The sequence below is a fragment of the Trichosurus vulpecula genome, chromosome 1 (genome assembly GCF_011100635.1).
Source record: "Trichosurus vulpecula isolate mTriVul1 chromosome 1, mTriVul1.pri, whole genome shotgun sequence".
Taxonomy (NCBI): Eukaryota; Metazoa; Chordata; class Mammalia; order Diprotodontia; family Phalangeridae; genus Trichosurus; species Trichosurus vulpecula.
The window spans coordinates 449,924,614-449,996,702 of NC_050573.1; the positions used below are offsets into that span (position 1 = coordinate 449,924,614).

Consider the following 72,089-nt stretch of genomic DNA (forward strand, 5'->3'; position numbering starts at 1 on the left):
AAGAACCATTACCATGCTCTTTGTGTTTATTTTCTCCTTATGGCACAATGACTCTCTCAGAGTCTGTGTTGAGTAAATAGATGAACTGAGAAGTTAGCGTATTTGGGAGACAATCAATATGTGTGTTGAAGTCTTCTTGTATGAGACAGGAGTTGGAATAGAGAAAGTAATTGTGAGTCAGGTGCTAAATTCATTGAAGATTAAAGGGGAATGTCCTTTGGTTCAGGAGTGTGCTGGGATCAGCTCATACCAGCCTGTAAGAACTGATTATTAAATTTTCAGTGTGAGCATTTATGTACCTCAACATTGTGAAATGCTACAAATCAGGGCTTGAATTATTGTTTTGTTGATTTCTAGACTTAAGAAAGTAATGGAAAATGTTAATAATGAAAATTGAACTTAAAAGTGTGTCATGTATTTTCATTTATTGTTAAATATTTACCAGCATGCTACTGGGTTTGGTAGATAAGGCTACCATAATCTGGACTGTGTGATAAATCTAGATAATGTGAACCTTAAAGGAGGAGAGATTGCTATGAGATGGCAGCAGAGGCAGAGTCTGGAAGTGACAATGCGGAGTGAAAAATATTCTATCTACTCCTCCATAACCAGTTATATAGGGAATATGAATAAAAAACAAAACCAAACTGGTGCCGTCACGGGTGGCCAGTGGTATAGTGTCATCAAGAAGAAGCCAGACCTTAATAAAATCCAGAAGATAGAAGGAGAGAGAGAGAAGAGGCTTAAGATGAGAGGGGTTTGTTAACTATGGGATGGTCAACAGAGTGGAAAGGGTGGACCTATCTGGAATGGGACATTGTGGGGGTAGTTTTGAGAGAGATGGTTATGAAGGAGCTAATTGCTGGGATTGTATGTAGTTACGTTCTTTGGCAGTTAAGAGGTCAGGATCACTATTATGGGGAGAGTCAAAGGGAGTGAGAGTTTGCTAACTACTAGGAAATGGGCATAGTATCAGTGGATGGGAAGAGATATCTGCTGAAGAAGGCAGGTGATGAGACCATTATAATTCATTATCATATAGATTTAGCTTTACTATAAGTCTGATTCTACAGTTTTGCAATCTCAGTAGGTAAGTTGTATAATATGAAAGCCAAGACTAGTGAAATTTTAGACTGCTTTAAGAGAGGTCCTGTAGTTTTTGCTATTTAGTCATTTCAGTCATGTCTGAGTCTTCATGACCTTGTTTGGGGTTTACTTGGCATAACCACTGGAGTGGTTTGCCATTTCCTTCTCCAGCTCATTTTACAGATGAGGAGACTGAGGCAAGCAAGGTTAAGTGACTTGCCCAGGGTTACACAGCTAGTATCTGAGGCTGGATTTGAACCCAGGTCTTCCTGACTCCAGGTCCAGTGCTCTATCCACTGTACCACCTATCTGCCCCAAAGAAGGTCCTCCTAGTACCCAAAATTAGGAAGGTGATGGTCCCATTGTGTTCTGTACTGGTAAAACCACATCTGGAATATTACATGTGGGTGCCCCACTCTAAGGAGTATATTGTTAAGCTGGAAAACATCTAGATAGTAAGAGATGAAGCTTTCATGACATATAAGAAGGAGTTGAAGGAATTGTTTAGACTGGAGAAGGAAAGATTTTGAGACAGTTTGATAGGCTGTCATACAAAATGAGATTAGATTTGCTTGACTTTTAAGGCAGAACTAGGAGAATTGGGCAGAAGCTCCTAAGGGACAAAATTATGCTCTATGTAAAAAAAAATCCTAAAACTTAGAGCTTTTAAAAAGTGGAATAGGCTGCCTGGGGAAGTAGTAGGTTCTCCCTTCTCTAGATGTCTTCACACAGAAATTGGAGGATGACTTCCAGGGCAGGTAGTGTTCTAGTTGTGATTCCATCATCCGATGTGATAACTTGCTCAGAGCCTATAGGTTCAGAGAAGCAATCCTTTTAATAAAACACTTAACTTCCTCAGAAGGAAATCCAAAGGCAATAAAAAAAAATCAGTCCAGGAAAGTAAAAGTAGGTAAAATACATCAGCAAGGAAATTAGAAGCAACTGACAGGGAGATTACTTGGGGTCTTAGGAACTCCTTGACAAAATCCTAAAATTGTTTTTAAATTCTTCTTGCCAAAAGGGTCCACATCCAGGACCCAGATCCATCCATCTGTGGGCAAAGTTAACTCAAATTACTCCATGTCTTCCTGGTGACACCTTTGCTCACAAGTGTGGTTGGCCTTGTGGAGGCGTGGAGGTCAACTCAAGCCTCCCCAGTTCTAGTAGTGCCCTATCCTGCAATAACATTTCATAGAGGAGGATTATTCAAGTATGAGTTGGACTAGATGAATGACAGAATCATAAAAGCACAGATTTTGACAGTTGGAAAAGATCTCAATGTCCATTTTAGTCCATTCCATTAAGAATATGTAATAATGGTTTGGGAATCAACAGTTTGGATTCCTTTTTCAACCCTATCAGTAACTGTTATGTTTGTATCAGTAAAATGTTATGTATGATCATTTTTGTCATGATTAAGGAGTCAAGTGTCAGCTGCCATTGTGTGATTAATGGTACCTCATTACAGTGGCACTGACCCAGTGACTAGACTTTCTTTGAGCATAAAGAAATATCTTTTAAAATGTAATACTTTTATTATTTGAGATACTTTTTGGATTTTATTTATTTCACTTTTAATTTATGGAATAAAACAAGTACTTCCATAACATAGTATGATAAAAAAGATAATTGTACATGAAACTGACTTGTACAACTTGCTATTCCTTTTAAATATATAATGAAGTTATCCTGTAAATTTCTTTTTTTCCCTCTTTTCCTCCCCTCCCCACCCTAGAGATTAGGCACAAATATGTATATATGTAAAATCATTGTATCCATACTCTGTTTATCATTTTTTTATCTGGATGCAGATAGAATCTTCCTTCATAGGTTCTTTGTGGTTAATTTGGGGATTTATAATAGTCAAAACGACTTACTCAAAATTGTTCTTAAAACAATATTGTTGTTATTTATACAATGTTCTCTAGGTTCTTCATTTAGCTCTTCATTATTTCGTGCAAGTTTATCCCTGTTTTTCTAATATCATCTTGCTCATCATTTCTTATAGCATAGTAGTATTCCATCACAATCATATACTACAACTTGTTCAGCCATTCTCCAATTGACAGGCATCCCTGCAATTTCCAGTTATTTGCCACCATAACGATAACTGCTCTAAATATTTTAGAACATACAGATTCTTTCCCTTTTTCCATAATTTTCTTCAGAAATAGACCAGGTAGTGGTATTGCTGGGTCAAAGGGTAGAGATATCACTTTGGGCTTAATTCCAGACTGCTCTCTAAAATGGTTGGATCAGTTCACAATTCCACCAACAATGAATTAGTGTCCCAATTTTTCCACATCTCCTCCAATATTTGTTGCTTTCCCCTTTAATCATTTTAGCCAATCTGGTAAGTGTAAAATGATATCTCAACATTATCTTAATTTCTATTTTTCTAATCAATAATGATTTAGAGCATTTTATACGATTATAAATTGTTGTCCTACACTAAATGTTTTTGTGCTTATATGTGCCCAGGGTCTCCTCCTGCATAGTTCCAGCTTATAGAGGACAATCTCACAGAAAGCAAGTAAAAAGTGATGTCTAAATAGTAAAGGTGAACTATGTTAACTTTTATTGGCTTCTATTTCCTATAATATTAAATACTGAACAAATATTTTCTTGCTGCATATTAGGACTAAGGTCTCAACTGGCTCTTTTGAATATATCTAACCTAATTTCTCTCTTCTTTCCAGAGAACTACCTTTTGCTCAGCTGTCAGATATCCACTTTTCTTCAGTTGCTTTCCCATTCTTTTATTCATTTAACAAATCTCTTCAGTGTCTACTATGTGTAGAACACTGGGCTAGGCCTTCCTGACTTGTTTTTTACTCTTGGAGGACAAGACATCACTGTGTCTGCATATGACAGTACCAACCTTTCCTTTAGGCCCTCTCTCATTGAGTAAACAATGAGTGACTCAATATTTTATAATCTGACTTTGTAAAGGAGCCAGGCTATTTTGCAATAAAAAAATAAACATAGGTTAAATAAAGTTAAACTATCAAATACCACAAATATAAATTAAATAAACAGAAAACAGATTGCTTAGCAGAAGGGCCCATAGAAAGTGAGTTTAGATTTTCTAAAGATCAGTTTCTCCATATTAGAAAGAGCAATACTCGGTCTTTCTTCACCATATTTGTTCAAGTGAACATGGCTATCTTCCCTCACCCAATCTCCACTATGAGGGAGGGAGAGGATAAAGATATGCTAAAAGAACATTTATAGCTACTTCATGGAATGACTTTAAAAAAGCTGGAATATGTAAGTTAAGTCAAGTCAACAAGCATTTATTAAACACTTTCTGGTGTATGTGGTGTTCAGGGAGGACAAGAACTTCTGGTATGAGAGCTTCCCAAGCCCTGTCCAGAGCTACTTATCCACTTTTGGTGTCTACCTGTCACCCAGCTTTCATCTGTGGCTCCAAGAAGTGGTATCTGAAACATGGCAGATAGGCTAAACCAACTTGAGGGTAACTGACAGGCTTTAAATCCATCAATGAGTTGGCGGGGGGGGAGGGAAGTGTCTTCACATCCAAAACATGTGAAGAATTACCTCAGCAGAATAGGCGGATAAGAACAATTTCTTCCAATGACCATGAAGGTGACTGAAGCAGGCTTTATGGAGCACTTTAAGTTTGGTCAGACATCGAAGATGCCAAAGTCATCCATTGTATCCTGGGCCATCATCAATCATCTTGATTTTTGTCTTGTCACTGAATTCTGGTGACTCTGGAAGAGAGAGTGAAGCTGATGACTTTGTGCAACTCTGCCTCACTTAAATCCAATTCACATGCAAGTCAAGCTATCACCCATGATGTCATTGGCCCTCTTTGAAAAAAGAAGGACAAGGAACAATTAAACACCTTCTATGTGCCAGGCACTGTGTAAAGAAGTGGAGACACAAAGAAAGGCAAAAAACTCAACAAAAACAAAACCAAGTAGAATCAAGAATAGAAGCTTAGGACTATTTTCTACCAACATTAACTTAAAAGTAAAAAAAAGTACCATTTTGAGAGGGGAGAGAGAGAGAGAGAGAGAGAGAGAGAGAGAGAGAGAGAGAGAGAGAGAGAGAGAGAGAATGGGGAAAAGTGGATTGGATTTAGATTGATACGACTATAGAAGATCAGTACTGATTTCATTCCCTATCCCCATCTTTTTTTGTCCTTTTCAAAGGGAATAGGGTAGAAGGAAAGAAAGCATTACAGCAAAATATGATGGAGAGGAAAACATGTGAAAATTATAACTTGCAATTGGGATGGGCTAGACTCACCCATAAAACAGAGGAAAGTGGCACAATGGATCAGAAAGCAAAACCCAATAATTATCTGTTCATAAGAAACACACTTGAGACGTAAAAATTCATATGGAGTTAAAACAAGAGGCTGAAATAGAATCTACTATATCTCACATGAATAAAATAATCAGGAATGACAATCATGATCTAAGATAAAGTAACAGTGAAAAAATGGACATAGTTTAGTAAGAAAACTACATTATGCTTAAATGTATCATAGTTAATGAATCAATATGAAATACATATGCACCTAGTAGCATTACATCTAAATACCTGAAGGAAAATATAACCAAGCAACAAGAAGTACTACAAAGAAAAATAATTACCAATAGGGACTTCAACATGCACATTTTAAACCTAGACAAACCTAACCCAAAACTAAATAAGATAAGAAGTATGTTTAAGTATCTAAGCAAAATGTTATATAGAGAATTATTTTTTTAAATTGTGAAAGTGTGTGAATTGATGCAGAGTAAAGATAGAAAATGTAGGAGAATATTTTACATGATGATGTAAAGCAACATTGAAAGATATTAGACCTCAGATCAATGAAGTGACCACTTGTGACTCTGAGAACCATCATAGTAAAACATGCTTCCATAATTAATGCAGAGAGTACTGGATTATAGATGAGAAATGAAGAATAAGTTGTTGCATATGGACAATGTATTTATTTGTTTTGTGTAACTGTACTTGTTACATAGGAGTATTATATTTGGGGAGAGGACCAAGTAGTCATCGGAAAGTGACTGAGAAGGAAAAAAAAAGGAGGGTATAAATGAAACATATATTTAAAATGTGTGCATGTGTGTGTGTGTGGGGGGGGGAATGTTGCCAATTATCCTGTGTCTCACTGCCTTTTTTCCATTAAAAAAATTCTGTTCAAGTATTCAGTGGTTTCTTTATTTGTATTTGAAACAAAGATATGGACATATACATTTGAAGTTTCTATTGAGTTTGTATCCTAGCCAATTAATAAGAAGAATACATATTTAAATATTACTTTAGAGTTTGCAGTTATCTGTGTTTTCTCAATTGAGCTTCTCAAAAGGTCTGTGTCATGTGTAGTACAGGTATTATTCTTTCTTTTATGAGTCAGGAAAGTGGGGCTTAGATAAGTGAAGTGACTTGTCTAAAGTCATATCCTAATAACTGTTAGATGAAAGACTTTAACCTGGGCATTCCTGACTTCCAGTATAGCGTGGTATGCATTATATAAGTCAGCTCCTCTCATGCAATTACAACTATAAATATTCCATTCTTTGGCAGAGTCAAAAATAGGAATATTTTGTATTGTCAGCACTGAAATCTGGAAAATTTTAAAAGGACCCAGGGATAGAGAGCAAAGGCTGCCTTATAGTCCCAGGTGGTTAAAAAGGAAGGCCAACATAGCCAAAAGACGACCTATGGAGAATGTCTAAACTTAAGAAGTCCAATCATGAAACTGTTCCCATGAATAATTCATCACTGGGATGAGGTTCAAAAAAGCAGTCATCAAGTACCTACTATGTTTTGGGAACTTTAATTATAAAGTCACTGGGGATGACTCTGAGTGGCGTTTCTTCAGTGATTCAGATGCCAGGTGTAAAAGAGAATGACATAAGCTTTAAAGAGTGGAGCAATTTATGATTCATTTTGGAAGAAATATCTAGACAGCAGGAAGAAGTAAGAACTGATGGATGGAGTTTTCAGCAATACTGTCAGACAAACTAAGGATAAAGACCATTTCCATATGATTTAGAATGAAATGGTGGCTGGAGGTGATGTCACTGTGGAGTAAAAGAGACAGTGCAGGGCTAGGGAAATCACCTGAGCAGGTTATTAGGCTTTTGGGGGTGTTACAAAGGAACATATAAACACCAGTGAAATCTTTGGCAAGGGAAGGCTGGGACAATTCATCGGCCATAAATCTTTTACCTGGAAGAAGAGAGGAGTTACCACAGAGATGTTGGATGGTCAGATGCCTGCCATAAATTTGGATCTAGGTTTTAAATATGTCTCACCACAATTTTGGAGTGTTTTTGATGTAACCAGTGGAGGTACAATAACTCACAGTGGAAAAAGTAATGTCTAATGTTGTCTGTGTAGCAAAGAAGGATATCTTTACTCCAGAATAAATGGAGGAGGCATAAAGGCAGCAATTTCAGGGAACAGAACCTTTATAAGAAATAGTGCAACAAACTGTTCTTGCGAAGATGCCTTTCTTCATGAATCCATGGAGGCAGCATGGCTCAGTGGAAAGAAGCTGGTTCAGGAGCCACAGAATCTGGGTTCAAATCCCACCTTTGATGTTCATTATCTGTATCACTACAGGCAAGTCACTTAGCTTGCCTGTTCCTCATTTTCCTCATCTATAAAATTGGGATTTGGACTAGTTTAACTCAGAGGCCCTTTCCAGCTTTAGATCCAGGATCTTATGATCCTGAAATAAAAGTTGCACAAAATGTGTGATTCTCAATATTGTCATCATTTAACTTAATCCAATATATACATAATGGTACACAAGAGACCAACTGCTTCCTGGCATATATAAAATTACCTGATGTTTACCTGTTTGTGCTCCCAGGCTCAATTCCTCCGAGAGGTGTAAGAGAGGAAAAGCTAGCAAGAGGAGGAGTGCAGCTCAAGTAAGTACAGAACATGCTGAAAACACAGGCCAGTCCCTGGAGGAGTCATCAGAGTAAGCAAAAAGGAAGATACATTTGATGCCACCACCACTGAGAGTGAACTGGCAGGGAGGGAAAGTTGAGACCACAAAGCAAGGACCACACAATCAGACAATACAGGTGACACGCAAGAGAGTAACTGAAATCGTTGATGTTGTTGAGAAGGAAACTAGGGACTAGTTACTTTTCTATTCTATTTCTATTCATGTGTGATTCTTCGTGAACTCATTTGGGGATTTCCTGGAAAAGATTCTGGAGTGGTTTGTCACTTCTTTTTCCAGCTCATTTTATAGATGAGGAAACTGAGGTAAACAGGGTTAAGTGACCTACCCAGGGTCACACAGCTAGTTTATGTCTGAGATTAGATTTGAACCCACGAAGATGAGTCTCCCTGATTCCAAGCCTAGTGCTCTACCCACTGTACCACCTAGCAGTGCTCCCTTAGAAGGGTACTGGACTTTCATTCCTACTCAGTGTTTCATAAGAATTAATTTTCCTTTTTTTTACTTCTGTTTTTAAAAAGAAGTTTGTTTCTCTTTGATAAAGTGGTTAACCATCGTATTGCTGACCTCTGTAAATGTGTTTACGTGAATGCTGTCAGATGATATAATAGGTGATAAAGTTCACAGAAGAAGGAGACAGATTTTTTTTAATGGTTGAGACTATTTTTTTTTTGGCACAATGGGACTTGGGACTATACAGAACAGAGGCTTTACTGCTTTATATTTTTACTTCTTAGAGATGAGAATAGAAAATGTAAATATAGATTACTTTCTTGAAAAGTGTGTTTAATAGATAGATCTGGTATACAAGGTGTCATCTCAGACATTTCCCCTTCCCGTTGTTTTTCCCAAGGCAGATTTAAAAGCTGGGAAAGACTGTTACCGTCCACATCAGGGTGGGGACCAGCAAGAATGTACTTAGTATCCTGCCCATCCTCCTAATAGCACTCACTGTTACATGGTATGTACACAAATACATTTAAAGAGGGTCAATGTGCAGCAGTTTGAATGAGTTTGACTTTTAGGATATTTAAAATGAGGGGATGTGGTCATTTTCTCCTATCCACTTCAGTTCTTATATTTGGCAAAACCATCTCCGAATGAGTAATCATGCAGTAGCTCCACTTCTGAGCTAGGGAAAGGAAAAAAGAAAAAAAAAACATTCGTAAGTGAGATTTATTAAAACATAGCCTGTATGACTGAGTAAGGCCTCAGAAGGGCTAGAGGCATAAGAAAGGTCTAAAAATACATCTACTTTGGGTGAAGTGTTGGCAGTTCCAAAGATGGTTTCCCAGCCTTCAGGAAATGTTCCATCTCTGACATTCATCAGGATACTGCCTTTTCTCGGAAGTTCCAGGATGGTGATTAGTAAGGAACAACATATGATATTGGAATTCTAGACACAGAATCAGAAAGACCCATATTTGAATCCTATCTCAGACACTGACTGTGTGACCCTAGGTAAGTCACTTAATTTCTCTGATCCTCAGATTCCACATCTGTAAAACAGAGATATTTATCATATTTCCCTCACAGAATTATTGTGAGAAAAATAACCCATCTAAAGCACTTTTGCAAAGCCTTAACACTCCATATGAATGTTGGTTATTATTACAGTGAAGATGATGCTTGTCTGTTATCTCTATTCCTAGAACCATGCTTTGGGATTTCTGAGCCTTATTAGTGATTGAAGGAGCTGAGCGTCACAAGACTAAAATGTTCCATTATCTATTCAACATTAGCCGTTTTCTCAGTGGATGGGAGAAGAGGTGGAGGGAGGGAGAGAATTTGGAACTGAAAAATAAAAAGAAAACTATTTTTTAATTAGCTACAAATGTGGCCGTGAAAGATCTTGTCTGAGATGCCAGGTGCTATGGGACCATTCAGGCCCAGCTGGGCAATTAGCTATGAAGTTATAACTGAGAAAACAAGAAGGTGACTTTCTCAGCTGGTTTTAGAGGGTTAAAACAAAAAAGAAAAAAGATGAGAACAAATTAAAATTGAATAGGTACATAAGACAGCAGCCAATTAACATAAAAGAATCTTCCTAGGGAGTTTTGTCTCTAAATTGCCTGGACATTGCCAGGAAAGCAGCCTTGGGTTGTTCTCTCATGTGACAATCAAAGGTCCTCTGATGAAAGTGCTTCTAGCTTTTTCCATATTAATTCATGGAAACGATTTATGCATGATTTATGCATAAATACTAATTCAACTTAGAGGTGGGAGGGGGGCCTGAGATAAACGTCCACAGCACAATGGGGGGGAAGGCCTCAATTATTAATATAGCTATGGTATAGTACGTAGAGAGCTGCCCGAGTTAGACAAAGCCTGAACTGAAATCCCACCTCTGAAACACACAGGTTTGATGACCCTAGACAAATTATTTAACCCCTCAGTTTCTCTGACAAATCTTTAAAACTATACATTGTGAAGTAGGTGTCAATGTGCACTGGTAAAGGAAGTTCCTCACCGGGTGGTCTCTCTAACTCAGGTCACAGGTATAGTAAAAAAATTTTTTTGAACAAAGGAAAATGTGTATATGCATATATGTATATATGTATGTATACACACATTTTTCTTTACTCAGAAATTTTTTGAATGTGTGTGTATATATATAAGTGAATGCATATATATGTATATATTCTCTAGTACACAATCTCACTTCAATTGCCTCACCCAGAGTGATGAAAGCACTTGCAGTCACAAAGTTCTGAGATGCTATTATATTCTCACAATTAATTTAAAAAACTATAGAAACTATAAATCAGACCTGATGAAATTAACTATGGCTATCATAATCTAACAAACCTATAGCATACATATTTACATATCATACATATGTATTTATATTCATAATACATGTGCATTAAGCACCTTCTTTGTACAATGAGAATGTGGACTATCATTCCAGATTTGTGAGAGAAGCAAGAATGCTATGAATAATGTCAAGTATGAACAAACTGAATGTACTCATTGTATTTTTAACAAGGAATGAGCCATGATCAGGAAGACGGAGACATAACTTGATGATTCTTTGCTGTCTCTAGAGTTTATTTTTAGCAATAGGAAGTCTAATTTGAAATTTCCAAATGTTCAAGAGTGTCTATTCAGCATGCACTTCCCTTCTTAGAAATCTAAGAAGTGTGCTTAATGTCTCGTTTGATGAAATGAGAGCCTGAAATGAACGATTTTACCTTCTACTTAGAAATGAGTGCAAATTAATCAGAAATGAGAGGAGAAAAAGATGGATTGGTTTTTGTTAATAGCATCACTGTTTATTCACAATTGCAACAATCAGAGGAATATTATCTTTTCACTTGAGACTCAATAAAGTTAAACTGTTTACATTCCTATGGGAAGATGATACATATAACTCCTAAGAACTTTATCATTAGTAGGGCAGTTAAAAGGAGTTTACATAGACAAGGGCATGGGTGCCATTTGGTTATATTGGGGAAAAATGAAGGGGTGACCAAAAGGGATGCACTGAGAGAAGGTGGAAGGGAGAGGTAGAATGGGGGAAAATATCTTACATAAAAGAAATATGCAAGGAAGAGCTTTTATAATAAAGGGGAAATGAAGGGAGGTTGGGGAAATGCTTGCACCTCACTCCCATCAGAATTGGTTCAAAGAGGAAAGTGAGGGAGGATTAAGGGAGGCAGTGAGTAGAAGCAAAATAGGCTTTTGAGAAGAGAAGAGAGAAGAAGAAGAAACAGAATAAAATGGAATGGAGGGAAATACAGTTAGCAATCATAACTGTGAGTGTGAATAGGATGAGTTCCCCAATAAAATGGAAGCAGAGAACAGACTAGATTAGATTGGGTTAGAAACAAGAATCCAACAATATGTTGTTTATAAGAGACACACTTGAAATAGAAAGACATACACACAGAGTTAAAAATAAGAGCCGGAAAAGAAACTAATAAACTGCAAGTGAAGTTAAAAAAAAGGCAATCATGATTTCAGACAAAGCAAAAGCAATTTTCAAATTTCAAAATTTCTCTAGCAAGTTTCTCTGATAAAGGGCTTACTTCTCAACTATATGCTGATTATATTACTGAGTCAAATGTATAAAAATAAGAGCAATTCCCCAATAGATAAATGGTAAAAGAATATAAACAAGAAGTTTTCAGAAGAAAAAAATCAAAACTACAGTCATGTAAAAAATGGTCTAAATCACTATTGATTAGAGAAATGCAAATTAAAACAACTATAAGGTACTACTTTACACCTTTCAGAAATGACAAATGCTAGAGCAGATGAGGGAAAAATAGGGACACTAATGAACTACTAGTAGAGTGGTGATCTGTTCCAAGCATTTTGGAGAACAATTCAGAAATATGCCCAAAGAGTTATAAATATGTGCATAGTCTTTGGCCCAGAAATACCACTACTAGATCTGTAACCCTAAGAGATCAAAGAAAAAGGAAAAGGGTTTATTTCTACAAAAACTGCAGCTTGTTTTGTGGTGGCCAGGAATTGGAAATCAAAGGGATGCTCATCAATTAGGGAATGACTGAACAAGTTGTGGCATATGATTGTTATGGAGTTCTATTGTGCTTTGGAAAATGACAAAGCAGGGTGGGGGATGGCTTCAGGAAAAAAAAAAACTTGATATATGAACTGATGCAAAGTGAAGTAAGAAGAACTGGGAGATCATTATGCACAGTAACAGCAATATTGTAATGATGATCAACTGTGAAAGACTTGGCTGCTCTGACCAATAAAATGATCCAAGACAATTCCAAAGAACCCATGAAGAAAAAATGCAGTCCATCTCTAGAGAGAAAACTGATGAACTCTGAGTGTAAATTGTATGATTTTCTCACTTTATTTTTCTTCCTTCAAAAAATATAGCTAATATAAAAATATGTTTTCATGATTTCACACATATAACTGATATATCATGTACCCTCTCAGTGGATGGGAGAAGGGGAAGGAGGGAAGGAATTTGAAACTCATAATTTTGAAAGAACATTAAAAATGAATAAATTAATAATTTTTAAAAGAAATAGTCTCTGCATTGAAAGACTATGTAGTAACATAATGGAGAAGACAAAACTAAAAATCAGAGCAGAAAAATTTCATGCTAAATTGTATGCTGCTGTCCTAGAGGTGGGGAACTTCTGGCCTCAAGGTCAGAAGTTCCCTACCTCTGGACCAAGTGAAGCAATTTTTGCTGGTAGGATCTAGCATTTCACTTCCATTTAACAAGAACATTTTGGCTAAAATGTATTTACAATAGGTGTAAAAAGCTTAGTAATACACAGATAATGAGTTCATTAATATTTCTTTTCAATCCAATGAAAGAGGGAGTGCCAGGGGAAGGAGAAGGGAGAAGGAGAAAGGGGGAAAGAGAGAGGAAAGAAAAGGAGGGAAACTTAACCTTACTGGGAATCTTGGCTCCTGTTTCAGCTTTATGACTTTCATATATGATTTTGTACAAGGAGTTTAGCTGTCCTAAGTTTCCATTTCTCTGTCTATTAATAATAATAATAATGACTGTCATTTATATGGCATTTTAAGGTTTTTAAAGAACTTCACATATGCTAACTCATTTAGGTACTATCATTTGCCCTACCTCTTTCATTGCAGTAATTTCCATTCCTTACATAAACTAATTTTTTTTCACATTAATTTTTGACTATTTGTTGTGAAGAGTAAAACATTTGGATGTAAATAATTTAATTCAGAATTCAATGATGTTCCACAGAAGGAGAAATGCATTAAGCTCCTGATAGAGATCCTAAGTATGTTTGACTGAAACACTTCTAGGTGGTATTCAACCATTGCTATGAACTTGGTAGGCAATTAGGAGGCATACTTTCATTGCTACCACTGGAGACTGTTCTAGCCCACCCTAGCCAACCTCTCTTCTGGATAACAGAGGTGAAGGGAAGGAGATGGGGAAAAGGAAAAGGGGAATAAAATTGGAATTGTAAATAGAGGAAAAGCACAGATGGGAGGAACACTCTGAAACTATTTGATTTCTCTTCCCTGTTCCTAAGAACACACAGTTGTCACTCCCTCTTGAAGGTCTTCCCTTAGGCGCTGATTTCCTGAAATTTTAAAACCAATGTGGAGTTCCAGAAAATAACCAGAATTGAGGCCTATCTATCCTTAGCCAACTATCTAAGATCTACTTCTTAGCAATTTATTCACACATTCACCCACAGTGTAAATAAAGTTAACTAGAGATATTCCAACTGTCTAAACAGTACAGTCAGCTTCTTATAGCAGGTATGTTTTCTGCATGTAATACTAGGATTTTAGAGAGGCAAATTGCAAATTATATATAAGAATGTTGCCATTTTATGGTTATTCTAACACTAAATCAAGTGAAAATTGATTTTTTACCATTTTTCATCCCTTTCATACTGAAGAATAACAAACATGAAAGTATGGGCTACATTAAAGAGGCTGGTGAGTTTCCAAGGAAACCATTGTAACATAAAGACAAAGGATATCAAACAATCAACACTAAAATAGGAGAAAATAAATACTTTTTTTCACTGTAGCTAAAGAATCCTGGTACATTTAGAAGCTGTAGGATGTACTTCTATATGGCAAGCTCTTGAAACTTTTGCTCTTAAGTAATACAGGAGATATATCTTGTTAGATATGGTCCTAGTATTAATCCTATAATTAAAATATAACAGTGATAAATTCTTCTGAGCCCAAGTGGGACACTGTGCCCATTCCTTCTTCCTAAGGATCCCCTTTGCTCTGGGTTCAAGCCCTTAGTTAGAATTAGGTTCATTTCTGGAGAATCTGATTTCTAATAAGAGTGGAACTGGGAGCTTTTTTTTCCTCACACTTTTTAGGTCATTAGATTTCTTCACCTCAGGACTCTGGGGACAATTAGTTTAAGCTTAGATTAATGCTGATGTCCAAAGTTTCTCTAAAAGACGTGCAGATGGAAAGGAAAGAAAGGTACTCAACGAATCTGGTATGGGACAGATATTTTCTCCTTACAAAGGAAACGGTAAATATAAAAGACTCACAATATGCATTCAGGGAATGGCTTTAAAAAGGATTTAATATATTAATTTGCAATCACTTTTACATTTTGCTGGGAAGCTGACATTTAAACTTATTGGAACTTTACGTTTTGTATTATTCAGCTTGTAAAACTGATGATTAGGTATTTTGTATTTTTCCTTAGCTCTGCACAGTCCAAACAATTCACAGTATGTATGCTGGTTAAACAGTCTAGGTTTGGACCAATCTTTTTCTTATCAGTGATCATCTTCTCTCATAAAGAAATTCTACTTGCCAGCAATCAGCTTCACTCAATGGACCTTGGACCTCTGGACCTCTTGATCTCATGCCTCTAAGACTAGATACATCCATCTTAATGTGGGTGCTTAGTCAGCCACTCTGGAAAAGAAACATAAAGTAGAAAAGGTAGTCATGGGCCCAAGCTGGTTCAATCTAGTAAAATCCATACTCCATGTGGCTGGATCGGTGAGATGGGGAAGAGTCTATCCCTCAACCCATCCTTAATGGGAATCAAGAAACAAGATGAACTATTTGCGCTATGGAAAAATTGGAACAAAGAGAACGAGCTAGAAGCCATCCCTTCTTTTAAAAGATGCAGCATCCCATTCCCCACCATTGTCAGAGGGTACACGAAAAACCAAGGACTGCTATGATTTACCTTGTCATACCAAAATGCCAAGTCTTTTCAGCACTAGATTACCACTGGACATAAGCAGGCCCCAAAGGACCCACATGGTCAACAGAATCGGGAATGGAAACTCTGAGCATGCTGTATGGGATGGCACTTGTTACACAAATGTTATCAAGTTGACTTTGTATTCATATGCATATATGATGTAATGTATATATGTGAACCTTCCAAGAGGATCCTGGATCTACAAGCTGCCATTTTATGGCATTATCTATTAGTATTATTGCTAATTTTGCAATTTAAGTTTTCATTTCTAGTATCCTTCCTCTCTTTTTCTGCAAGTTGGAAATGCATGAAAATGAAAATGACCAATGGGGTGAAAAAGGTAACAAGTCATTTTTCTGCCACCATGTTTAAACAATTTCTATGTTCTTTATAGGCTTGATAATGAAGATTATAGCAAGTGGGAGAAAAAAACAGCACCTTTTCCTGAAGGGCATCAAATCAAATTGAATGATGACAATAGAAAAGCAGAAAATCATCTGAGAGCCTTTCATGAGCCATTTTGAGAATGTCTGAGTATACCACTGGTTCCACTATAATAAAAACTGTTCCATTGGTGGAGAAGAGCTGAGAGGCTAAAATCTGTTTGCAATTACCAAATCAAAATGCAATTAACTAGTCACTTGGAACAAACAATGATTTCTTTAAATTCTCTTTTTGAAATGCAGAATTGGTGCTGGGGATCAGATTCCCAGGGTTAGGATGTTTTCACTTATGGAACCTTCCTCTGAGATACCTTTGGAGGACCACAGCAAATAGGCTCTCCTATGTGCAAGAGGGTAAATGGGTGGGGGGAGGGAAGGAAGCAGTTGGCAAAACAAAGCAAAGAGGTTTTCTATCTAGGCACTTAGAGCTTCTCTTTTCTTAAAAAAAATACATCAAAGGGTTAGTTGTTTTTTTTTCCTCCTTTTGTAGACTTTTATTTCGACCTCAATCATACAGTGAAAATTGATTTGTAAATTCAGGACTAGATATTGCTAGCATTACATATTTTTTTCCAATTTATTACAAGCAAAGCACCTGATATGGCTGGATCATACTTTTCAGATTAGAAGAAACAATGTTCAACTGAAGACATTGTGAGCATTTTAAATACAGTGTCCCACAGGTCTTACTTAGCTCAGCTTTACATACTAAAGCTTAAAAGTACGTTAAGACTTTTGGGACACCCTGTGTATTCCAAGAAAGGCACAACAACTAGAATGGAGAAAAGCTTTCATAGTTAAAATGTACTTGTACATTTAACATTTTAACCTTTTAGTTAAAATTTGTAATAGATTTAAAAGTCTAATAACTCGCAGATGATGGGTTTCAATGAATCTACTCTCTGGGTGGATATTTGAATGGGTTATTCCATGAATCAGCTATTTCATCAGCAACCCCCTCCATCTGTGCAAATTGACACCTCATCTACATCTTTTCATGGTGTGATTGTTGTCCACACATTTGCCTCAATTCCACCCTGAGATGTTCCATCTGACAGATACTAGTGTTCTTCATCTGGGCCTCTGGATAGCACTTCATCCATCTGTTAACCTCTTTTATATGACCCTCCCACCTCCCTTTCTGGTCATACATGATAATTCTTCTTGGTATCTCTTAAGTCAGTCAGTCAATAAGTATGTATTAAGTACTTACTTTCTATGTTCCTGGCATTGTGCTAAGAGCTGGGGATATGAAGACAAAAATGAAATAGATGGAGTTAAATATACACACAGATAAATAAATACAGTTAATTTGAGAAGAGCACTAACGACTAGAAGGAAAATGAGGAAAGTTTCCTGTTCTTCAGGGTTTCTTAAATTGGTGATCTATGAACTTGAAAAAAAAATCAACACTTGAATTTCAATATAAATGATTTCCTTTGTAATCCTTTGGATTTTATTTTTTGCATTTATAAACATGGTTCTAAGAAGGGTATGTAGGCATCCTTAGACTGCCAAAGGCATCCAGGATACAAGCAAGGTAAAGAAACCCCTGTTTGTAGGAGGTCCTTTGTGAGTTGAGCCTTGAAGGAAAGTAGGAATTCTAATTAAGTAACTGGCATTTATATAATGCTTGAAATGTTGCAAAGCACTTCATCTGCTTTATATCACTTGAGCTTCACCGTACTCCGTGTGGTAAGTGCCACAGAAATTATTATCCCTATTTTACAAATGAAGAAACTGAGTCTGAGAAAGGTTAAAGTGACTTGCCCCAGGAGTCATAAGCTAGGATCTGAAGTTTTAGATCTCCTGATTCCAAGTCCAGCTCTCTATCCACTAAACTTTTATTGTCCCCTGAGACACTGGGGAGGAGGGAGTGTATACCAGGCATCAAGGACAGCCTGGGTAGGTGCCTGGAAATGAGAGATGGATTGTTAAGCCCCAGGAATAGCAAGCTTGACTGGATCATAGAGTGAAGAGGAATACTATGAAATAAGTCTATAAAAGTGAGTGGGATTTAAACACCAGATCGAAGAGTTAATATTGCATTCTAGAGCTAAATAGAACAAGGAGGACTTTGAACACCATGTATAGAATTTGCAACGTAGTACAATGGAAAAAGCAACAAATTTAGTCAGAGGACCTGTGTTTGATTCCAGCTCTGCCAGTTCCTACATTGGTGACCTTGAACAAATCACTTCATCTATTTAAACCTCAGTTTCCTCAAATGTAAAATGAAAGAATTGGATTTGATTACCTCTAAAGTCTCTTCCAAATTTAAAACATTGATAGTGCATTTTGTTGTAGAGGCCATAAGAAGTTATTGAAGATTTTTGAGAAAAGGATTACATGATAAATCATCTGATTTGGAATATTAATTTGGAAATTGTATGCAAGATAGGTTGGAAGACCAACTGGAAATGGGGATAACAATTAGGAGTGTACTACAATAAGGTTAAGAGGTGATGAGAACTTAAAACTAGTGGTGTGGTCACATGAGGTGAGAGATGATGAGAGAGATGAAAATATCCCTATAGGATATGGATATAGATATCAAAGATGTCATAAAGATAGAATTAACAAGACTTAGTAACTGATTGGATATATGAGCTGGGCTAGAGAAAAGAGCTAAGCATGAGTCCAAGGTTGGGAACCCGAGTGATTGAAAGGGTGAAGATGATAGAAACTAGGATACTTCTCACATGCAAGGATAGTTGTCAGTATATTGCAACCTTCTTAACCTCAACTCTTAGTTTCGTTGTCCTTTGATTCACTTGCAATTGTGCTTTTTCCTGGACTTTGCCATACCATGATTCTTCTCCACTGGGAAAATTTAAAAGGTAGTCTTTTGCAATAGCAAGTAGCCAGAAATCAATAAGAATAACAACAGATAGGTTCCTTTTGGTCTGAAAGGGCAAATATCTGGAAGATGGAATCAATGTTTCTCAATTATAATTGCACAGGGGAATAGGGTGGGGAGGGGTAGGAGGTGGTTATGGTATTAGGAACCTGCCAGTATAGTCCTTGACAATATTGACATTGTTAATTGACTCATCATTACCTTCTAGCTTTTGGAATGGGGTTGAGATGCAATGATAACTCACTCCATCTTATTCCAGTCAGAACAATAGGTCACAGAAAAGGGGGAATTCATGGACCACATGACTAGATTAAAGAGTCAATTTTGGTTTTTAAGTCTCATTTTATTTTTCAATGAAAAAAATCCATTTTCTCTCCCTCTCACCCATTCTCCCCACTCCACTTAAAAAGGAAGAAAAATACAACTCTTATAATAAATATGCAGAATCAAGCAAAACAAATTCCTGCATTGGCCATGTCTAAAAAAAAGTCTCTATCTGTACCTAATGTCTATCACCTTTCTTTTAGATGGGTGGCCTATTTCATCATGAATCCTGTATAATTATAGTTTGTCATTGCATTGATCAGAGTTCTGTAGCCTTTAAAAGATTTTTTTAAAAATACAGTATTATTCCTATTATATAAATTGTTCTGGTTCTGCTTGCTTTGCTTTGCATCAGTTCATAAAAGTCTTCTCTTATTCCCTTCATCATTTCTTATAGCAAAATAGTATTCTACCACATTTGTAAGCCATAATGTTTTCAGCCAATCCCCAGTTGATGTACATTCTCTTAGTTTCCAATCCTTTGCCACTGCAAAAAGAGCTGTTATAAATATGTTTGTACATGTGGGTATCCCTTTTCTTTTTTCCTTGCTCTCTCTGCAGTGTAGACTTAGTGGTATCAATGAGTCAAAGAGTATGCATAGTTTAGTAACTTTGGGGGCATAGTTTCAAATTGTTTTCAAGAATGACTGGATCAGGTCAGAGCTCCACCTACATGGCATTAATGTACCCGCTTACCCATAGCCCCTCCACCATTTGCCACTTTACTTTTTCTTTCTAAACTTTGCCAATCTGATGGGTGTGAGGTGGAGTCTTACAACAGTTTTAATTTTCATTTCTCTAACTATTAGGGACATGGCAGCAGTATTCTTTTGTTAATAGGGCCAGACCCTCTAGATTCTGATTTTTCTTAGCCTTTAAAAGTATTTCATCCCCTAATTGGACAAGATTTGGGACAAAACTTGAAATGCACAAGGGTTTTTTTTGCCTCCATAGAGATCCTAGAAATTCCCCTTTAGGTAACTTGACTAGGGAGAAAATAGTAAGAAGGTTATAAGGATGATGCATGTAGGACTTCTATTTCTTCCTACGCTTGGCTCCTTACAAGGTCATTTGGGGTGTTATTATGTCCTATTTCCATTCTCCTATGTGGTCACACCACTTCTTGCTGTCTTGTTCTCTCTGAGTCCTGTGAATTTCAAGCCAAAATCTCACTTTCTCCCCCTTTTCAGGGTTAGTACCAGTCTCATCTGGATCTCTCTGTCTCTCTCTCTGTCTCTCTCTCTCTCTTTTTCTTTTCCTTTTTCTTTCTTTCATTGTATTTGGGACTTGTAGTGGGTCGGCCTTGTGACTGACATCAAGAATGCTTACCTGGGTCTTGGTAGACATAATTACTTGTAATCTAATTCAATTCCTCCTCCCCTCCTTTTTTGCACTAAATATGGTGACTTTATTGATTGGTACACAATATAGAACTCTAAACTTCTCCCCTCTAGGGGTGCTTTAGGGCAAGGATGTGAATGGGGCATGGGATTCCCAGTATAGGAACATAGGTTAGGATGTGGGATCCTCAGTGGTGGAACTCCTTTTTTGGTGGGGCCTGAAGATCTATGACTTTCCATTTTACTCCTTGGAGGTCACATAGATAGTGAGCTCTACTACATATACTATAACCATACTAATTCCAGGAAGTGAGCTTGACAAAATGGTTGTTGAGGGCAAAACCAGCATCAGCATCAAAGGCAGAAGAAGGGTTGTCTCTGTTAAAGTCACAGGATACAACCTGGTCCTCTGGGTAGCCCAAGATACCCTTCAAGGTTCCCTCTGATGTTTGCTTCACTACTTTCTTGACAACATCATATCTGGCAGTTTTCTTCAGACAGCAGGAATGATCCACAACAGATACAATCAGAGTAGGAACATGGAAGTCCATGTCTGTGAGCTTCCCGTTCAGCTCAGGTATGACCTTGCTGACAGCCTTAGCAGCAACAGTGGAAGCAGGAATGATGTTTTGGATAGCATCACAGCCATCATGACACAGCTTGCCAGAGGGTCCATCTGCTGTCTTCTGGGTAACACTAATGGCATAGACTGTAGTCATGAATCCTTCCACAATGCCAAAGTTGTCATGAGTGACCTTGGACAAGGGGGCCAAGCAGTTGATAGCGCAGGAAATATTACTGATAATCTTAAGGGAATTATATTTTTTCATGGTTGATGCTTAACAAGAACATTGGGGCATCATCAGAAGGGTCAGAGATAATGACCTGCTTGGCTTCACCCTTCAAGTGAGCCCCAGCCTTTTCCATGGTGGTAAAGACATCAGTGGACTCTACAAATACTTGGCTCCAGCATCTCCTCATTTAATATTGGTGGGGGATCCGGCTCCTGGAATATGGTAGTGGATTTTCCCTTGATCACCAGCTTTCCATTCTCCACCTTGACAGTGCCCTTGATCTTGCCATGGGTAGAATCATATTGAAACATATAAACCATGTAGTTGAGGTCAGTGAAGGGGTCATTGATAGCCACAATGTCTACTCTGCCTGAGTTGAATGCAGCCCTGGTCAACAGGCACAAAACATGGCAAACATCATGTTTTAGGGATGCAACTGAAGCAGTGATTCCTGGCACTGAGCTTGGGAGAAGATCTGAGAGCTTCTATCCCTTTTATAGCATTATCTATGTAGGTGTCCCTCTAGAATCATTGTTCAAAGATATATTCTCAATGAATTGAAGTCATTTTGAGAGGTTTACTTGTTTGCATTAAGCCAGAAATTCCCCTTCACCTCAACCAAGTCCATGCCCTTACACATCCTGATTTTAAACCGTCTCCTCACACAAGAAGAAAGTCATATCTATTTTGTTAAGTGAGATTCAGCCTTCTGCAATGTCCTAGTGGCCAAATATGCTCAAGATTCTGGGAGTTGCTGGCAGGGAAAGGGAGCCTAATTGGACCCAAATTCCTTCTTGGAGCAGTATTTATAACAAAGAGATGACCAAATAAAGAAAATTCTATATGCCTATTCCTTTTTCCTGTGCTGTAAAACACACACATGGCATAAATTATGTGGGTACACTACTGATCCTCTATTTCTCTAATTTTCACATATCTCTAAAAATGTGTTATAATCTCAAAACAGCAACAGATGTACTCTCTGATTTCTTATTGAAAGTGACAAAACAGATAAAGACTTGGCAAGATGTATATTTCACATATCTCAATATTTCAGAAATAGTCACCAAACAAACACATGGAGATCTAGTTAGCTGGGGCTCAGTGTTTGGACTCATTTAACCTTTTAGCGTCTTCTTCTTCCCTTTGTAAGGCATGAGAGGAGAGGGAAATGGGCTCTATTTGGGGTCAGAAGTCTCAAGTCTGGAACTTAGCTAGGCCACTTACTGTGTGACTGTAGGGGATTCACCTTCTTCCTCATTGAGAAAATGACAGAGTTGACCTGAATGACTTCTATTGCTCCTCCCAGTTCCAAGTCTGTGATCCTATGATCTGTTAATCATTCAGAAACAGAAAGGGAGCTTGTGATGCCATATTGTCACCAACAATCTAAAAAGTGAAAAAAAATAGGAAATAGGAACCAGAAAATATTTCTCTTTAAAAAAATGAAGGGATAGGGATCTAGAGGGATACATAGGTGACGAAAATAAAAAAAAAAACAAAAGATATCTGTAAAAATTTACTTTAAAGACACTAAAAGTCAATCATATTTAAAGTTTTTAACTTGGCCTCAAACTTTTGTTAATTTACTATTTTTCAGATAAATCCTTTTCTATCAAAAAGGGAAAAAAATTCAGTTACTGAAAAACATATATGATATATGCACATATCTATATTCTGAGTGTGTGTACATGTTGAAGTTTTGACATATAAAATGCATGTACCAGGAAAGGTGCACAAGTGTGCCTGGGATCACATGGGTACATTTATTTGGTGCCACTTTCAGAGGAAAGAAATAATTCAATATTGGCCAGAAAGCAATACCAACATACCATTAAACCTGTTTCTGCCAGAACTGGGACAGTTCTTTTTAAGCAAAAGTGTCAAAAAGATGAGCCTAAGAGTCAATGCCAAAACTTTTGTTTGGACAGCCCTTTAAATTTACAGTCATTTTAAATCTATTATATTCACAATAACTACAAGAAATAAGCAGAGTAAGTGACAGATATTACCATTTTACAGATGAGAAAACTGAGGCTGAAAGAAGTTGAGCGAGAAAGTTAGAGACAGATAAAACATTTATTGAGTGCTTATACTATCAGGCACTATGCTAGCACTAATATATGCTAGCACTAAAAACAGATATATAAACACACGAGATAGTCCCTACCTTCAGGTAGTTTCCATCCTAGTGATGGAAGAAAATGTGTAAAGAGGAGGTGTAAAGGATGTGGCAGGAAAGATCTTTGGGATAAAAATAGTTGGCGAGAAGGTGGAAAAGAAGGTTGCAGAGTTCATTGATCCTAGAGTGAAGAGAGTATGTCTAGACCTTTGCCTGAAATGGTGGTCTGATTGAAGGGATTATCAATGAGTCAGGGGAGCAGAGCCTTTGGATGGGGGGTTTTGTTTTGATTTGGTTTTGGTTTCCTCTGGGTGAAAAGATGGTTGGTGCAGAGATGGAGAAGTATTGAAAATTCCATAGCTGGTGGTTGGTGATATTAGGAATAGAGCCCCTAGTCAAGTTTTCTACCTCATAAATAGAGCTGTCACTAGGACGGAATTGACTAGAACTTTGTCTTATGATGCCGACATCTGGAGGGTACATGCTTCCTCTCCTACAGGGAGTCAAGATTAACTTTCTTGTGGCTACAGCTGATATTCCTGCATCTCATTTCATGTTTCTGTACTACCCCTTGCAGCTATATAAGGCAGAGAAACCTGGGATTCCACTTCTAGGCTCTTGTTACTTTGGTATTCTTGTCCTGTAGCCTGCTTTTCTCTCCAACCTCTGAGGAAGCATAGGGCCAGACTTTCAGGGAGCAGGCTGTTCATTCTAATAGTACATCTGAACTACTCCCAGTCCTTGGAGCCTAACCACCCTATTTGCCCCACGTACTGAGATTCCTAAAGTAATTGCCTGCTTCATGCTGAATTGTTCCTTGGCAATATCTTTTGTGTCTGACTCTTTGTGACCTCATTTGGGTTTTTCTTGGCAAAGAGACTGGAGTGGCTTGCCATTTCCTTCTCCAGCTCATTTTACAAATGAAGAAACTGAGGCAAACAGGGTAAACGATGTGCCAAGAGTCACATAGCTAGGAAGTATCTGAGGCCAGATCTGAACTCAGGAAGAGGAGTCTTCCTGACTCTGGGCCTGGCACTCTCCAGTGCACTATATAGCTGCCTTCAATTATAGCCCTACATGCTATACAGGTCTTCCTAAAGTCTGGACACACAGGCAAAAATGCATATTTTCAAGAAATGAAATGAATGGAATTTTCAACAATATTTTATTTAATTAAAATATTAACAAATAGCATCTTCGATATGATTTCCATAATTAGTGATGCAAAGGTTGATGCGCTTTGCAAGATTCACGTGAACTCGATGCAGTAACTCCACATTGCTGTCAATTTTAGCATGTTCACTCTGTATGCGTTCAATCAAGTGTGTTTCATCTGTGATTTTCATTGAGTACACCTTCTCCTTCAGCATACCCCAGAAAAAGAAGTCAAGGGGGCTAAGGTCTGTTAATATTCCAAATATTTCAAAATATGCATTTTTGCCTATGTGTCCAGACTTTAGGGACACCCTGAATAATACATACAAAGTAATCATTAATCCAGATGACTTCCATCAATCAAAAAGCCCAAAGCTACCATACGTAGCTTTGTGGTACTTTGTTTTGACACTTGAGACTGCATAAAAACAGTGTTTGTGGAGCCTGTCTGGCAAAGGGATGCATTGTGCTTGTGATTACACTTTCTTTCCAAAGGGGAATCTTGGCTGCTTTTAATGGATCAAGATCCCTAAATGAAGATACTAATCGAAGAAATGGCTCAAATCTAGACTAAGAGCAAAATCAGTCCATGGATACTCCAAAGACCTATTGATCATTAGTGGACATTATCTGACTGATGGACTTTATATATGCATGTACATAAGTCATCCACCAATGATAGATGGCCATTCTCATCATGGAATGGTGGGAATAGAAGGGACCCTAGACTCTGGAAGGGGGCAGCTAGGTGGTTCAATGGATAGAATATGAGGCCTGAAGTCAGGAAGACCTGAGTTCAAATCTGGCCTCAGACATTTACTAGTTGTGCGACCCTGAGCAAGAGACTTCACCCTGTTTTGTCTCAGTTTCCTCATCTGTAAAATGATCTGGAGAAGAAAATGATAAACCATTCTAATATCTTTACCAAGAAAACTGCAAAAGGAGTCACAAACTGTCAGACATGACTTAAAAATGACTAAACAACAATGAGGCTCTGGAAGGCCATGTAAATAGTATATATCCTTGGACACTCCTACCTACAAAGCCAGAAGGGCTTTGTTTGCGGACCCCATGAGAGACTGTGACTTTCATCTGAGGCTCCGATTAGCTAAGTTTAGCAAAACTCATCCTTAAAAGTCTGGATGTCTGCTAATAATTATTTCGGCCACAATTACTCAAGAAACAGTCCACTACGTCATAGAAATGTTGTGATTTGTGAGGGAGAAGGCATACCCACACTCATGGAACAAAGGAACATTTCAAAGTAATGAAATTCATATTTATCCACGTGAGAGGCAGAGAGCTGGCCCCAGAATCAGGACCTGGGCCCACTCCTGCTTCTGATACATACTGGCTGCATGACCTTGGGCAAATCACTAATCTCTCAGTGTCCCAGGCAGCTGTCACAGACTCTGGGTTGCTGAGTAGGTACAAATTTGCTTCAGTGAAGGGAATTTCCTCACTAGGAATTGTAAAACAAATATGTCCACATAATTGGAGAGGAAGAGAGACAGCGAGAAAGAAACAGTGCTGCTTTCTGAACCAAATCGACTGTATTTTTTTTTTAACTCTAGTCAAAAATCCCCAGGAATTTCTTCTCTGAAAATTGTATTGTTTTCCTATATAGTATAGTGCACAATCACCCTGATTGATATATTTGTTATATGTATATATATAGATATGAAATAGAGAGCTATTTCAATTATACGCATGTGCACTTACACACATGTATATATACATATGTATGTACATGCATGTGTTTACATATATACATATGCTTTTATCAATGACATCTATTTATCTATCCTATCTATCTATCTACCTATCTATCCATGAAGTAGTTGCTTACTTCATGCTGAATTGTTCCTTGGCTATGTCTTTACAATAGTAGGGATTTCCCAGAGTGCTTTTAGAGAGAATTTTTGTAGCCTATCACACCAACTCATTTGTTCAAATAACGGACGTCAATGAATGTTAGTTGAAGAGGACAATGTGAAGACTGCAGGTAACAGAGCATCCCCCACCCCTTTATTTCAGCAGTAGGAGTGATTTGACAGCTAGATGGCACAGTGGACAGAGTGCTGGGCCTGGAGTCAGGAAGACTCATCTTCCTGAGTTCAGATCTGGCCTCAGATACTTATTAGCTGTGTGATCCTGGGCAAGTCACTTAACCCTGTTTGGCTCAGTTTCCTCATCTGTAAAATGAGTTGGAGAAGGAAATGGCAAACCATTCCAAGACCTTTACCAAGAAAACCCCAAATGGGGTCACAAAGAGTCAGACACAACTGAAGAACAACAACTCCTCCTTTTAATTCTCTATCCCTTAGTTTGTATTGGGAGGAAATAAAATGACCTGTCTTCTTATGAGACTCAAGGGAGGGAGTGATATTTAGAGCTTTCTTGCCATTTGCCATTCTGGGTGGCCTGAGCTGAGAGGCAGGGACATCTCCTCAGGGTGTTACTCTTCCACAATGGCAAGTAGCAGGCCCAGATGAGTCAGTCAGGAAAAAGAAGTGGTAGGGCATGATCCTGTAAATTCCAATGTACTTAACATGTGGAGGATCTTCACTTAAAGCCCAGACTGGGGCCTGTTGGGATCATTCTACTGACAGAGGTCAGATGTCCTTGGCACCAATTTCTTCCCCTTGCTCAGTGTTTGTTTCATTTCCTTTGTCCAGGTGATGGGGGAGGGGAGCAAATCTCCTTCAAGGATAGATGGAATTAAAGCTGAAGGACATTTTATTTAAAGAGAATTCTGCCTCTGTCTCCTTACTTAATCTGTATGATCAAAATCTTTGTTTTCCTCATTGAGGTTGGAGCATTCTATGTCCCATTCCTAAGTAAAATTCTTTTTAGTCAATACCTTACATGTAAAGTATTATTCTCATTGAAGATAAACTATGTATTAGCAAACATAAATTCCTCCCCACCTCCAACTATGGCACTATTCCACTATATTGGACCTATTTTCCCATTCCCCTGAGAAAAATAGATGACTTCTGTGGCCAAACAATTCATCACTCTAGTGATGACGCTCTCCAAATTTACTTAAGCTTATCCTTTGATGGCAGACACATTGTCCATGCACAGAACTATTCTAAGACTTTCTTTCTAGCTTGATAGTAGCTGTCATAATGTATGTTCAATTGATATCATTTTTGATATCCCAACATAACCATTATTAGAATGGAGTAGGAATTCAAGGAAAAATATATTTCAATGCTTCTCCTTAAATATAAGCATTTTTGAGTTGACTTTACTTTTTACCCAGCACTAGCCAACTTTCTCTTTAGGATATTGAATGTCTCATATACCAGCTTCTTTTGCAAATTTTAATTAGTTTTGCCACTTAGTTCCACTAAGTAAACGGTGTATAATCTACTTTAACAATCCAATCAGTCAAATCAAAGTACAACCACTTTCTTTCCAAAACAAAGAGGACAACCCTGCACAGAATCATTATCTAAGCCTTGGGAAGAGTGAAAATTCACAATAATGAGCTGTAAGTGATGAGGAAAGAAAAAAAAAATCATCTACATAGCTTTCTAAACAGCATTCTATTTGGAGGGCACAGAGAATTACTTCTATGGTCTAGGTTCTATGGGAAGAGGATGGGGGTGTGCTGTATAGGATGGTAAAGGAAAAGAGAGATTCACTGAAAAGAGTTGGCCCAATAGACAGACACCATAAGTGCCTGCAGGGGAAGGGGGTAGAGGGGAATGCTGATGCACTATTTTAGGACTACATGTGCAGCCCACACTTGTATGTGGGCTCCTGTGAATCCCTTTCACTTTTTGCATTCTCTTTGGGGTGAAATAAAGGCTATCTCATACTCAGTATGCATTTAACACCCTGAATACCTGTATAGAAGCTAGGGACTCTGTTTCCTTATATTGGAAAAACCTTGAATACCATCTGTACCAATGTATATTGGAAGATTTTTCTGGAGTAACTTCAGATGGGGGTAACGAGTGGAAAAAAAGCAACCCTCTTCTTGACTCAGGCCCTAGGTCTGTACCTCATCCATGTGAGCACAAGATCTTGGGTGAGGCGGGCCCTGGGCCATGGGATTCATATGCAAATAAAATCTCCGTGTAGGGAAATGAGTGTGGGAGGTAGGGTACACAAAAGGAAGAGTTTGCTTTTTCCTTACTGCTATTTCATGAATCATTGTGTATGTCATTATATCAGGCCACATAATATCTATCAAAAATATTTTCCAACTCCATCTGTAAGGGACAGAGTAGTATAATAGAAAGGATAGTGGGTTGGGAGTTAAAAGACCTGGGAGCGAATCCAAACTCTGTCATTATTCAGCTATGTGGCCTTGGGCAAGTCATTTATGCTCTCTAAGAGTAGAATAGATTATCTCTAAATCCTTTCCAGCTCTAAAGTCTATTATTCTACATGTTAATCTGATATATTATTCCTGGCAGTTTAGATCCAGAAATAAGGTTTTCATGAAAAAAATCCACAAAATATCTTTATGTTTCACTCTCATTTCTACTTAGAAATCTAAAATGCATGGAGGAGGGGAAAAAATCCATTTAATTACTTTTGATTATTTTCAATTTTGTTGGCTGTTTTCTCATGTGTAAACTAATAGCTATGCACTAAAATCCTTCTCTGATATGTTACATATGTATCAAAACTACATGGTCTACTCACTTCTAGGTCACTCCTCAACCTGCCTCTTGACTTGTTCCCCCATTTAATTTCATCATTTCATTAGTAATTACTAATATTTCAACATTTTCTTGATTAAGGAAATAAGCTTAGAGCTCTACCCCAGTGCATCAAATGTTTTTATTTAATGAACTAGAGGAACTGTTTCCACATGTAATTACTCATTTCTCTCAATATTAAAACCTGTAATCTTCTAGGAATAAATAAATATGAAAATCATTGAATTTACAGTATGTTAACAATAAAACAAATGATAAAAGAAAAAGATAAAGCAAAGCCAGAAAAAGAAAATATAGATACCTAGTCACATTATATTTGCTGTGAAAAAGATCATAGCCACAGTAACCTCTAGCCATCAATCAATACAAGTACAAATCACACCATTACATTCAATTAAAATAACAAAATCTGAGAGTCTTCCCTAGAATGACAGGAAAACAATATTTTTAGCTTCTCTCCAGCCATAACTCTCAATAGTGTCTCTCCAGAATTACTTCTCATAAAATTATCTTTATCATGTTTTTCCCCCCACAAAATAACATTTAAAAGTTATCCAAGGAAGGAGTTTTTCCTCATTCTCTTTCCCTGTCTTCTCTTAAGCTTTTCTCAAAATGGCTCCATCAATTCTCTTTCTTCTCAGTTTCTCTCTAAATTGTCAAACCTAACTGCCAAATGCTAAAGATCCCATTTGATTCTTAAAGCTATAGTAACAGAAAATGTAGCTTCTTTAGGAGAGGTGTTTGAAATGGGTGTTACATTTCTTCCATAAGGCAAACAATTTTAGTTTCTTGAAAATCATTTCAGGGAACATCAAATCCACCTTAATGTTACATAAAATTTAGAATATGTAATATACTTTCACAACGCAAAGCATCACTTGATTTTGCTCAGTCATTTTAAGTCGTGTCCAACTCTTTGTGACCTCATTTAGGGTTTTCTTGGCAAAGATACTGGAGTGGTTTGCCATTTGCTTCTCTAGGCATCACTTAAGACAGCTTTAAATAAGAAGGGGGGAAAAGAACTATAGAACAGTAATAATAGATAAACAGCATAGAAAAATAATACATTCAGAATACTTCACAAAGTACAAAACAATGTAATCTATAATTCAACAATGAAATATATTAAGCTAAAGAAATAACCACATCTCATGTAACACCATACCTTCTTCTATTTCTAGGAACATGTATCTTTAATGACCTATCAAGCTGTATAATTCTGTATCAGAGATGGTAGATTCACTACCAGCATTTTAAAACTCTATGGCTTGATTTTTGTTTGTTTGGTTTTGTTTTGTTTTGACCCTAAGAGACTCTACAGGTGAGGTTCTGGAAAAGGAAGGTTCTCCCTCTGGGTTTGGCCCTCTTTTCATTCCCCATATGAATCAGAGTCCATGTCAATCCTTGGCAAGTTTATTAGATATTAGATGCCAGATACGCTTTACTCATACCAGTACTTTTGTCAGAAGTTCTTCAGGCTGACTAGAAAACAAGCTGTGAGTCAATGTTCTTGAACTGCTATTTCAAAGTAATATTTTCCCTTTTGACATTTTTAACAGTCCTTTTGTTATCAAGACAATAGCTTGTTTTATTTGTAGTCTTAGGCCTCTGTCCTACTTTGCTTTACAATTTCTCCTTTATTTACAATATTTCACATTTAATTTTTTTTTATATTTGGTTATAAACTTATCCAATGTTCTTTGAATATCAAAGTTTCTCTCCCTACCCCTCCTCCTAAATCCTCCAGCAATTTTCTTTCATCTTGCTTCAATTTTTGATAACAAACTTGGGCTCATACTCCCTTGTTTCTTGAAGCTGGTTCCTTGGGCATCAGCTTCCTTCAAACTAAGGGATAGTTCTCCTCAAGTGCACTTGACATATTTATGACCATGTAGTCCACAGTTAAAACAGGTTTTATACATGAATATCATACTGAGTTCTCATCAACTCAAGGCATTTATATTCTAATAGGGGAAGATAACAGATAAAAGAGAACTGAAAATTTGCTGGGGGAAGAAGGGGCAACATGAAAAAAGTCATCAGGAGAGCAAGGGGCTGTCCCAGGTTAGAAGTCAGCAAGGCTGTATGACAATAAAACTGACAATCTAAGTTATATGGATGAATATTTACAAAAATATAAATTACCCAGACTAACAGAAGAGGAAATAGAATACAATACATTATAACCAGGTGGGATTTATACCAGGAAAATAGAGCTAATTCAACATTAGGAAAACTATGAGCATAATTGACCATATCAACAAAAAAATAAAATTCATTTGATTAACTCAATAGAAACAGAATTTTTTTGACAAAATACAATGCTCACACCTACTAAAAACACTAGAAACTATAGGGAATAAATGGAGCTTTTCTTAAAATGATAAGTAGTCTCTATCTAAAAACAAAATCAAACATCTACAATGGGGATAAACTTGAAGGCTTCCCAATAAGATGAGAGGTAATGCAAGGATGTCCATTATCACCACTATTATTCAATATTGTATTAGAAATGCTAGCCATAAGATAAAGAAAAGATATTGAAGGAATAAAAATAGGCAATGAAGAAATAAAACGATCAGTCTTTGCAGATGATATGATGGTATACTTAGAGAACCCTAGAGAATCAATTGAAAAACTAGTTGAAACAACGATTTCAGCAAAGTTTTAGGATATAAAATAAACCCACATTAATCATCAACATTTCAATATATTACCAGCAAAACTCAGCAGGAAGAGGTAGAAAAAGAAATTCTATGTAAAATAACTCTTGACAACATAAAATAATTGAGAGTCTGTCTGCCAAGACAAACCTGGGAACTATATGAACACAATTACAAAACACCTTTCACACAAATGAAAACAGGTCTAAACAATTAGAGAACTATTAATTGCTTGGGGGTAAGCTGAGCCAATACAAAAATGGCAATTCTAATTAAATTACTTTACTTATTCAGTGCCATATCAATCAAACTACCAAAGAATTATTTTATAAATCTAGGGGAAAAATCATCTAGAAGAACAACAGGTTAAGAATATCGATAGAATCAATGAAAAAATGTGAAGGAAGGCAATCTAGCAGTACTAGATTTCAAACTATATTACAAAAGGGTAAGCATGAAAACAATTTGGTAATGGCTAAGAAGTAAAGTGGTGGGTCAGTGGAATAGATTAGGTACGCAATATGCAGTAATCAATGACCATAATAATCTAGTGTTTGATAAGCTCAAAGATCCAAGTTTTGGGGACAAGAACTCATTTTTTGGGACAAAAATTGATGGGAAAACTGAAAAGCAGTTTGGCAGAAACTAGGCATAGAATGGTATCTAACCCTGTATGCTAAGAAAAGCTCAAAGTGGATACATTATTTAATTAATGATATAAAAAAATTAAGGGAGAATGGAAAAATGTACCTATCAGATCTATGGATAAGGGAAGTTTATGACCAAAAAAGAGATAGAGAAGTAGAACAGATAATTTTAATTACATGACATTAAAAGGTTTGTTCACAAATAAAACCAATGCAGACAAAATTAGGAGAGCTGAACATAGGGGGAAAATAAGAACAATTTTTTTTCTCTGATAAAAGCCTCATTTCTCCAATACAGAGGAAACAGAGCCAGATTTATAAGAACAGGAACTATTCCCCAATTGACAAATGGTCAAGGCAATTTTTCAGAAGAAATCAAAGCTGTATATAGTCTTATAAAAATGCTCTATATCACTAAGAGAGGTGCAAACTAAAACAACTCTGAGGTACCATCTCATGCTTATCAGATTTGGTAATGTGACAGAAAAGAAAATGACAAGTCTGGAGGGGTCGTAGATATGGGTACACCAATGCACTTCTGGGGGATTTGTGAATTTTGTAAAACAATTTGGAACTGTGTCCAAAGAGTTCTAAAATTGTGAATACCCTTTGACCCAGCAATACTACCTCTAGGTCTACATTCCAAAGAGATTAAAGAAAAAGGAAAAGGATCTATGTGTACAAAAATATTTAAAGCAGCCCTTTTTGTAGTGACAAAAGATTAGAAATTGAGGGGATACATTGCGGGATATTATTGTGATGGAATATTGAGCTATTAGAAATGATTTAAGAAAGACCTGAGAATTTTCATATGAATTGTCACAATGTGAAATGAGAAGAATCAGAAGAACATCGCACACTGTAACAGCAATATTATAACAATGATCAACTGTGAAAGACTTCCTTACTCTGATCAAGATAATGCTCCAAGATAATCCTGAAGAACTCAGAATGAAAAGTGCCATCTACCTCCAGAGAGAGAAATGAACTCTTGAGTGCAAAGTAAAGTATAGTTTTTTTCCACTTTCTTAATTTTTCTTGCTCTTTTGTTTTGCAATATGGCTAACATGGAAAAATATTTTGTGTAACTTCAAATGTATAATTGTTATACTGTTGCTTATTTTCTCAATGGATAAGGGAAGAGATGGAGGGAGGAAGAGAATTTGAAACTCAAAATTTAAAAAATTGAATGGTAAAATTAAATAATAAATAAATAAGTGAAAAACAAATAAATAAAAGAAGTGAGCAAGGTTCCTGTATTAGGAGGGCAGAGTTTATAATCTCAAAGAGGATCATATATATGTCTGAAAGGTTCGGAACCGCCGGATATAAGAAACTCTCAAAGTAGGAGGCAGAAGAATCAAAGCATATATTTAGGCTCCACAGTAACCAACCCATGAACCAGCATCCCCATTTTGACATATTGATCAAAAGCTTCCAGGCCCAATAAGTACGCCTTACAAGAGTAACCAGGAGGCTACAGAGAAGCATGATGGTGTAAAACAAAATCATGCTTCCCCCTCTATGGTAAAAAGATTACCCACTGGCCTCAAGTCCTTGTTCAGCTTCCTCCCGTAGGTCAGCTCTGCTACTGGCAGCTCCTGCTTCAGTTTTGGCTGTGGCTGTAGCTATAGCAGCCTCTGGCTCCAACAGAAGCTGTTTTTAACCATCTGGCTTCTGTGGGGGTGTAAGGTACCCCGGGGAAAGCACAGGTTCTTTCAATCTGCTTAAGCAAGGTGAAGGGGTTGACCGGAAAAGCATAGGTTCTTTCCATGACCTTAAGCAAGGGAAGCAAGGTGAAGGGGCCGACAAGCTTACTCCAGACCAACATACAAACAGCATTCAGTTCAGGGGAAAAAGCCAAACTAGTCAAGGGCACTTGTTGACTAAGTGCTAAGGAGCCCATTTTTGGTTGCCAACACAGTTCCCAAGGTAGGGATTTTCCCATTTTGTCTTTGCGTCCCTAGGGTCGGTAAGGGTGGATAAAGAGCTGGCCTTTGAGTCAAGAAGACTTGGGATTCAAGTCCATTCTCTGACACATACTAGCTGTGAGACTCCGAGCAAGTCCATTAACCTCTCAGTACCCTAGGCCAGTCATGTGAAACTCAAATAGAAATGGGGGACACTAATTGGTAGATAAGGATCCCTGTGGACCACCTATCAATTTAATTTTAAGATATTATCTTTGTTTTATTGTGGGCAGTTAGGTGGTACAGTGGATATAGAATGCCAGGTCTAGAGTCAGAAAAATAGGTCTTCCTAAGTTCAAAAACAGCCTCAGAAACTTACTAGCTGTGTGACCCTGGGCAGGTGACTTAACCCTATCTGCCCCAGTTTCCTCATCTGTAAAATGAGCTGGAGAAGAATATGGCAAACTACTCCAGTATCTTTGCCAAAAAAAACGCAAACGGAGTAATAAATAGTCTGGTATGACTGAAAATGATTGAACAGCAACAGAATATTTTAATTTCTTTTGTTAAATATTACCCCATTCCATTTTAATCTTGTTTGGGCAGCACTTGAGAGTGCTGCAGTCTGAGGTTATGTGTTTGACAGCTCTGCTCTAGGCAACTGTCCAAGAAAGGTACAGACCTGCATTTGGAGGAAATCCTTCACCCAGGAGTTCTCCTTTGCTAAAGAAATCACAGACTGTCCCCAGCACTTATTGGAATACCCGGCATATAAATAGGTGCTTAATTAATGCTGACTGATTGACTGATTTTTAAGGGCCATATTTCAGGGAGTCAGCTACACTAAACAAACACACTATAAACAGGATTTTAAGTGTTACTCCTTTAAGTAATTTTTCGAGTATGTTATTGACTTTGTGATGACCAAGTGTAAAGTAGGAAGTGCTGTTAAATTTTCAATTAGAAACCCTACTATAGGTTTTATAACATTGAAACACTGTCAATCACTTTCATATTTATCTCGTAATCCTTGTCATAATTCCTAATTTAAAATTTTTTTTTACTTTTTAAAGTGACTTAATTTTAAGTGAAGGATATAATTTTAGTCACTTTCAAAATTTTGTAACTTTAAAATAAATACCTAATTTGGTTTATTATGGAGGTAATTAAATAGCTCTTTGGGCTTGGAGTCAGGAAGATTTGGTTTCATATCATACCTAAGACACTTACTAGCTGTGTGACATGGGATAAGTCATTTAACCTCACTACGTCTCAGTTGCCTTTTCTGAGGGATTTATACTTGGTGGTCTTTAAGGTCCCTTCTAGCATTATCCCATGAACTCTCTCCTCTGATGTTTCCAGAACTCCCTATTTGGGCATATAGATTTCTTTGATGTTTTATATTTACTTAAAATGTCCTGGACCATGGTGAATTCTCCTAATTCTTTGTGTGGGGGGATGCTTTTGTTTGGAAACTTCTTGCTGTCAGAAGACAGGCCCCCTTCTCCTTCTAGAGCCTTGGCATTAACATTTTGGGAATGATGTGAGAGGAAGCAGAGCAGAAAGGAGGCCTGTAGGAAGTGCCTGCTTATGCCACATTGCAGTGCTGAGAGACTGAAATAGCCACAAAAGCAAACAACATTTTCAGTTATCATTTAAACAGAAAAGACAGGCAGAATTTCCTTAGTTTAGATTTTGTCAGACTTTGATGGATATGCCATAGGTGGAAAGCCAACTTTATTTTCCCAGTGGACAACAGATTAGTCTCCAGTTTGGAACTGTATTTTGTGAGATTCTTGGTGTTGTTTTTAAAAGGTTTTTTTTCTCTCTCCCAAGGCAGAGTGTGTGGCCCAGTGGTGAGAGCCTAGCTTGGGCATTGGGAATTTGTGAGGTCTTGTCCTGGCCCTGATGGAGTTTTGGGACTTGATCAAGTTAGCTTTATTCTTTGCAGTGGTGGAAAATAACACTTCCTTTCCTCCTCCCTGTGGGGTTGTGGTGTGAATTAGTTAATGAGTCTGGAAAAGTGAAGGGTGAGGATGACTTCTATCTTCTAGAGGAGAAAGAAAGGATCATTATGTTCTGGAGGCAGGACTGAAATTAATCTCCAAAATATCTGGCGAGGGAGACACTCTGCCTTTAGACAAGATCCCCAGCTGGGTCTGCTAATTAGCATCCCTACTTTCAAACCTAGCGGAAAAATAGAAGATGGGAGCTCTTGTCCATTTTCTGGGATTCAAATAGTTCCAATTATGTGCAATCACAATGAAAAAGATAGACTTCAAGAATTTTAATGATTTGTTTCCTAGAGAAGCCTAGATTCTAGATCACTGGCTCAGATATTTTTCTTGTAATTGGAGCTCAGAAGAAAGAGCACTAACTCTGATATGGGAGAATCTGAATTCAAATTTTCTCTAATACTTAAACCTCATTAAAACTTACTTAAACCTCACTAGGCCTCAATTTCTTCAAGTATAAAATGAAGGAGCTGGAAGAGGTGAGTTTCTTCCTTAACATTCTGTGCTTCCAAGATTAGGTTGGAAGCTTGTTGAAAACTGGGTAGTGCCTATTCACGGCACTTGGCACAGGGTCGTGCTTAATAAATGTATGATGTTCTGAACTTAACTGAAATAAGTGCTTGCTAAGGATATATTAGCATGGTGTGGGGGTGGGAAAGTGAAAGGGATTTGTTTTTTCTCTGTTTTAATAGTTCTGACTTCTATGGCTGAACAAGTTGTGGTATATGAAGAGAATGGAATACTATTGTACTACAAGAAATGGTGAGCAGGTGGATTTCAGAAAAACCTGGAAAGACTTACACGAACTGATGCTGAGTGAAGTAAGCAGAACCAAGAGAACATTGTACACAGCAACAGCAACATTGTATGATGATCACCTCTGATAGACTTAGCTCTTCTCAGCGATACAATGATCCAAGACAATTACAAAAGACTTGTGATGGATAATGCTAACCACAACCAGAGAAAGAACCATGGAGTCTGAATGCCAATCAAAGCATACCATTTTCACTTTTTTTTTCTTTCTCATGGTTTCTCCCTTTTGTCTTGACTCTTCTTTCACAGCATGACTAATATGAAAATATGTTTAACATGATTGTACATGTGTAACCTATATCAGATTCCTTGTTGTCTCGGGGACAGAAGGGATGGAGGGAGGGCAAAAAATTTGGAACTCAAAATTTTACAAAGATGAATGTTGAAAATGATCTTTACATCTAATTGGGGAAAAAATGCTATTAAGGAAAAAAAAAAACAATTCTGACTTCTATTCTCATACCAGATAACACAGACATTATTACAAAGCAAGTAATGACTTTAATTTTTTATTGTAATTTATTTATTTATTTTTAGAGCTAGAAAATACCTTTAAGTTCATGTGATACAAATGATTCATTTCACAGATGAAGAAACTGAGATCCAGACTGTGAAAGTGCTCCCCCAGTGGCAAAGCTGAGGTCAATCAGGCAATTAATTGTTATTGAGCACCTACTTTCTGCCAGGCATTATGCTAAGTGCTGGGGACCCAAAGAAAGGCATCCAGGTCTCTCAGTCCCACTCTAGGGCACTTTCTACCCTAAAACATTGATTTGACTTTATTTATCTTCTTCATTTAGGAGAAAATTGCAAGTCTTTATTAGGAATGTGACTGAACTTTTAGTATTAAGTTCATTCCCTCAAACTTCGCAATTGCTAGAGTTTTAACAACAAGGACAACAACAAAAAGACTGGATTTCCAAAGGAAAGGACACAAGATTTGCAATCAAGGAAATGGACCTAACGTTACCTTTGGTTCAAAATGTGTTTGCAAGAAAGATAATAAGTGTGCCCACAGTGGGTCTGAGGATCAGCAATGCAAAGGCCAAACTACCTTGTCTGACTTGAGTCAGCTTAAGCTAAAGTAAGCTCATCGGCTAGTTACCCTCTTCTTCTCCCATTCAGCTTTCGCTGTGTTTGTGATCCCTAACATTCCCACACCCAACTCATACAGAGGCAGGGGACTCTGCCTAGCACTGAAACACTTAGCACCAGATCTGTTCATGAGCTGCTGCCATAGAAGTACAGTATAGACATCTGTGAGAAGTTTTTCTCTTAGTTCAATGCATATTTTGTGCTCCGTGTAGTCATTTTGGAGTTCAGAGTAGAAGAGGTAAAGACAGTGTTTTCTCTTCTCTCACTTTCTCCAAAAAGATGATACATTTTATGCTGTAAATAAATAAGAATACATCTTTTTAGGATGCGAAGGTGATGATCAAAGATCTCAGTGCTTCTCTGGAGCATTTTATGGAGACCTAGAGGGACAATTTGCAACTATTCAAGGTTTCAGTTGAGAGAACTTTCCAGGAAGGAGGCTGCTATCAGAGGTTCTCAGAGTAGGCAATACCACTCTCTGAGGGGCGCTGAAATGATTCAGGGGGACAGTAGTAGCTTTGAGTGCAATTAGGGGACATTAAATAAAAATAAGGGGGCAGTGGAAGCATAAGGAAAGAAGATAAAAAAATTTTGAAAAACCATTTGTACATGTTTTAGTCATTGTGTAACAGAGTTAAAGTCATAGTGATTACATTATTTTCCAAATAAACACACAAAATGTAAGTTATAACTTTTCGGTGGTCAAGTCTGCCAATAGGTCTTAATAAGCAACTGTTGTCAGGTGAGCATGTGTAACAACAATGCTACTTGCTGCTACAGTAGCTGTGTAAAACCAATAACACCAGCCCACGGGAGGGCTGCTAGCACAGGTTCTTTGATCTGCTTTTCTAAGGAAAGCAACTTTAAGGGGTTTACAATCTCACTTTAATTAAACATACATATATCATTCACTTAGTTCAGGGGGGAAAGTCAGCACCCTGAACTTCAGAGAAAACACAAATAGACATTGCAAGCAGAAATTATGTAAACAGAGCAAAATAACACAGCTTCTAGCTGTCTGTCCAAGATATTACATACATAGCTACTAGAGAGAGAAGCACCAACATCTGGGTTTTTCAAAGCCGGGGAGCTCCAACAGCTACCCATAGTCTCATCTGGTCAAATCACACGACACTCTTCCAGTGAGTGAGCCCCAAAGCCAAATGCCAACCTCAGAGTATATATACACTTCTTCAGGGTCAGCGGGATCCTTGATTAAATCGAAGACTTGATTCAAACAAAGGACTCAGTCAAAGGCACCTGATCACCTTAGTGCTAAGAAACTCTCCAAAACAAAAGACAACAAAAAGTGCCACTGTATTTGTTATTACAGCATGTCATGTATTCTCAGGAAGTCTAGAATGCATGGGCAGGAATATGTGTGTCTAATGACTTGTTTACCATATGATACTACACAGTTATATGATACAATATTTTGTCATCAAAATTTCAGTGAAGGAAAAAACTACAAATTTACAATAAATCATTAAATTTAGGATGCATCATTTTAAAATATACACAGTTTATATTATTTTTTGAAATGACAAAAATTTCAAAAAACTACTAGAGGGTTAAAGAAAGTAGATTTCCGGGGGAGGCGCGGGGAGCTGAGTAATTTTTTTTTCAAAATGGGCCAGTAGGCCAAATAAGTTTGAGACCCTCTGTGCTAGGTGGCTCAGTGGACAGAGTGCTGGGCCTGGAGTCAGGAACACCTGAGTTCAAATCTGGCCTTAGACACATACAGCTATGTGATCCTGGGCAAGTCACTTGCCCTCTGTTTGCCTTAATCCACTGGAGAAGGAAATGGCAAACCACTCCATAATCTTTGCCAAGAAAATCCCATGGACAGGATGACGGGGTCATGGAGAGTTGGACACAATTAAACAACAACAAAGCGAGACAATTTGCAACTATCCAAGGCTTCAGTTGAGAGAACTTTCCAGGGCAGTGTTAGGTACAATTAGGAGGAATCGTTGAGATGTTGAATAGCAGTACATGAGAGGAAATATAAAGCTTACTTGATGCTCCATTTGCCCTGAGCAGCCAGTCTTGAAGGAATAGGTGCTGAAGAAGACAACCAAGGAATCAGTAATGTCAAAGGGATGATGATGATGATGATTTTTTTTTTCTTGGTGATGATCATCCCATTAACTAAGACCAATGGTAAAAACTGTGGAGAGGAAGATATTTGGCTCAAAAATCTTTTTTTTTTTAAATAGAATAGGCTGCTTCAGGAAGTGAGGTCAGCTGTAAATAGGCTTTAGTTAGAGGATAGATGACCACAGGCCAGGGATACTATGAAGTGGATTCTTATTCAGATACAGATCAGACTAGATGACCTCTGAGGTTCTTTCTCTCTCTGAGATTATTTGGCTCTGTGATTATGGAAGGCTCAAGAAGTTTGTCAATCTACATGTGCTACTCAAAGACTGATACTTTTTAAAGATCATCTGACTTTGGGGCAGAGGCAGAGAATGAGGCAGAGAAGAAGGGAAAGAGGAGGAATTGCCTCATGACTAATGAGTGAGCCAGTAGTTACTTAGTGAATCTATAATCTCTTTGATCTTCTTTCTATTCAATTGTAAAGCCCGTGAGGGCAGGATTTTATTGAAATTTTGTATGTCTTCCAGTATAGAGTTTCTGGTTCACTCTATTTTAGCCTTGACTACTTTTTATGAATCCTGTTGAAGACACCACTTATTTTAAGCTGGTATATAGGATTTGTTGGTTCATTCATTTCAATTGTAGCTGACTTTTTGTGACTCCATTTGGGGCTTTCTTGGCAAAGATATTGGAGTAGTTTATCATTTCCTTCTTCAGCTCATTTTACAGATGAGGAAACTGAGGCAAATAGGGTTAAGTGACTTGCTCAGGGTCACATAGTTAGCATTTACTAAAGACAAGACTTACACCCAGGTATTCCTGATTTCAAGGTCAGACTTCTATCCAATCCGCCATATTGCTTCTCATGCTGCCTCTTGAACTGGTAAATATGTAGCATAGCTTAGAAAAGCTAAGAAATTAATGTTGCCAGTTGACCATGCTAGTCTCATGATGAGTTGAGTCACACTGATCATGTGGCTGTTGCTGCAGGCTATGGAACTCCTAGGGCGCAGTTACAAGTTTCTATTTTAATAAGAGTTAGAGTCAATACTGCAGTAAACCGTAGCCTTCCTAGGGCTATCCAGCTAACTTCACTGTTCTTTTCCCAACCTAATTTGCTCCAAATTGGTCTGAATCATTGGAAAGAATGATTCCATTTCAGCACTTTAAGGGTAGAAGAAAGTGCCTTTGTCTCTAAGTGATTTGTTTGAGAAAAGAAAAGCCTAGATAAATAAAAAATGAAGGACTGGAAACTGTGGGTCTTCATGATTGAAGAGATTAGGAAGGACCAAATCTTTTCTTTTATTATTGGATGTCTTGTCACTAGCTATAAACTGGAAACACACAGGCTATTAGAAAACATGACCACACACATTCAGTGTGTGGCAATTGTTAGAAACATGGAGAAGGAAAAACAAAACAAAACATAGGTTTGCCAATACATTGAAGTATCAAAGAACCAAAACCCAAAGACAGAACCACAGAAATGCTGCTGCTGCCAATGATGGTGATATAATGGTTTATATATGTAGCTTCCAGAGCCTCCTAACAAATGTCCCTTCTCCCTAGGTAGAAACCTATTGCTGGCTCAAGACATTCAATGGATCAGCAACTATTAAAAATATGACCCGAGAGTCCCTACTGACGAATTTACTTTTACTAGCTATGGTGATTGAATCCTGACTCAGGCTGTCTCTAGGACTTTGGGTCTGATTTTGGAATGAACAAGATGCTCTTATGTCATCCAACAGTTAACAAAAGGTTTATTTAGCCACAGCATCAAAAGGATAATCAACAAGAATAGAGTAATAAGTTTCAGTAGACATGCTGGAGTCAGGAGGTCCTAAGTTCAAATCCAGCCTCAGATGCTCACTGTGTGACTCTGAGCAAGTCACTTGACCATGTTTGCCTTAATTTCCTCATCTGTAAAATAAGCTAGAGAAGGAAATGGCAAACCGCTCCAGTATCTTTACCAAGAAAATCCCAAAAGGGGTCAAAAAGACATGATTAATCCACTAAACCACAATCTCTCTCTCTCTCTCTTCTCCCCCCCTTTCTCTCTCTGTCTCTCTAACACACACACACACACACACACACACACACACACACACACACACACACACTCTTACCTTCATACAGAAATAGTCTTATCAGCATGGCAAGGTATGGTGACCCACTTGGCCTTGTGACATCGCAAAGTCTAAAGGTACCTATACAAGGGCAAGGCTATTATGCCTATGGGCTGAATGCCTAAGGAAGCTGAATCAATACACCCAGATGCCACCAGGAAACTATTTCAAAACGTTGGTGGCTTTTGACTTAGTACAGGTCTTAGAGACAGTTTCCTTGGCTTTTAGGAAGAGAACTAGCCTAACCTACATTATTATGTAAATGTAGAAGTGGAGAGTACAGACTTCAGGAGAGTCAGAATACCTAAGCTCAGATTCTGCCTCTGAAAGATTAGTGGCATGAGGTGCTAGGTGGGAAGACCACCTTCTAGTGGGGATGCCCTTTGTTCCTTATGTCTTCCTCTCCCATGCCAGATGATGACTTTGTTGTTATTTAGTCATTTTCAGTTGTGTCTGATTCATTGTGGTCCCCTTTGGGGTTTTCTGGGTAAAGATACTAGAGTGATTTGCCATTTCCTTTTTCAGCTCATTTTATAGATGAGGAAACTGAGGCAAACAGGATGAAGTAACTTGCCTAGGGTCATACAGTTAGTACATCTGAGGCCAGATTTGAACTTGGGAAGAAGAGTCTTCCTGACTCCAGGCTCTGCATTTTATCTACTGTGCCATCTAGCTGCCCAGATGACAGGTAGTGGTCCTCCTTCTTCCCACTCCCCAGTCCCAGGCTGTCCATTGCCACCTGGATTGTGGGACAGCCTAATGGAGCAAATGCTATGGGTTTCCTTTCTCCTCCAACCTTTCTACTAACATCCTTTCCCTCTTCCTAACTCCTAGCTTGACACTCCTCCCCCCTCTCCCCTACTACTCCATCTACTTTTTTTTTTATTAATTCTGTTTAGGACCTTATGAATTCTAAATTGGTACATAGGATAGAAATAGAGACTGGATCTATTATTTCGCTGATATGGAGAATTCCCAGATGAGGAAAATTTCTTTGCCAATGTGTAAGAGGAAATCCAGAATCCTTGACCCTCTGGCCCACTCTCCCCAATGGCAACAGGTAAGGCTCCTCCAGTCCACTTGCCCTGAGGACATGGCTACTCACACCACTTGTATGATCAGAGAGCCACCAACCATAATCCTTCCAATAAGATGGAAGACCTCTAGGCCTTATCAATTGAACTGTCACTTGATTATACAGACACCCCCCCAGGCACTAACCCATGACTTGATGTTGTACCTTAAGGACTCATTATCCTCACCATTGCTATTCTCTTAGAATGTCTGGGTCTTTTCACATACAGGAATTGCACTCTCTTATATGTATTGTGCCCTCCAATTAGAGTGTGACATCCTAGAAAATAAGAGAGTGTCTTTTATTTTTATACCCCACAATATAAATGCTTAATAAATGCATTTTAAAATTCATTAATTTATTTAAATCATTATCTTCTCTGAGCCTCAGTTTTCTTATCTGTAAAATGAAGGACTTGTACAAGATGCTGCTGGAGGTTCCCTCTCACTCTAGAGCTGTGATTCTGTGATCCTATTTCTCCTTTACCTAGATAAAGAGTTGAGAAGGAATTAGAGCCCAGTTTCTTTACCCCACAGAGCCTCTGCCTCTCCAGAGCCCTGAAGTAAAGATGAGTTCACAGTGTCCCCAATTGGACCTTGAAAAGCATTTATTTTCCCATAGAAACATAACAAGCATTCCCATAACAAACACGGTTATAAATGGTGATTAGGTGTAATTGAAATAGTAATTTTAGTACCACACTGAAGGTACATTCTTGGGTAAATGGTCTCTCACGGACTAGCCTGAGTCTTAACCACCATAACAAGTAACTTACAAATAAACTTTTGGAAGGCAAGGTAGGGGCTATCTGGGATAATGAAAAAAAAAGGTTAAGGAAATTTCAAGTAGAAATTAAGAAAAAGCTATATAGTGGCTTTATCAGGTCAGTTTTCAGTGAGAGCTTCTAGAGAAGGGATTCTTAAGCTTTTTGTTTTTCTGTCGTGGACCCCTTTGGTAGTCTGGTAAAACCTATGGATCCCTTCTCCCGTTATGTCTTTAAATATATAAAATAAAATACATAGGATTATGAGGGAAACCCAATTATATTAAAATACTCTTATAAGGCTATGAAAAAAACACAACAAATTCATGTCCCACAGGTTAAGGACCCTGAATCCTTTTTATAGAGAATGCCAAGAACTCATAGGAATCACTAAAAAACCAGGATGATCTCTACCATCAGACACAGTGTGAGCACCAGAAGTGTCATTCTATAAGTCAACTGTACAGAAGGAGGAAGCACACTTGTCTTTGAAGTGCTGAATTACTGTTTTATTAGGTAACTTTAGCTCTTTAATGAAGTCTAACAAAAGAAATAGCATTTGAGTGCTCTTATGTGTTACCAATTAACCTATTCTTTTGTATCTTGCTTCCTCTCCAAGAGGCATGGTCCTTGGTTTCCTTTGTGCCCCATTTTCCTGGCCAAACACAGGAGGGGTTGAGTCTCATCATGTTTCACGTTGGGATGATTTAGTAACTTAATGCTTCTCTGAAGTGTTTTACATGCCTCAGGCTTCCCATCTTCCTAGAGTTGGAACCACTATGAATTTTTGTTAGGCTTCCATGGTCATTTGAATTGCTAGAAAAAGGACCAAATTAGTTGTGTACTTAAGGGTCCTGGATCCCACTCTATCCCTATACTGTTTTCTTAGATCTTTTTTTTCTAATATGTTGATATTGATGATCTATCATCTAAAATTCCTTAAGTTCCCAAAATTGGTAATACTGTCCCTTTGGGGACCTCTGGAGCAATCCAGGGGGATCCTAGGGGCAGTAATAACATTAGGTGCAATTGGGGGGGGTAAATAAAAATAAGGGTTAACCTAACCTAACCCCAAGTGGGCACTGAGTATTTTTTTTTGAAAATAGGGCAGTAAACCAAATAAGTTTGGGAACCTCTGAGTCCCATACCACCAAGACTACACCTAGGAGGAGGTAAGCCCCATAGACATGTACTCCCTAGGATCGCTTTATCTCATCTCTACCCCTTTTATTTTCTGCCCTGCTACTATGCATACCCTTTTACCTCACCATTTTCCATCTCTTATTCCAAAGAACTATAGTCATATCAATACTAGCATTGACTCTAGGAAAGGGTATGTCAGTTTACTACATTATGGTTCCAACAACTTTATTACTTCTTAAACTATAGATTCCTTCACTGCATAGTTCTCTTTCTTTAGAATGTAAATTCCATGAGGCAAGGGACTTTCTATGTTTTTAAAGTATATCCCCAGCACTTAGCACAGGGCTTGGCATATAACAAATGCTTAATAAATTCTTTTCATTCATTTATGAATCTGGTTGGTCATCATCAGGCCATGACTGAATGAAATATAGATGTAATGACTATACAGCTGAATTAAATGAAAAAACAAAACAAAACAAACATTAAGCACTTACTAGGTATATGTATAATATAAGATGAAATATAGCTTCATGGCTAGAAGGCTGACCTTAGATTCAGATGGATCTCAGTTCAAATGCTATCTCTAACTTATTCTTTTGGGTTTGAGCAATCTTGGGGTGGAAAAAATAGGAGAAAAGAAATAAATTCTCTTTCTCCCTTTCCTCCCCAATCTCCATTGATCATGTCATCAAAAAGAATTGTGCAGACACAGATAGTACATGATGCAGGGAGCATGAGAGTACATCCCATCTAGCTTGGAGTAATAGTCTCCCAAAGAAAGTCAACATGAGGGATTGTGACCTCTAGCTGGGAGAGGAGTGCTGAGACATAGTATTAACAAATGCACTGAGCCTCAAGGCCTGGTAACGAGCTGAACCCAAGAGGAGCTTCATGAGGTTTCCATTAAGGCAGAGAGGACTTTGAGTAAGCAGGAGTTTTAAGTTACATGTTTGCCAACTGGGTTCTCTACATGTGAGTCTCTGTACTTAAAAGTTTTTGTCCCCACAGACTGTGTGCACATGTGGGACAGCATATCACAGATTCTTTGGTGGAATACTTTTCCAACTCCTGTTCTTGCTATGCCATCTTAGTAAAATACCTTTGCTTAAAATCCAATTTAACCTCCCTGATCATTATTGGAAAGTATAGCAGTGGGTGCTTGGGATTAATAATATTAGAAACCCAGCCCTTCAAGATTATCCCTAAATCCCCAAGGGACTAGTAATTAGCCACTTTCTGGGGATCTAGCCCATTAAGGAGACTGAGAAGGAATGGTCAGACAGGCAGAAAGAAAACAGAGAGCAATGCTGTGAAATACCAGAGAGGAAAGAATATCAAGGAGTAGAAGGTGATCAACAGCATGAAATGTGATAAAAATGTCAAGTAAGATTGGGACTGAGTAAAAAACCTCATATCCGGCAATTAAAAGATCACTGGTAACTTTGGAGAGAACGGTTTCAATTGATTGTTGAGGTTTGTGATACATATTGCAAAGGGTTGAAGAGTAAGAGGAGAGAGAGTAGAATCAATGAATGTAGATAGCATGTCTTGGAATTTTGATTGATTGAGGGAGGGAATATAGAACAGAGATTGAGGGGAAGGTAGGATTTAATGAAAGAGTTTTTAAGGATAAGAGAGAGTTAAGAATGTTTTAAGGTAAAGGAGAAAGAACCATTAGAAAGGGAAGGTTGAGAGATTAAAGAAGGGGAAGATGATTGAAGACACAATCTGCTAAAGAAGACAAGAAGAGAACAAATCAAGAGTATGTATCAAAGGGTTGGCCTTGGCAAGAAGGGCTACATCATAAGAGATTAGGGGAAAGGAGAAGAAAGTGGGAAATGATATCAGGGAACTGTGAGATAAGGAGTAGAGAAAAGTGAGTACATGACAAACGACCTCAATTTTTTAGTGAAGTGAGAATAGTAGTCTTCAGCTGAGAGAATGATGGGAGGGCTAAGCATGGAAGGCTTGAGGAGATAAGAAAAGACTGGGGATTGCTTCTGAAGAGCATAAATTAGGGAGGAATAAAAAGATTGCCTTGCTGCAGTGAGAGTCCAGTTGAAATTGGATAACATGATTTTATAATGAATCCAGTTAGGATAGTTACATGACTTCCTTCAGCTTCATTCAGGAGTCCATGAATAGTGTCAGAGGACACTGATAGTGGTAGTCATCCAAGGATGATGTTTTGCAAGGATAAGTATCACTGGAACAGAGTTTAGAGATTGAAATTTATGATAGTGTGGAGTTAAATCGGTTAACTATGGAAAAAGGATGGGAAGGGAAGAATGTGAAGTCAGAGCAGGAGTAATGGCTTGAAAAAGGGGTCAGTGGAGGGACTGAAGGATTATAGTGAAGACAAAGAACAGATTTAGGAGGAGTGAGGCACAGGGAAAGATGGGACGATAGGTGATTATGATTAGGCAGAGGAAGGTCAGTTTTACTTTGGGCAAGGACTTTTCCTCGTTAGGAGTTTCTTACACCAATAAAATCACTGTCTCTTTCTAGCTCTAAAGGTTGCAATTTGAATTAATTGTTTTCATCATTGTTTTCATCTGCGGATCAGGAGGACTGGCTCGATAAACCAATTGACAAAGTAGTAGAATGAAACAGTCTTTGCCCTAAAAACACTTCCATTTTGTTGGCTTACATTTTGATTGGTTAATTTGATTGATGTCATAGCCATTCTAGAGCCTAAACGTGTTGTTCTCTTTGTTCATAATGCGTAAATTTACTAAATAATAAAGCTCAAGATTACATAAGAAAAACTTTCTGAAAGAAAATGGGAATATTCATATCTTATATCCATGTTGCTCATTATTTTGCATTCCCATAACAACTCTGGGATGAATACTACAGTTTTTATCTGCATTTTAGAGATGGTGAGTTTGAGGCTCAGAGAGGTTGAATGATTTTCCCATGATTATGTAACTATTGAGTTCTAGAAGTAAGCTTTGAACCCTACTCTCTCTTGACTCCAAATTCCGTATTCTTTCTATTTCACTATGTGGCCATGTAAGCAGTTTATTGGACCTCAAGTCTGTCACTTGTGTGTGTATTTCTTAAACCAGTTATTTGTAGTTGTTGTTGGAAGAGTCACAGCATATAAGTATTTGAAGCTAATGGTTTGGGGAAAGGGAGAATTGAATATATGTATTTTTTCTAATGTTCCCTTCTGTGTTGAACCAATGGCCCCTCCTATTTCCAAACCAATTAAAGGTGACATTTTGAGGCATCATGAAGATGCCTTTGCTGTGTCACTCCATGACCACTCTTTATTAAATTTCATAGTGGGAAAAAGAAGTAGTGATGAAGAAGATGCCTGGTTAGCTCACCTAGACATACCTCACCGATGATGGAGCAATAATATTACTTGTGTCCATGAAGGATTATATGCTTGTGTGGACATATGTGTGGGCATTCACAGACAGGTATGTCCATAATAACATGAATGCAGATTTGCAGATTGTATGAAGAATTGGAATAGTTTGGGAAGATAAGTTATTTAAGGGAAGCTAAGCTATTTAAGAAATTATTTTAAAAGAATAAATTATCCTGTTCATATTCTAGAAGACTTCATTAAAGATAATCATACTCTTTCAAATACCCTAATCTCCCAGTTCCTACTCAGTCCCCATGGTGTGCTTCTCCACTCTACCACAATTACACATAGAATTGATCATACACTTGGTCTTTCCATCACCCACAAGTGTTTGATTTCCATGTTCACAAATGCCAAAATTCCTTTACCTGATCACCAACTTTTATCATTTCCCCCTTCCCTATGACTTATGACCTCTAACCTTTTTATCCTCACTGTGACCTCCATTTCTTCTACTTCTAAGTTATCTCAGGCCATCATATGCCTATATATTCTTCCATTCCCTATCTCGAACCCTTTCGAACCAATTCAACTCTGCACTGTCCTCTCTACTCCAGAATCCTTTACCCTGGTGTCATATTGCTTCTTATGTCTTATTAAGCCCTAACTTTTGATTACTCCTATCATTTACCTCCCTCACTCCTATTCACATACTGTGGAACTAAACTGGAAGAAATCCCCCAACCATGATGACTAGGCTCATTACAAATTTATGTTCTTTAATATCAACTATGCTCTTATTGAAACAAGCCATTCTATTCCTTACTCATTGACTTGCCATTCCACTCACCCCAGAAGCTGCTACAATCAGTTTCATCTCTCTTCAAACCTTCTACAGCACCCTTTCCTCTCATCCTCTCAGGTGAAGCATCACCCCATCCTTCACCAAAAAATTTGAAGCCAGTCACCAAGAGCCTCCATTTTTTCCCCTAATCATCTCACATAACCCAGACGTTTTCCCTCACCATCTCATTCTTCTGATCTCAGATGAAAAACTGGCTCTTCAACTTACCAAGATCAAAACCTCTCTCATCTTCTCCCAGGAGATTGTCCTGACTCTCATCCCTACCCTCTCTCTTATCTTCAATCTCTCCCTACTGATTGGCTACTTCCTTATTGCCTATGAGCATCCTTAAAAAACCCTCACATGATCTAACCATCTCCACTAATTATCTCTCATCTTCTATCTCTCCTCTTTCTGACTAAACTCCTTGTCTACATTCTGTGCCTCCACTTCTCTCCTCTTACTGTCTTCTAAACACTCTGCAATCTGGCTCCTAGCCTCATCACTCAACTGAAACTGCTCTCTCCAATGTTACCAATTCTGTCTTAATTACCAAATCGAATAGCCTTTTCTTGACCTCTGCAGCATCGGACATTGTTAATCATCTTCTCTTGGATGGTCTTTCCTCTCTCTGTTTTTGTTACCCTGATCTCTCCTGCTGTTTCTCCTAACTGCCTCTTCTTTGTCTCTTTTGCTGATTCTTCATTCATACTTCAGCTATTTCTTAGTTTCCCTAGCTTTCTTCAAGACAATTCAAATCCTACCTTCCACAGGGGGCCTTTCCCAATCCTTTAGACTCTAGTGCTTTCCTGTCTAAGAGAACATTCCATTTCCTCCAAAACTGCTTTCGCCTTTCCTCCTATCCCAAGAGCTTAGCATAATGCCTGGCACCTAGCAAATCCTCAATAAATGTTTGCTGACTAGATGACTATTGAACTTTGTTGCATTAATAGCTAACTACATAGCACTTTAAATATTTCTTACATGTTTTATCTAATCTTGTCCTCACACCAACCCTGTGAACTTGATGTTATTATCATTTCCATTTAATAAATGGGAGATTAAAGATGAGAGAAGTGAGTGCCATGAGTCACACAAGTAGTACAAGAGGCAGGATTTGAACCCTGATTTTCCTAATTCTGAGTCCAGCATGTGATCTACTACCCCAGCCTCTGTCCTCTAAATATTTTCCATTACTTGGGACCTATGGCTATTATTTAAGACTCGATCCATCCTTTGTGGTTTAATAAGGAAAAAATTATTGGGTGAATAATGCAGTATAGTTGGAAGTACTTGCCTTGTAATTGTCATATTAGATAATTAGGTGAACTTTATGACAACATTTTTTAAAGTAGAAAAATTCATTTATTCCCACCCACCCACCCCCAAAATCCGGATGCTTCAGAACAATAAAAATTTGAAAATACATTTTTTGTTGTTGCTATTGCTAGAGAATATTGAAGAAGAACATACTTCTGCTTTGCTGTCAAAAGGTTGTAAAAAATAATTCCAGTTAAATTTTTTAGCACACTTAATTTTTAAAAATATCCTCTCCCTTACAATTGGTATATGAAATATATCTTCTCTATAAATCTAGTGTCTGTAGAGGAGATGTATTTCATACGCCAGTCATAAGAATTACTTCTCTGCAACTCTTTTGATGATTTTTCAAATCAGAAAACAGAGGACAGATGGAATTATAAGGATATTAAACTTTATTTTGGTATGGTGCAAGGTCTACAGAACTCCTGTTTTAATGATATTCCATTTAGGCTGTGGCCCATTAGTCACTGTATAGAGTGGGCTAACAAAGGATTATTATATTCCTGCATTAAGAGTTATGGGAAAGATCATAAATTATCTTTATGGGTCATTTCCTCCAAACAGTCATTGTAGTACTGCTAATGGAGAGTGGGCAGCATTTCTGTGTTGCTTTTGTTTGAAATTTGTGGGATTGGAGTGGTACAAAACTACAGTTTGGTCTTTTGTGGTGAGACTTTGCATTAATTGCTTTTTAGCACCTTACACTAATGACAGCTTCATCCTGTCAACTTTTAGAGGTGAATTAGCATCCTTAGCGTCATGGCACTAGCGAGAAAGTATGGCTCAGAGAGACTGCTCAACTTACACAGTAACTCAGGGTAAGGGAAGGATTCTCCCCTATCTTACTATGTTTCGTTATGTGCTGATTATTTTAGGAGATCATTTAATACATATTAATAGAATGGGTAGTGGAGGCAAACATTTCTGAATGATTTTTAGTCCCTCGATATGTCTGAAAGATGGATTTTTGGCACCTGAAAGTGTGTTTAGTTCTAAATCATGAGTTTTTTTTTATCTTTTTTGTGTGTCATGTTCCCATTTGATAGGCTGATCCATGGACCCCTTCTCGGAGTAATGCTTTAAATGCATAAAACAAAATTCATAGAATTACGGAGGAAATAAATTATTCTGAGTTATAAAATTATTTTTAAAGCAATCTTATATGCTAGGTTAAGAACCTCTGGTCTAGATTTTACTATGTTTATGAAACTATTCTCTGTCTGTACCAAACAAGAACCCATATATTTAAAGTAATGGTTTCCTGTTAGAGCTGGCCAGACCCTTGGAGACCATCTGGTCCAAATCCCCATTCTGGAGTTGATGGAACTGAGGTTCAGAGAGAGGAGATGATTTGATCTTTCCATATTAAATAATTAGAGACAGAGAACTCAGTTCTCTATGGCTTGGTGCCTTTTAGTGTGTATTTAAAAAAGAAAAAGCCAGTTCACTAAAAATGCGTAGGATAATGTGATAGAATTATGTGAAAGGCATTTAATAAATGTTTGCTGATGGTTGGAGGGACTGTTGTTAGTGTTTAACTATTGTTAGTGTTTAAAAGTTATTTATTATGAGCTGTTTCCATGGCTTTCATTTGATATTCTCGAGCTGGTGACATTTCACTGTTCCTTGACCTGAACTCCATTCCTTTTACTCTGGCGTGACCTTGGTCAGTGATGGATCTTCATTAGTGTGGACCAGAGAATGTGCTTCTTGTTGTTGAGTCATTTCAGTCATGTCTAACTCTTCTTGACCCCTGTTGGGGTTTTCTTGGCAAAGATACTGGAGTGAGTTGCCATTTCCTTCTCCAGCTCACTTTACAGAAGAAACTGAAGCAAACAGGGTTCAGTGACTTGCCCAGGCTCACACAGCTAGTAAGTGTCTAAGGCCAGAATTGAACTCAGGAAGATGAGTCTCCCTGATTCCAAGCCCAGTGCTCTATCCACTGCACCACCTAGGTGTCCCAGAGCACGTGCTATTATAAATCAATTACTCTTGATAGGTATCTATCATGTACATGACCCAACATGAGATGATGTTTTGGGGTGACTTCCAAGTTCTCTGGGCCTCTTTCTAGAACTCAGGGAACCAGGGGCTCCTCACCTCTTGACTCCACCCTTTTGTAGATCATGTTGTTGGTCTCATCCACCGGGGCTGTGGGTTAATCAATATCCACCTATGTAGCTCCTCTTGTCATCCTCTTATTGTTGCATCTCTGTCAAAGTTCTTCCAAAGTCATTCTTAAATGTAGCCTTTAATCAGAATCTTAGAAATGAATACAAATAAGTTAGTACCCAGCAGATGTGGTCCTCTTTCGGCACTTACATCAAACTTTCTCCCACCCCCTCCCTCAAACAGTCAAGCCAAAACCCCTCACTTTCAGTGGGGGATCTGGAGGGTATTTTCCCAGGGCTATTCATTCACAATAGACACTCCAATGCATGTGAGTATAAAAAAAGGAATTCTTAACCTGGGGTCCATAAACATTTTTAAAAAATATTTTGATAGATGCATTTTAATGCAACAGGTTTCCTTTGTAATCCTATGTATTTTATACCGTACATTTAAAAGTATTGCTCTGAGAAAGGGCTCATAGGTTTCACCAGATTGCCAAAGGCAGGGAATAGTCCAAGGAAGGTACACCATATGCCCTCAGTGCTTTAGCCCTGTCAAGGCATTTGTAAGTAGAAGAGGCACTTGGCTCCTGCAAGTTTGTCCTACTTTGCTCAATCCTGCTCCTCCATTTCAGTGTGCACACTTTTTTTCTTACCATTCCCCAGCTTCTTCCGTCATTGCGTGCTTATGTGTATTTTTTTTGCCTATACTAGCCCAAGAACTTTATGTGGAGCAGGCATAGGTTCTATAACAACATGGCTGATTTTGTAGTAATTTTTCAGCCTGAAGTTCTTTTGGCATCATTTCATTTCATGGATCTGTCCCCACAGGATAGAGGGCTAGGCCTGGAGTCAGGGAGATCTGAGTTCAAATCTAGCCTCACTTCCTATCGGTGTGACTCAATTTCTTCAACTATAAAATCAAGACTACAATAACTCTCATAGGGTTGTTATGAAAATCAAATGAGATAATATCTGTAAAGGGCTTATCATAGTGCTTGGCACATAGTAGTGACTTAATGAATGTTCCCTTCCCTCCCTCCCTATCATTTCATTTTGCACTCAGGCCACATTGCATAATAATAGCTACAAGATTAGAATGAATATGAACTCTGTAATCTTTGAATAACTCACTTATGTGAAAAATAAATTCTTCACCATCTTTATTCTCTTCTCATATTTGCATCAATAGAAAGAAGGAAGGAAAGAAAGAAAGAAAGGGGGAGAGAAGGAAGGAAGGAGAAGAGAGTGGGGAGAGAAAAAGAGAAAGAAACAGAGAAACAAAGACACAGAGAGGAAGGGAAGCAAAAAGAAGGAAAAAGAAAGGAAAGAAGAGGAGAGAAAAAGAGAAGAGCTTATAAGCTATCATGTTTGGAGCAATGGTGGCTATTTAAGATTGTTATAAAATTGAGTAAATCTCTCCTAATAGCTCCCTATTCTGTTACCAGGCATTTTATGTCTCTTTTGATGTGGAAACATTAAATTCTAGAGATGTGTTTTTCATTAAAAATCTAATTTTTATTGTTGGTGTGTACTTCCTGTTTTTTCCTTTCCTTTTCTTTTTTTCAGTTCCTTCACCTTGCTTTAGCAGTCCCTCAAAGGATGGATTTACAGAGCAACCTGTTAACAGAGCAATAACCACAGTCTTGTATTCTGCTACTGCCTGTCAACACTCCCACCAAAGCGCTTTGAGATGATCCAACCCCCTATTGTTTTCCTCTTCCTGTCTTTTATCAACTAAAAGCTATTTCAAACACATGGATGTTATTGGTTCTTAGAAGGGCTTCAGGCAGAGCTGAAGTCCTTTGCCTACAACCAACACTTTACAGAATCAGAAAAATTGAGAGGTCAGTGCCTGGGCCTATATAGGATAGGATTTCATCATAGTATCTCTATCTTGTCATTTCACAAGGAGCACTTCTACCAGAAAGAGCCAGATTCTACCTGGGCCACATGGAATTTATATGGGATATTGTTTATTATGAGGCAAATGCAAAACCATATGGTCCTCCTATTAAAGTTTTACCTCTTTAAGAAGTAGATATGAAATATGCATTTCAGCATTGTACTGAAATGTGCAGATTTATTAATAAATAAGTAGAGAATCAAAAGTCACATATTCATGACTCAGTACTGGCCCTTCCTCTGGATTTCTTATCCCTCTTTTGTTCCTTTATTGCATTAATTAGCCAGTTCAATCTGACTGCATGTCTTGCATACACAAGCACACACACACACACACACACACACACACACACACACACACACACACCACATGAACTGTATCCCTGGAGAGGTGTTACCTGAAAGCCTGTCATCTTTATTGAGTTTTCTTCTTTGTACTGGGGACTTTAATTTTCAGGAGGTCATTGTTGGAGTAAAGTGGTTCCAGGTGGAGCCAACCTAGTCCAAGTGGTAAATCATTCCTTTCATAGGTTAGACTGTTAGGCTGTGATTTGTTTTCAAAATGCTCTTACAGAGGGATTTCTTCTGAAATTACACCTAAAATTTTTCCCAAACTATGTAGTTAAAATGAGCACTTTCTAAAGGAACAAAACCCTCCTGATTTGAATGCCCAAGATTTCTCAAACCTTCCAAAACTGGATTCATCCTCAAGCAACTCTTTTCGAATGATCGGAGTGGAGAGAGCCTAATTTGTATCAGGGGACCTGAGTTTGAATCGTGGATGTGTTACTATCCGTTTGGCCTCTCTGTGTCTCAGTTTCCTCATCTGTAAAAATATGAAGATTGGATTAGATCATAGCTGATACCTTGATAGGACTTCAAAGTCTACAGAATGTTTTCTATACCTTATTTTATTTGATAATCACAACTCTAAGATAGTAATGGTGAAGATGATAATATAAATAATAGCTAGCTATAGCACTTCAAGGTTTGCAAAGTCCGTTACATATGTAATTTCACAGCAACCCTATAAGGTAGGTGCTATTATTATCCCCATTTTGCAGACAAGTAAACTGAAGTTTAGACAAATTATGACTCGTCCAGGACTTGTCCATAGCTAGTAAACGTCTTCATTAATTTTCAGGTCTTATTGACTCCATGCTCAACACTCTAGATACTATTATGCTTTTATTCCCAATTTATGGATAAGGAAACTGAAGTTCAGAGAAGTTTAGGTGCCCTGCCAATGATCACACAGCTAGTAAATATAAGAAACAGAAATTGAACACAAGTCTTCTTGGTTACAAGGCCAACACTTGATCCATGACACCAAATTGTGTATATCTCACATGTACATAGTCATTTGTATGTTGCCTCCTCCATTGGAACATGAGCTCCTTGAGAAAAGGGATCATGTTTTTGCCTTTCTTTGTATCCCTAGCACTTAGCATAGAACCAGGCACAGAGGAAATCCTTAATAAATATTAATTGACTGATTAACTGACTTACTGACCATTATGTCTTTTAGAGTGAGTTCTAAGGTCCTTTTGAGCTTTACATTTGCTCTAAAAACTGTGGCACTGTAAACTATGAGATGGGAAATGAATTGAAGATGAATATTGGAAATAGTGAAATAATAAGCAAAATACTTGAATTTGTGAGTCCTGATTCCCCAAGTACCTTCCTGACCTTGAACTCCTGATTGGTAAAATGAGACTACTGAATTGATCTAGATAATCTCTTTTATCATGCTAAGTCTAGGGTCCCATGCTTCTTCAGTCAAGTTGTTCACCATTAATAATCTGCCAAAATGGGTCAGAGCCTTTAGCATTTATTGTCAGGATCACTCCTTTATCATTTACACATTACTTAGTGTGTTTCTTCCCTCACTCCCTCCTTCTCTCCCTTCCTTCTCTCCCTTCCTTCCTTCTTTCCTTTCTTTCTTCTTACTTCTTTCTTTTCTTCCTTTCTTTCTTCTTCCTTCTTCCTTCCTTCCTTCCTTCCTTCCTTCCTTCCTTCCTTCCTCCTTTCTTTCTTTCTTTCTTCTTCCTTTCTTTCTATGGCCTTTCTTCTTGCTCTTGTTTCCTTCCTTTCCTTTCCTTTCTTTCTTTCTTTCTTTCTTTCTTTCTTTCTTCTTTTCTTGTTCCTTCCCTTCGTTTCCCTTCCTGTCCTTCCTTCCTCCCTTCCTTCCTTCCTTCCTTCCTGTCCTTCCTTCCTTCCTTTCTTCCTTCCTTCCTTCCTCCTTTCTTTCTTTCTTTCTTTCTGTCTTTCTTTTTTCCTTCCTTCCTTCCTTCCTTCCTTCCTTTCTTTCTTTCTTTCTTTCTTTCTTTCTTTCTTTCTTTCTTTCTTTCTTTCTTTTCTTTCTTCCTGTGTGTGTCTTATCTCTCCAACAATCAATCAAGTGTTTATTAAAGAACTATTATGTAACAGGCAAACAGTCTAAAACAAAAGTGTCCCTTCCCTCCATGGGCTTACGTTCTACTAGATTAAGACAACAAACATGTAAGGAAATGTAAAATATATGTGGTAAATGTGAATAGTGGTTGGGTAGGGGGTCACTAGTGCTTTGAAGAGAGCCAGGGATTCTAAAATGAGGAAGGAGTGTGTTCTAGGTGTGCAAGACAGCCCAATTTAAAGACATGGAGTTGGGAGATGGAATGTTGCATGTGGAGAACAGTAAACAGGTCAGTTTGGCTGGAGCATAGAGTGTGTGAAGGGTTGTGAAGTGTAACAAGTATGGAAAGAGAGGCTATGTCTTAACTTTGTAGATGGCTTTAAATATCAGAGGAGTGTATTAAACACATTGTAGTTGCTTAATAAATATGCTTTGATTGTCTCATTAGAGGCAATAGGAAGCTACTGGTGCTTTTTTGAGTTGGGAGTGGCATGGTTATTGTCAGGGTCATTCCTTTATCATTTACACATTGCTTAGTGTGTTTCTTCTCTCCCTCCTTCTCTCCCTGCCTTCCTCCCTTCCTCCCTTCCTTCCTCCCTTCCTCCCTTCCTCACTTCTTGCCTTCCTTCCTTCCTTTCTTCCTTCCTTCACCAGTCACTGGTGAGTATACTGAAAGAGAAATTTAGCCAACTTGGTTTGGGAGCTAAATAGTCCTCCTGTTAGAATGCACAAGCCTCTCTACTAATGCACATATGATGTCCATTCCCTTCCCCTCTCCTTTTACTTCCCTTATTAATCCCCTACTTTCATTTATTCATAGGCAGCTTTTCTTGGTCCTCTTGCCTCTTATGTCTTTCTCTCTGTATGAGCTTCCACCTACTCTACGTATATCTTATATATCTTGCCTTTCTCCCCCATTAGATTGTGAGCCTCTTGAGGACAGGAACTGTTTTCTCCTTGCATTTTATCTGTAGTGCTTATCACAGTGTCCAGCACATAGTAGGCTCATAACATATATTTCCTGACTGACTCAATGAATCACTCACCCACCACTGTTCCAGCACTGGATTCTCATGGATGGTTGTATCTTCTTTCTTCCTCCTCCCAACACTCTCTTGCTCTTCTTCTGTGAATAAAATGCATTCCACTGATAAATTGGCTATAGTTATTTTAGCATTCTTCTTTCCTTACCCCTTCCAATCTAAAGATATTTGTATAGAGGAGGGAAGTGAGTTAGAATATTAATAATTAATATAGTCATATGTAGGAGGCTAATAGAATAATCATTATTATCCAATTACTTTGCATATTTTTGCACCTCGTTTTTTCACAATAAAAGGTAAGTTCCCTGAGGTCAAAGCCTTTCACTTCTGTGTCTTTGTAATCCCCAGCACCCAGCACAATGCCCAGAATATTGTAGGCATAAAATAAATGTATGCTGATAAACAATTGTGATTTTTAGAATGCTTTATTGGCTGTGTTTTATACACATTATCTCATTTGAGCCTCTTGACTCTATGAACTAGGTAATGCATATATTATTATACTTTCTTCAAAATAGGCTGCAAAGCAAATAATAGAAGGATTATTTCTCCATCTTGCAGATGAGGAAATTGCGGCTCAGAGAGGTCAAATGAATTACCCAAAGTCAAACAATTAGTAAGTTGAAGATCTAGAACTCAAACTCAGGTCTCCTTTAAACAATGCCAGCGTTCTTTCTGCTATACTATGCCATTGTCCTCCTAGTGATAATCAATTAATCAATAAACATTTAATTCATGAAGTACCCCCTACATGCCAAGAACTGTGCTAGGCAATAGGATGATAAAGACAGAAATAAATAGCTCCTGCCCTCAAAGATCTTACAGGCTACTTAAGAGAGACAATGGGTGTATGTGAGGGGGTGAATATGTGTGCACAGTAGGGATGCTCTGGTCAAACACTGAGTGGTAGAGGGATTCCTGGTCATGGCAGAGATAAGGAATAGGTCTAGGAGGAATAAGACAGAGGGAGAGCTGGGATCTTAGGAGGTTAGGAATAAGGGAATTCAGACTCCTAAATCATGGGAATGAAACAAGTGTGTGTGATAGCAAGATCAAGAGTAGCGCCAGGGTTGTATGTGGCTGAAGAGGAGTAGGCATTGGAGTTATATAGATTAGGGAAGTGGTAGGTAAGAGTGTTTTAAGCACGTTGACATGAATGTTGGCATCTGTAATATAAGGATAGGCATTGTGGCAGAGAGGGAGACTTAGCCAGGTGCTGAACTCTTTGAGAAAGGAAAGACAGTCATCTGACCACCATCCTGTAGGTAACAGCTACCACAATCTGGATTGTACAACAAATTTGTATCAGCCAATCACCAAAGGAGGAGAGGTTGCTCAATGATTGCAGCATGTCTGGAAATGGTAATGGCAAGCAGGGAGTATTCCAACTTCTCCTCTAGGACCGATGTATCTAAGTGTATGAGAAAAGATAGCCAATATTGCAAAGGATGACTAAAGATGTGGTGTCATCTGGGGAAGGCCAGTACTCTGTGTTAGAATATGAAACAAACACAAAAAAGAAGTATAAAATGCATGGGAGACTGTTAATTATGGAACAGAAATTCCAGAGGGCACAGTTGAAGAAGCAGGCAGATCTAGAGAGGGAAGTTGGAGGTGGTAGGGCTGAGATATAGAGTGGTGATAGAACAGGAGATGGAAGCAGAGAAGAACATAACTTACTTTTAGGTGGGCAAGGATTCAATTATTCAGATTAAGAGAACAAGAAGGGGTGGGAATTTTCTAGTCATACAGGGAAGAGTCTGGGCAGAGTAGCAGCAGATTGGAGCAGCTCTGGTGATGATTGACGATGAGTAGAACACTTGCAATCAGCATCTCTTTGGTGTCTCAGCTCAACTCTTCAATGGGCATGTGAGCAAGAATGAATGAGAATAGAGAAATATTATCTATCTCTCTTTACCTGAGATCTTCAGTGAAATAGAAGACTTGGGGGTATTCATGTTTATCAAATTTGCTGGTGCCACAATTCAGGAGAGGGGAGGATTGGGCACAGCTGAAACAATAGATGAGGAACTGAGCAGAAAAAGTGGCAAAAAGGTGTTATAAAATAAATATATTATGGGAAAAAAAGATGGCCAGCCACATATCAAGAGCAAAGGATAATCAACAGATAGCCTATGTACTCTATTCCTATCTATACAATATCCAGAGAGCTAGAAGATGGCCCTAGGCACACTGGGAGGACTGAAAATTACACAGTAACACATAGATGGTTTCACAGGATGGAGAGGCAAGCCTGAGTTACTATCTACAATGTTGGAGGTTTTGCCTTCATCCGTGATATCACAAATCCAACATGTATCAAAGTGTTCCGCAGGACTTTTCCTAAAATTGAATTTGCTAGACACAATGGCTTCTTTTACTCTCTGTTTCTTGTTATCTTTGGAAATCTGGTCCCAGAGGACAATTTTTTTTGAGCCTTAACCCCATAGGCAAACTTCTTAGAAAGAAACCATACCTCTCCCAGAGGAAATACAGAAGTCATTTGCTTTTGCTTCAGTTCTGAAGACAGCAGTTCCCCCAACCTTCAGAACAAGACAACTAGGAGTGTAATATTGGTGAGGTCTTTTAATATTAGGTGATTATTGTTCCATCTCATAGCTTAATAAAACATTACAACATCTATTCATCTGCATGTTAAAGAGGGATGGTTCATCTGTTCAATGTTGGTTAATAATTTTTTTATTAAAATTGTAAAATTTCAACTCTTGAGTGGATTTAAATGCATTAAAATGGTGTTGCCTGTTGACTATAATGCTGCAAGGCAGGGATTATAGTCTCATACATCACTGTGCAATATGCAAACCCAGCAATCCTTTGGAAGGCTCCTCACATCTGGCTGGTAGTGAATGAAACTACTGTCAAACTGTTGCTGCTGTCATACCTGGTTTCTCAGGAATTAATGACCAGTTTTGACCGAAGGAGTTAGGGGAGTCTGGGGGCCTGAGGCTGGAGTTCACATGGTCTTTAAACAAAGGAGGCCCTGTTTTCATATGTTACTATACTTAATGAGGAAGTAAGTTTGACCAGGGATTGCATTAAGAATCACTTATTTAACAGGGTACTGGGGGTTTTGGTCAAAGTTTATTTTAGGCAGTATCATACATTTTGGCTATGTTGGGGACTGTCTTTGCAATCTGACTTTTCAGTGTTTTGGGTTTTGGTTTTCTTTTGTTTTTGGTCATGGATGGGGCCTAGAAAAAAGGGAAATGGCATGGTTAGCTTCCCAGGGAGCAGAAGGTATGAAGGAAAGGAAAGGTGGAAAGGCCTTTACTACATGTTGGGTTGTTATACACTAGGGGTGGGGAACCTGCAGCATCGCAGCCACATGTGGCTCTCTAGGTCCTCAAGTGCAGCCCTTTGACTGAATCGAAACTTCACAGAACAAATCCCCTTAATAAAAGGATTTGTTCTGTAAAACTTGGACTCAGTCAAAAGGCTGCACCCAAGGGCCTAGAAGGCCACATGTGGCCTTGAGGCCGCAGGTTCCCCACCCCTGTTATATACTAATAAAAGCTAATGATAATAATAGCTAGCATTTATACAATGCTTTTCAAGTTTGCAGAGCACTTGACATATAATATCTCATTTCACCCTTGCAACAATCCTGGGAGATAGGTGCTACTGGTACTCCCATTTTACAGAGACAAGCTTAATTAAATGACTTCCAAAGGTTAACATTTTGGTAAATGGTTGAGGCAAGGATTTGAAGTCAGATCTCCTGACTCCAGGCCCAGCATTTTACCTCTCATACTGATTCATTACTTTCCTTCATGTTGGAAAGAGTGATAGATTTGGATTCAGAGGACTAACTAGGTTCAAACACTAGCTCTGCTGTTTGCTACCTGTCTGACCTTGGGCAGATGAATAAGCCTCCTTCTGAGCCTCAGTTTTCTTGTATCTAAAATTGAGAAGTTGAACTAGAAATACTCGATGATCTCTAAGGTCCCTTCCAGCTCCGAGTCTCATGATGGGCCTCAGGTTAGGATCTTGGAGACTAAAATCTTCCCAGCACTGATGGCCTGTTACCCCTGGGGTCACCCCAGAAACCTTTATCTTATCAGATCAAGCGATTTGCAAATGATTTAGACTTCACACCATGGTAAATAAAAACAGTATAAGGAAGTACAGCATGGTAATATCAGACAGCAGCAAGCACATGTAGAATGAATGACAGAACGGAACAATAGGTAGAAAGAGCAAAGATTTGGGCTTGAGGAAAAGGAAAAACTTCCTAATAATTCATGCTGTCCAAAGATGGGAGGGACTACCTCAGGGGCTGGCAGATTTTCTCTCCTTGCTAATGGTTTTAGGTAAATGATTTTTTATCAATTTAAGGACAAATCCATTTATAACTATGCTTTCAAATGTTTCTAATAGAAATCTGTATCTATTGATTCATGATTTTTGTTACTTTTAGTATTGATACAATCAGAGAAAGAACTGATAAATAGAAGTATTTATAAAATGGTTTTATGTTTTATATTGTATATATATTATATACATATAAATATTTGTGTCTAATTGTAGTCATCTCCAGGTTGGAGGAGGGAGGAAGGGAAAAAAAAAAGAAAGTTACATGATAACTATATATTTAAAAGGAATAGCAAGTTGTACATAATAGATTTGCTGTTTCATGTACAATTATCTTTTTTTCCTGTTCTACTATGTTATGGAAATGCTTATTTTATTTCTTAAGTTCAGAATAAAATAAATAAATAAATAATATTAACGATGCTTAAAAAAAATTTCCCTCTTTGGGGGTCTTCAAGCAGAGACCAGAGGACCACTTGTCAGGTATGTTGCACATGTGGTTTTAGTAAGACATCAGCTGAGGAAATTTTCTACCCAAATTCTGCAGTTCTCTGATTCAATAGACACAGTTCCTTATCACAGTCTAGTTTACCATGGAAGGGAGACAGGAAATAGTTTGCCTGTCTTCTCATGGCTCCTCTGTCTCTCTTCACTGTCATATTAATCACAAACTGCAAACACCCTTTCTGTCCCCACCCTGTCGCCCCTGCCACTTTCAGAGTTGAGCTTGATGTCTCTATTCCCAAGGTACCCAAAAGGAAAGTTGGAAGTTTGCTCTCTTCACAACACTCTGTCTTCCAGAATAATAGGAGGAAAATATCTCAGTTACATATGACAGCATAGGAACTGCACTGAATTGTGGGAGTTTCAATGGTTCTCCTATATACAGCTACTGTTAAGGCTAATTTCTCTACCTGAACAAGTGATCCCATTCCACCCCATCTCCTCCAGCAGATTGCCCCTTCTATCATTCCTACTCTTTCACTGTCTATCTGTTGGCTCATTGCCTACTATATACAAACGTACCATAGATCCTCCATCCTGAAAAAGCCCTTACTTGATCCTTCTGTCCTTGATAACTATTGCTCTATATCTTTTCTACTCATTGTGATTAAATTCCTTAAAAAGTTCCTCTACAATAGGTACCTCCAATTTCTCTGCTCTCACTCTCTTATTAACCACTTACAATATGGCTTCCTACCTTATCATTCCACTTAACCTGTTCCTTCCAAAGTTACTAATGATCTTAGTTGCCAGATCCAGTGGTTGTTTTCTCAGTTCTCATTTGCAGTCTTTGACACTGTAGATCACCCCCTCCTCCTTGATACTGTCTTGTCTTTAAATTTTCAGGGTAGCAGTCTCTTCTGGTTCTCCTCCTACCTATTTGACCACTTCTCTTCAGTTTTCTTTGTTGGATCCTCATTCAGATCAATCTTCTAACCATAAGTGTCCCACAGGGTCCTACGATAGGCCCTCTTCTCTCCCCCTTCTATACTATTTCACTTGTTGATCTCATCAGTTCTCATGGATTTAATCACCATCTCTATGCTGACAACTTTCAAAACTACCTATCCTGCCTCAGCCTCTCTGCTCTCCTCCAATCTTGTATCTCCAAATGCTTTTCAGACATCTGAATGTCCAGTAGATATTTTAAACTCAACATGTCCAAAATCAAACTTATTACCTTTCCCCCTAAACTCTTCCCCCCTCCTAATTCTTTATTACTGTAGAAGGCAACACCATCTTTCTAGTCCCTCAGGCTGGCAACCTAGGTGTCATCCTCGACTCCTCACTATTTCTCACCCTCAATATTATATCTGTTGCTGAAGCCTTTCAATTTCACCTTTGCAACATCTCTCATACATTCCCCTTTCTCTACCAAGGTACAGCCATTCAGAGTCCCCTATGCTTGTTTTCCAGTTGGTGCATGGATTAGAGTGGAAAAGCCAGTACCATGCCCTGTCTCTAAAAGGGTAAAGATTATGTATATTTGAACTTTGTCTTCTGGCCAAGAGTCTTCACGTGAAGAGTTCATTGGTGTGGAGGCTTCTTGCTCTTTTAAACATACAGCTTTAGTTGATTAGCAGAGCTTACTGCTAGCCCACCAGTGGGTTGCCACATCCAACATTCTATAGGCTGAGTCTCCACCCTGACCTCAAACAAGCCGTGATATAAGTGAACACTGATATTTTCCAGGGTTTGGTTTGGGACTAGGAACAGCATGCTACTACTTTCCATCCTAGTCAATGTTTATTAAGTGTCTGCCTAATAAATCTTCCCTCATCCTTGTGTGTGGTACTGTTCAGAGTGCCATATAGGTCAAGTGAACAGTAGGAGCACCTGTCCTCTAGGATCTTACAGCATAGAGCAACAAAGAATGGGTGAATAACAGCAAGAACAACTCAAAATAAATGAGTGAATACATAACTAATTATACACGAGTCACAGAATGAATGAGGTCATTACATTCCGAGTAACCACAGTAGCTCTTCGTTTCGAGAGAGGGCTGAGAAGAGAGAATTTTCTGCTTCCACCATCTTTTGCCATGCCAGAGATTGTATGCCATTGAAGGAAAAAAGAAATCAGAGCATGAGAGTTGACAGGAGCATGATGGAACTTGGATGTAGGGAAGGACAGGAGAGAGTGGTGGTAAAATGCAAGAAAGCTTGTTTAATCATCATGTCTTCTGTCTTTCTTTAGTGAATGAATTTTATTTGATGAGTTGTTTCACATTTTAAGAATTGTTGTTAACAGCACCATGGAGAGTTACCCAGCTTTTGCCTCCCCTTCCTCCCCACCAGTCTTACAGAATGTCAACAAGCAAACAATTTCCCCACCACAAAGGGCCTCCCCAAGTTCTCATACTCACATGTTGGAGAGAAAGTCAGCAAGCATTAGTAAGAGGAAGCACAAGTATGTTTTTATTTTCTGTCCTGTCTGGCATGCGCAGCTGTGTTGTGTGCAAGTGAATTAATCTGAATCACACAGGATAAAGTAGAATGCAGCACAGGGAATACTAGCAATGGGCTGGAAGAGATAACTTAATAGGCCTTTCTCGTCACTAAAGATCACATCAGAATTGAGGTGAGGCTGCTATGCATTATGGTGTAAAGATGCTCAGAGTTCTAACTGTTCTAACAGTTACAAGAGTAGTCACCCTACATACAGTTATTGGGTTCCCTCCCCTAAATCAAAGTCACCAGGCAGATAAGTTTCAGTACCAGAGTTGGTTAGTGTCTTCTTCTCCTAGGTACATGTTATTCCCATTAGCCAGCCTACTGAGGTTTTCCTTGTCCATGAGACTACTCAAGTGCCCCCTGCAAAGGTACTAGCCTTTGCCATGGGGTTTGATGGATCCTATGTTTCTTTAAAAAACACCATACAATTGCATGAAATTGTAAACAGAGATGGAAAAGTGCTGAAGTAAAAATTAAAGGAATACATGCGTACTCTATATTAGACATGTGTATGTATATGTACATATATACATGTGTACTCTATGACAGTATATTGTGTGTATACATGTGTGTATATATGTCCATATACATGTGTATTTGTACATTACAGTGTATGAAATATATGTATGCATGTATAAATATACAGGTATGACCATATCCATGTGTAATATAGAATGCACATGTATATTCATATACATATCTAACATAGAATATATATGTTACTTTAATTTCTAAATATATTTTTAATTAAATGTGTTACTTTAATTATAAATATACATACACATAATACAGAAACACATATGCACATATCCATATAAGAGAAAGAAGCTAGCATGTTTTACCTCATCTTAGTTATTGAAAGAAGATGAATCCCTTCTTCCCCACCTCTCTACCCTCTGAACATGTTTTAAAAGGTAATAACAAAGTGCATAAGCATCATAACTGTTCCACATAGATTGGGGAAAATTAAGTTTGTCTTTGCACTGAGGGATTGTCCCCTTCTGGTCCCATGGGAAATAAGAACATCCCCTCTGTGGCACTGAGAGATGAAACCCCTCTGCATCCTCTCCCATTTGTTGCTCCAAACTCAAACATCCATTTAGATGTGCTTAGTACTATTCAAAATCATTTAAAAGCCATGCCTCCTCTTTCAGAGTTTGCTATGGAGGATGGCATAGGGAGTTCTTAGGCAGATGAACAGGCTACGGTTCTGGGGAACAAAGTCAGAGCAGGCCACCCCAAATCTGACTTAGCTTGATCTGCTTCTTGGGCCTGACATGGCTATGATCCAAATTCAGTCCATCTTCATCTCATTGATTTTCTTGGCAGGATGATTTTTCACCTTCTTATTTCTGCTACTGAGTCAGTTGAGTTTCTCTTTATCTTGTCAGAATGACCTCAAAATGAGTGATGGGGTTTATATTTCATATGGAAGTTCTCTGGGATGACCTATTTGGCAGCTTGTGGTATGGAATCATCTTACCTGACTTGTCCTACAATAAAGTGATTGGAAGTTTTAATGACTTTCCATATTTAGAGGCAATAGACCTAAAGTCCAAAAACCATGTTTAGGATCTTTTGGGAATAATTTAAGGAAGGATGGAAGGAATTAAGCATTTATTAAGTACTAGGCAATTAATAAATATTTATTGACTATGTGCCAGGCACTGTGGTAAACACTGGGGACACAATTAAAAGCAAAAAGAAAGACAATAACTATCCTCAAAGTGGCTTATGTTCTAATGGAAGGGAGAAAACACATTAAAAGGAGCTAAAAAGCAGGGGGCAAAAGGGAATGAAGGTACACAGCTCAGGGGTCATGGCTCTGAAATCCAGAAGACCTCAGGAACAGAGATGGGAGAAGAATGAAGGCAGGCCAGCCTGGGTCCCTCCACAAGATAGAGGTTCTAGGAGAAAGTTACCAGTGAGAGAAGTGGGACCAGTCTTGTGGAGGGTTGTTCCATAGTGAATGGGCCAAGGACAACCATTCCAGGTTGAGGAAGACCCAAGCCCTGAGGATAGCTCCAGGATGAACCATCAGTACAGGAAGAACAGTTCTAAAATTCTGATGAAGTCAGGAAACAAGCCTCTGTTTCCCCATTTGCAAAGTGTTGATAGTATTTGCATTGCCCTAAGAAAACTGTTGTGAGGAACAATTGAGAACATGGATTTACAATGCTTTATAAAAGGTAACCATTACATAAATGCAATTTATTATTATCACTCTCCTTTTTTTCTTCTGCATCTAGACACACACCTCACTAAGAAATTCATGATTTCAAACGTATTGACAATAAAGGATATTCATTTGCAGAGAAAACCTCACAAAATATCCATATTGATATCCACATATACAGATATGCTCAGAAATAGACCTCCTCACATCCCAAGGTATATCCTCAAAGCTTCAAATGAGCTATAATCTCATTAATATTAATAATATTTATTGAGATCTTCTATGTGTCAGACACTGTGCTAAGTGCTAGGTATATAAAAAAGAGATAAAAGACAGTCCCTGACCTTGAGGACAACATGACAGGGACAACATGCAAACAAATATGTACAAAGTAAGCTATGCTTAGGATAAATAAGAAATAGTTAACAGGGAAGCAACCATAATTATGAATTTCTTTTTTTAAATTTTTGTTTGTAAAACAGACGGTAATGTTGAAATTTAGGGGTGCTGGGACCCCGAAATAGCAACACACTGGGTCCTGCCCAAATAAATTCGACTCAAGGCTTCTTTTAGCCAAAGAAATACAAAGTTTATTAAAGATCCGCCATATTGGGTAGACTCTTAAGGAATCTGAGCATCTGTCACACTTGTATTGACAAGTGGACCAGAATGAATCACAGCCAATTATGAATTTCTATAAGATTGTCACGGGACATAATTAGGCCAAATCATCTTTAAGGATGAAGCCGGGAAAAGGACAACAAGCAGATGAAAAATATCAAGCTTTTATCTCATCAATGAATGGAACCTGATTATTTTGGTTTGTAAGATCACAGTCTCCAATGTGCAAAAAAGTTTTCAAGGAGCTCATAGTCTAATGGGGGAAGTAACATGTAAGTACATCAAGGCTGTCCCCTGAATGTGGCACAATAGTGTCATTATGTGGCTCTAAAGAAGGCAGAATTGATATCTCTAGCCTATTCTCCCCAACCTTTCTCCAAGATAGACTTCAATTCCTTCCAGAAAGGAGAGAAACAAGAGTTTGGAGCCACAGAACACTCTGATGACAGCTTCAAAGAGATCGAGGTACCAGGTTAGAATTATATATATATATATACATATATATATATATATATATATATCTGCTTAATTAAATATAATTGGTTTGGGGAATGTAGTTTTTAGCTATAAGTTTTGATCACTATTCATTAATGGGGAAAGGAGGATGCCAAGCTTTATATCAGGTTCCATTCATAGATGAGAAAAAAGTTTGATATTTTTCTTCTGCTTGTTGTCCTTTTCTCAAGTTCATCCTTAAAGATGATTTGGTCTCATTATGTCCCATGACAATCTAATAGAAATTCATCTTACCCTCTACCACTTGCAAGTGTTTGGATAATTAACACTATTTACTTCCAAATCCATGTAAGATGTGATAAACAATGTTTTCCTTGCCTTTTTAATGCATGGAGGAGGTGAGGAGGGAGAAAATTGGGAACTGAAAATACAATACAATTTTAAAATATTAAATGAAATTTAAAAATTAAACAAGATGTGACAAGTTTATATTCTAAACCAGTCTTGCTATTGCCTGCCATTTCTCTTCTTGGCAAGAATGTAAAATGTTTTCTGGTAAAGGCAGTTTCTAGGCCCTTTTGCTTCCTCATTGAGGTGGCAGCTTTAAATAGCATAACTTTATATAAGAAATTGGAATAACCATGTCAATGTCTTTTTTGTGGTCCATTTCCCATTCTTCAATGTCAATAGTTTATTTAAATAAGTCAGATTGGCATTATTTTAACTGCATATCATTTCCTCTTACAAGTTTTAATATTTCTCTAATTTGGTTCTGATTTTGATCTTTATTTTACTGAACTAATGATCTGACTATACAGAGTCATCTGACTCATGACATCACTCCTGCATTAGCAACCAGTCATTGCTAGTCTTTTAAGATTTCGGTTTTTTGTGATATTATCCAATGCTTGCATATGTAATGTCTCCCATCTCTTTGTGAAGCACATATTCATGATAGATAGACAGGCTGCTCCTTTGTAATATGAGAGATTTTGGCCTTTCATGTCTTTTCTGAGCAGGGAAGTATCCAGTCCTATACAGAAGGAGGCAGAGAGAGCAATTAGGAGGCTATTACAATAGTTCACCTGAGCAGTACTAGGCCATCTCTTCCAAGACCCTCACTGTATAGATGAAGAAGCTGAGACCTAAAGAGAGGAAGTGATTTGTCCTAAGGTTTCATAGACACTGAATGGAAGAGTGGGCTCCAAACCCTTATTCTCTGGCTCCAAATCTGATGGGTTTCCCACTGTGTCCTCAAACGACTGGGTTTAGAATGCAGAGAAATTTTACACTTGAGGAATCCACTGTAAGTTTTTTTTTTTTTACAATTTTATAAATCACTGTGTTCTAAAAACAAAAAGAGCAGTCTTTTATAGGCCAGCCTTAAAATATAAATTGATTAAAAGTTAAACATAACTTGCAAATAAATCATTAGAGAAAGACCATCTTCCATTTTTAAACATCGCATTTTTATAAGATCTTTGTTCAATGATACCATCATTTGGAATAAAAAAAGATCCCACCCCCCTCCCCCAAAAAAAGAAATTAGGGAACAGCCATAGGCAAAGAGGGAACAAAACTGTCACTTTTAGCAGATGATATGATGATTTTCTAAGGGAACCCTAGGTAGTCAACTAAAAAACTAATCAAAACAATTAACTTTAGTAAAGTTGCAGGATATAAAATATAATAATAAATAAATATAATAATAAATAAAATATAGTAAAATAAAATATACCTGCAGAAATCAGCCACATTTCTTCATATCACCAATAAAATCCAGCAGAAAAAGATAGATAAATTTAAATTCCATTTAAAATAACTATGGATAGTATAAAATGCTTGGGAACCTACCTGCCGAGACACACACGGGAACTATATGAACACAATTACAAAACATTCTTCTAACAAATAAAGACATATCTAAACAATTGGAGAAATATTAATTGCTCATGTAGGCTGAGTCAATATAATAAAAATGACAATACTACTTAAATTGATTTATTTTTTTTAAAAAAAGCTCCAGACTTTACAAGCCATGAAGAAAACCACTCAAAGTATGGTTCCTACTGAAGCCAAAGGATTTTATGTTGCTGATGTTTGGTATTCCTGTCTCACTTCAGCAGGTAATTTAATAGGAACCAATCGATTGACTCTTTCTTATTGAAAGCTCCTTATATTAATGTGCCTCATGTGAAAGCTACTATTAGCAGCCCCTTTCATTTATATGTTGGGAATAGAATGTGTGATTGTATGGTTGGAATATTCATAATTGTATTCAAGAAAAATCATCTGATCATGAGTTCAAACCTCTTTACTACATATACAAAGTCATCCACCAGCAGAAATACAGAGATCAGTAAAAGACAAAGTATTTTTAAAAAATCTAATCTTTGATTTCCATTATTCATCTGGGGAACGGAAAGTATGTCCTTCTTTTAGTCTTCTGGAAGGACTGAGAATTTAGTTTAGAATACTACTCTGACTCCAACAACCTTGGAGGGCATCCAGAAGTTTCAGGAATTTTTCTGCCTTGCCTTTTCCCTTGAGGGGTTATTTTTCTTCATATCCATTTCTCTAGAGCAGAGGGAGAAAAGTCAGTTGCTGTGACCTGGTATATAGACAGGGAGGAACTATCTTCCCTGAGAACTTGGCTTGGAATACATGTTAGCAAAAATCCTTCTTAATCAAGATATAACATTCTTGGCTAAAGGTCTTTCGAATGCCAAATCATTACCCAGTCCTGGCTCCCACAGCACAAGTGATAGAACATTCATTTTCACTA

At 37.9% G+C, this 72,089-nt stretch overlaps 1 pseudogene; it reads right to left on the bottom strand.

Annotated features, from left to right (window-relative positions):
• Positions 1–20,889: 20,889 nt before the first annotated feature.
• Positions 20,890–54,098, bottom strand: LOC118839711 (annotated as a pseudogene).
• Between the last annotated feature and the right edge of the window lie 17,991 nt (positions 54,099–72,089).